This window comes from Hyaena hyaena, unplaced genomic scaffold (assembly GCF_003009895.1).
Source record: "Hyaena hyaena isolate Hyena2069 unplaced genomic scaffold, ASM300989v1 scaffold_10, whole genome shotgun sequence".
Taxonomy (NCBI): Eukaryota; Metazoa; Chordata; class Mammalia; order Carnivora; family Hyaenidae; genus Hyaena; species Hyaena hyaena.
The window spans coordinates 4,315,038-4,386,726 of record NW_024080642.1 but is presented as its reverse complement, the minus strand read 5'-3'; the positions used below and the strand labels follow the sequence as shown (position 1 = coordinate 4,386,726).

The 71,689-nt window shown below is 40.5% G+C and overlaps 2 protein-coding genes and 2 pseudogenes across 2 annotated transcripts; 2 read left to right on the top strand and 2 right to left on the bottom strand.

The window, feature by feature from the left end:
- Positions 1–25,658: 25,658 nt before the first annotated feature.
- Positions 25,659–26,716, bottom strand: LOC120246476 (annotated as a pseudogene).
- A 5,822-nt stretch (positions 26,717–32,538) lies between these two features.
- NUFIP2 (nuclear FMR1 interacting protein 2) lies at positions 32,539–61,751 on the top strand. The gene is made up of 4 exons (XM_039254002.1): positions 32,539–32,925; positions 38,488–40,212; positions 52,739–52,771; positions 54,674–61,751. The coding sequence occupies exons 1-4, from the start codon at positions 32,631–32,633 to the stop codon at positions 54,724–54,726; spliced, it is 2,106 nt and encodes a 701-aa protein (XP_039109933.1). The 5' UTR covers positions 32,539–32,630; the 3' UTR covers positions 54,727–61,751.
- LOC120246719 lies at positions 47,545–47,639 on the top strand (annotated as a pseudogene).
- A 2,265-nt stretch (positions 61,752–64,016) lies between the features above and the next one.
- On the bottom strand, positions 64,017–70,048 carry CRYBA1 (crystallin beta A1). The gene is made up of 6 exons (XM_039254029.1): positions 70,018–70,048; positions 68,355–68,419; positions 67,054–67,172; positions 65,677–65,818; positions 64,600–64,742; positions 64,017–64,164 (listed from the first exon to the last, which is right to left on the bottom strand). The coding sequence occupies exons 1-6, from the start codon at positions 70,046–70,048 to the stop codon at positions 64,017–64,019; spliced, it is 648 nt and encodes a 215-aa protein (XP_039109960.1).
- Between the last annotated feature and the right edge of the window lie 1,641 nt (positions 70,049–71,689).

Genomic DNA, 71,689 nt, shown 5'->3' with positions numbered 1-71,689 from the left:
TTAAAAAAAAAGAAGAATAAAATACCTAGTAATAAATTTAACCAAGGAAGTGAAAGACCTGCACACTGAAAACTATAAAAGACTCATGAAAGAAATAAAGAAGGTACAAATAAATGGAAAGGTGTTCCCTGCCCATGGATAGGAAGAATTAATATACCTAAAATGTTCATATTACCCAGAGCAATGTGCAGATTCAATGCACTTACTATCAGAATTCCAAAGGCATTTTTCACAGAAACAGAACAAACAGTCCTAAAATTTGTGTGGAACTACAAAAGATCCTGAATAGCCAAAGCAATCTTGAGAGAGAAAGAAGAACAAAGTTGGAGGTGCTACAGTTCCTAATTTCAAAGTATATTACAAACCTACAGTCATCAAAACACTATGGTAGTGGCATAAAAAGACACATAGATCAATGGGTCAGAATAGAGAGCATAGAAATAAACCCACGCATATACAGTAAAGCAATTGGTGGCAGAGGAATCAAGAATATTAAATGGGAAAAGGATAGTTTCTTCAATAATTGGTGTTGGAAAAACTGACAACCACACAAAAGAATGAGACTGGAAGACTATCTCACCCCATACACAAAAATCAACTCAAAATGGGTCAAAGACTTGACATCAGCCTTTGTGATGATTTTCTGGATTTGACGTCAAAAGCAAAGGCAACGAAAGCAAAAATAAACAAGTGGAAGTACATCAAACCAAGAAGTTTTTGCACTACAAAGAAAACCATATACAAAAGAAAAAGGCCATCTAGGAAATGGAAGAAAATATTTGCAAGCCGTATATCTGATAAAGGGTTAATATCCAAAATACATCAAGAACTTGTAAAACTCAATAGCCACAAAACAAAATGAAAAACAATCCAATTAAAAAATGAGCAGAGGATCTGGATAGACATGTTTCCAAAGAAGACACAGGATGCCAGCAAGTACTTGAAAAGGTGTTCAACATCACTAATCATCCAGGAGACGCCAATCAAAACCACAATGAGATATCACCTCACATGTGTTAGAATGGCTACTACCGGGGCGCCTGGGTGGCTCAGTCAGTTAAGCGTCTGACTTCAGGTCAGGTCATGATCTCATGGTTTAAGCCCTGCATCGAGCTCTGTGCCGACAGCTCAGAGCCTGGAAACTGCTTTGGATTCTTTGTCTCCCTTTCTCTCTACCCTCCCCCACTCATGCTCTGTTTCTCTCTCTCTCTCAAAAATAAATAAACATTAAATAAATTTTTAAAAAGAATGGCTATTACCAAAAAGAAAAGAAATAACAAGTGTTGGAGAGGACGTGAAGAAAAGGGAACCCACGTGTGCATTGTTGGTGGGAATGTGAACTGGTATAGCCACTAAGGAAAGTTGTGTGGAAATATGGAAGCTCCTCAAAAAATTAAAAAATAGAACTACCATGTGCCAGCAATTCCACATCTGGGTACTCATCCAAAAGAAAGGAAAACACTAGCTTGAAAACATATCTGCACCCCCATGTTCATTGCAGCATTATATACAATAGCCAAGAGATAGAAGCAACCTAAGTATTCAATATGTATTAATAGATAAAGAAAATGTGACGCATGCATGCGCATATACACAATGGGATATTTATTCAGCCATAAAAAAGGAAAGCTTGCCATTTGAAACAATGTGTAAGGACTTTGACGGTATCATGCTAAGTGAAATAAATCAGAGAAAGGCAACAATTATAATATGCTCTCATTTATATGCGGAATCTAAAACAAACAAAACAAAACTCATAGTTATAAAATGAGTAAGTCCTTCTTAGGTTGTAACGTGCAGCACGGTGACTATGGTTAATAATGCTCTACTGTATACTAGAAAGTTTGCTAAGAGAGTAGATCACTTTTTTTTTTTAATGTTTTATTTATTTCTAGGAGAGAGAGAGACAGCGTGAGCAGGGGAGGGTCAGAGAGAGAGGGAGACACAGAATCTGAAGCAGGCTCCAGGCTCTGAGCTGGCAGTCAGCACAGAGCCCGACGAGGGGTTCGAACCCACGAACTGCGAGATCATGACCTAAGCGAAAGTCGAACGCTTAACCGACTAAGCCACCCAGGCGCCCAGAGAGTAGATCACTTAAACATTCTCACCAGAAGAAAAAACTCATGAGAATGTGTGATGGGGATGTTAAGTAGGCTTATTGTGATGATCACTTTGCATTCAATAGACATATATTGAATCATGTTGTCACCTAAAATTAATGTTATATGTCAATTATATCTCATTTTTTAAAAAGCAGACAAAATAATACTTCCAGAAATACAATTAAGATCTTCTTCCTGAATTAGGAGTCAGGATTTCTGTCCATTTGTCCTCCACTCCTTTTATTTAGTGGCTACTTCAAGTTATTTTAGTTTCTGGTCCCATGTTCTAGGTTGAACTTCGACTTCTACCCATTCTTCTGCTCAAACTTACTTCTCTTTTTTAAATTCCTTCCTTCCTTCCTTCCTTCCTTCCTTCCTTCCTTCCTTCCTTTTTCTCTTTTTTCTTTCTTTCCTTCCTTCCTTCCTTCTTTCATTCTTTCTTTCCTTCTTTCTCTCTGAGAGAGCATGTGTGAGCAGGGGAGGGGCAGAGAGAGAGAGAGGGAGAGAGAGAATCCTAAGCAAGCTCTGCCGTGTCAGTGCAAAGTCCAGTGCAGGGCTCCATCCCACAAGCTGTGAGATCATGACCTGAACTGAAATCAAGAGTCCCAGCCTTAACTGACTGAGCCACCCAGATACCCCAGAGGGGCAGGGGGAAAGAGAGAGAATCTTAAACAGGCTCCACGCTCAGTACAGAATCCAACGTGGGGCTTAATCCCACCACCCTGGGATCATGACCTGAGCCAAAATCAAGAGATGGAAGTTTAACCAACTGAGCCATCCAGGCGCTTCTCTAGAAACATTTGACTGTCACAACTGGAGGGGCTGTTCGTTACTGTTATCTAGTGGGTACAAGCCAAGGATGCTAAGAAACATTCTAGAATGTACTGGACAGCCCCCTGAAAGAAAGAATTACTCAGTCCAATGACAATAGTGCAGACGTTGAGAAACCCTACAAATAACCTTTGTTTAAAGTGGCTTTATTTCATTGCCATGTTTATTTCCTTCACAGCATTTATCGTAATATGAATTTATCTTATTTCTTTGTTAATTCTCTGCATGTTCCATTAAAACACGAGCTCTGTGAAGTCCAGATCCTCATTTGCCTTCATCACTGCTGAATGAATTCCATGAACATGTAACTACTCAGTTTCCTCAGTAATTTAAAATTTTATTTTACAAATTAATCAAATTCATTTCCAAAAAAAGCATCTACTTTTATTCACTAATTCAACCATTATTTTGTTCTGAGTATGAACTGTGTGCCAAGTAATAAGCTAGGTGCTGGGTATCTAATAGGGAATAAGACATGGCCCTTGGTCCTAAAGAACTTATAAGTCAAGCACTGGGTAGGGAGTTGGGTGGGGAGGGTTACATATAAGTAAAAAGGCCATTTATAGTTTGGGATTGTGGGGAATTAAGGAGAATATATGGTCTCTGCTCTCAACAGGCTTAATTTCTTCCAAGGGTGGGGCTGTGGAATGAAAGATGCACATAAACAACTACAGATACCAGAAAAGAACACAAACAAGAAAAGCAAGATCCATACCAGCTATGGAAATCAGAGAAGGCTTTGCGGAAGAGGTATTATTTGATTTGAGACATATAAGAAGACGGATGAGAATTTGAATAAAATAGAAGGAGGAAATGGAGAAAAGGGGAGAGGGCATTCCAGGCAGAGAGAGAGAATGGCAAGAGCCAAGGCACAGAAGTGTGTGTGCCAGGAACAAGTAGGCGTGTTTGGCTAAAGCACAGGAGACCAGTGAGAGCTGAGGCTGGAAAGGGAATCTGGGTCCAAACTGGGTCAATGAATATGAATACAAATGACCCAGATCTTGCCCACACTTCCGATATTTCAGAGCAGCATTTCCTTCATGCACACCGGAAAAGGGAAGCTTAGAGAAATCGGGTGACTCACAGTCATTAGTAGACCTTTATTGTTTTGACTGTCAGGATTTGGGGGAGGTTCTTGGCTTACCATTCCTCCCAGGACCTTGGTATGATGACACACGTGAGGGACAGAGCTCCTGATTTATAATAGGGACACTTCCTGTCTCAGTGTATGAACAATGTGTTGCCAGATTGAATTTGGGGGGGTGGTATGGAATAAAGCTCAAAAAGGAGTATTTTTCCTTTTATTCCAAGGTATGATAGGAATGGATGTATACTAATGAAGGAAGAATAAGGAAACAGGAGGGGGACCAAATAACAGAAAGAATAGGTCAGCTTGTTTGAGAAACAAGCTATGCTGAAGTATTTATTTGCAAAATTGCAGTTACCATAGCAATTGGATGCTATTCTTTCCACTGTTCCTCCTTTTATCCCTTGAACGGCCTTTAAAGCAGTTCCTAGGTGGATGTAGTCCTTGCCGTTTATCTTAAAGATTTGGGGTCATTTCTTGTCACCTGCTTTCCCTTTTCCCTTTTCCCTTTTAGCAGTCCAAATCCAGGCACCCACCTGGGAAGAACTGCATGATGGCGCTGGCCATTTCAGAGGCAGGATCTTCAGAACGGAGGAAATTTACTCAACCAGATCCTAGCGGAAATGCACAGCTGCTGCTTTGTGTGAGTGACATCCCAGTGTATAAATAAGTGATAAGCAGAGGGACTAAGTAAAATGTAGAATGGCTTGAGGAAAAACAAACAAAAACAAAACAACTTGTGGGTTACACACACTATAGTCAAAACTCTCTAAAACCCAGGGCTGCCTGGGGGCTCCGCCCGTCAAGCATCTGACTTCCACTCAGGTTGAGCCCTGCATCTGGCTCTGTGCTGACAGCTCAGAGCCTGGAGCCTGTTCCAGATTCTGTGTCTCCCTCTCTCTCTGCCCTTCCCTGTCCCGCGCTCTGTCTTTCTCTCTCAAAAGTAAATAAACATTTAAAATTTTAAGAAAAAACCCAAAAAACAAAAAACCCCACAACTCTCTAAAACCCAGAGCAAGCAGGCACCTGGCTGTCTCAGTCAGAAGAGCATGCATGAGGGGCGCCTGGGTGGCTTAGTCGGCTAAGCGTCCGACTTTCGCTTAGGTCATGATCTCGCGGTTCGTGGGTTCGAGCCCCACGTCCGGCTCTGTGCTGACTGCCATCTCAGAGCCTGGAGCCTATTTCAGAGTCTGTGTCTCCCTCTCTCCCTCACCCTCCCCTACTCACGCTGTCTCTCTCTCTCTCTCTCCTAGAAATAAATAAAAATATTTAAAAAAAAAAAAAAAAGGAGAGCATGGACGTGACTCTGATCTTGGGGTCTTGAATTTGAACCCCATGTTGGGTGTAGTCATTACTTTAATGGGTAAAACTTAAGAAAAAGTAAAAAGAAATAAAATGAAATAAAATAAAACAAAACCCAGAAAAAGAATGATCCCTTATGGGAGGCCACAATAACAGTTCTTAGCTTCACATTGTCGTATTCCACCGGATCTTCCCAACAACCCTGCAAGCCAATCATAGCTAATATTTACTGAGTGCTTACTTTGTGCCAGATGCTCTTCAGATTCTGTGTGATCTATGCTATCACAACAACCTTTGTTGCAGATGATTATCATTATTTGAAAACCGAGACAAGAACATAGACTTAATTATTGGATACAGATGATGTGCCAAGGTCCTGGGTAAGCACTTGGCATGCATTTTCCTGTGGCAAAGTGGCTCTATATTTTACTGAGGACCAAGGAGGTTAAACAGCTTGCCCAAGTCTATATAGGGAAGAATGGAAAGAAGCAAGATTTAAAGCTAGGCTTTTTTATTCCAAAGTCCATGAGCTTAAGCCCTCCAAAAATAGAAATGGAAGTTCAGAGAGTTTAAAAGCCTTGCCCAAGTTTACACAGCCAGGAAGTCAAAGACTGAATCCAGGTTGATTCCACACTTGAAATGCTGACATTTCACAATAAGGAAGATAATAGCAAAATAATTCAGTTCTTTCATTTGAAGCTAACTCGGAAAGCAGAGCCATCTAACTGGGTTTGATTCCACTACACTCTTTAAGTATAGTTCCCTTTGGGGCACCTGGGTGACTCAGTCGGTTAAGCGTCCAACTTAGGCTCAGAACATGATCTCACGGTCCGTGAGTTTGAGTCCCGAGTCAGGGTCTGTGCCGACAGCTCAGAGCCTGGAGCCTGTTTCAGATTCTGTGTCTCCCTCTCTCTTGCTCTGTCCCTCCCCCACTCACATTCTGTCTCTCTCTCTCAAAAATAAATAAACATTTAAAAATAAATAAATATAGTTCCCTTAGAAATTAGTTTGTGAATCAGTAGCCAGACTTTTTGGCATCTGACCACTAAACTGTAAACTTATGGGGCAAATGCTTCCTATTCTAAAAGTGTTTACCAACTATTTAGGGGAACTAGATGTTTAAAAAGGAGAGAAAGAAAGGAGGAAGGGAGAGAGGCAGACAGGAAGATAGGAAGAGAAGAAAGAAGTGAGGAAATACAAATAATAGTATAAGAAGGCAAGATTGAGTATTTTTATCTTTAACTTCTGGAGCTAGTGCAGATGGACTTTTACTACGTATACTTTGTAGGTGAGACCGGGATGGATTTTGCTACTAATGGGTGAATGTTCAAATTCAGTGCTTTTCAAATTTTAATGTACAAATGAATCACCTGGGGGGGGGGGGGTCCTGTTAAATGCAGATGCTGATGGAGTTCCCTAGGGTGGGGTTGGGATTCTGTGTTCCTGACAGAATGTCAGAAGACGCTGATGCAGCCAGAAGGCTCTAGCTTAAGTGGTGTGATTTATTTTAATGTAGGAATGATGAACATGAACTTGCGGAAGAGAAAAAACGAATCCATATTAAACTGTAAGTATTTATACTTACGTTATTATTTAATGACTGTCATGATGATCTGCTTCCTCCAAAATAAAATGTCCACTGGCCTGTCAGAGCATCCAACATTTTTCACTCACAGCTCTCCTTTGGGTTAAAATACGTCTCTAAAAGTTTTATTCAAAGACAAACATATGGGGGTGCCTGGCTGGCCCAATCAGTGGAGCACATGACTCTTGATCTTGGGGTTGTGGGTTTGAGCCCCACGTTGGGTGTAGAGATTACTTTAAAAATAAAATCTTAGGGGCACCTGGGTGGCTCAATCAGTTAAGTGTCCAACTCTTGATTTCGACTCAGCTCATGATTCTGGGTTTGTGGGACCCAGCCCCATGTTGGGCTCCATGCTTGCTGAGAATGAATTGGGATTCTCTCTCCCTTCCTCCCTCTGCCCCTTTCCCTGGCCTGTGGGTGCATGTGTGCTCTCTCTCGCTCTCTCTCAAAAATAATAAGTAAACTTAAAAAAATCTTTTAAAAAAGGCAAACGTGCCTCCCTAACTACCTTCTTGCTTGCCTTCCTCCCCTCCTGCCTTCCTCTCTTCCTAAATAATTCAGTCCAAAAGTCATTTGGTGGGGCTGAGCAAAGCAGGTGTCTACATAAAGGGCAGTGTCAACTGGGAGAACATTAGTGAAGTAGGAGTGGGGTGGGGAGAGTGTTTGCCTGGGGAGGAGGCATCATGGATACGTGTGATTAGCCACTTTGCAGAATGTAGGGAAATTAATTCAATAAGCAAATATTGAGGATATTTCACTGTGGGAGTCACAGATACGGAAAGGGAGAAAACTAGAATGGCCCTCTAATGTTGTTAGAATTGGACTTACAGTGTGAACTCATGGTTTAACGTGTGTAGAAACAGACATAAAAACCAAGTACAGATGTAAATGTCTGTGTATGTACACAATATATATGCATGTAAACAATATCATATATTGTACACAACATAAATTCTATACCTATATACATATAAACATCCCTTAGCTTCTAGGGGATCTGGGAACAGCAAAAACCCAAAAGCAATGAGTACACAGTGCCCATATCTTAGTTTCTAAATAGTACTCTCTGTTAAAAGATATCAGGGATGCTGAGAGAAATAGCTTATTCCAAGGCTGGGATATAGAAAGTACAAAATAAGCTTGGAATATCTTATTGTGGCCCCCCCCAAAAAAAAAGTAGTACTCAAAAGAATGATAGGGAACGTCAAAAGGACACAGAAATCAGCTCAAAGGGACTAAATAAATAAAAACAAATAAAACAAATAATGACTGTAATGGATTACTTAACTTGGGAATCCATGAGTCCATATTGATATAAATCAATAGGTGAATAAATAAACTCGAAGACTAGAAAGATTTTCTTTACACTCAAATGGTAACTGATAACCACAGAAAGAAGACTAGAATGAGGAAATCACCATTTGGCAACCATCGTAGTCATAGTTAATTCAGCCAGGAAACGTCATGAATACTAAATGGGTGAAAATTTGATGAGGAACAGAATTTTCACATAGTCTCAAAATATGTCCAGAAAATACTTAATTACAAAGTGAAAAAGAGAAACTTTATGGTGGAGAAACCTGGCAAATACAACATTAATCAAGTGATCAAAGTTACCATCACCAGTAATGGCACAAATTGAAATTGTGTACCATTTGATAGGATGCAGTGAAAAGTGAAAATTCTACTGAAAATGCATTGCCTGAATCTAAATTTTTTTAATGTTTACTTAGAGAGAGAGACAGAGAGCGTGAGCAGAGGAGGGACAGAAAGACACAGGATCCAAAGCAGGCTCCAGGCTCTGAGCTGTCAACACAGAGCCTGATGCGGGGCTCAAACCTATGAACTGTGAGATCATGACCTGAGCCAAAGTCGGATGCTTAACCGACTGAGCCACCCAGGTGTCCCTGCATTACCTGAATCTAATCATCAGGAAACATCAGACAAACCCAACTTAAGAGATGGTCTACAAAATCATTGGCCAGTAGTCTTCAAACATGTAAGATATTGAAAGTCAAGGAAGGATTAAAGAACTACTATTCCAGATTAAAGGTCACAACTAAATGCAACATAAAAACTTAGATCTAATCTGTAGCTACGAGGGACATTATTGGGACAATATGAATAGATTCTGAGTATTCGGTGGTAGTCATGTATCAGTTTGGATGGATTGTAGTTATGTAGGAGAATATCTATGCAGGAATTACATTCTAAAGTATTTGTGGATAATGGGACATCACGTTGGCAACTTTCACCCAAATGGATTGGGGTGAGGGAGGAGTTATTCATATTGTTCTTGCCAAAGGAAAAAAAAAGTATACTTAGGATGTTGAAGTGACTTATTAAAGAGCTCCATTATCAGTTAATAACATCTACTTGGTGTACAGGATATTACTATCCAAACAGTATATTTTCTGACTCTAGCCTATGGGCATGACGACATTAAATAATCACTGTTTAGTAGTGTGGTTGACCCTGTCTGTTGCCTTCCCAGCTGCTGCTCCCTTCTTCTATTTTTTTTATTGTTAACAGAACCCCAATTTTATTGAGATATGCACACCTCGGTCCTTCCTATCTCCAGGAGGTGAATTTTCATTTGGTCTAAGCCAATCATAGTGTAGCCATGGCCAGTAATGCAATATAATTCTAATTAATGATGCATGAGACAGGTGTGCTGGGGGTGAGAGGGAGACCCTTAGGGAAAGATGCAGACATACAGAATAAATTGGTTCCTCTTGATGTGGTCATATCTACGTGTGATACCCTGAAACTGCAGTAGCCACCCTATAACCGTGAAGAGATAACCCTGAAGACAAAAGCCAACATGCTAAAGATGATAGAGAAGGAAGGAGGAAAAACAAAAAAGCCCTCAAACCTCCTATGTCCATGATAATGTCATTTGCTGCTAAATTAACCTACTTAGTAACTACCCTATCTCTTGCCTATTATGCGAGATAACAACTTTTCCTTATTTAATTTTATTATTATTATTTTTTAAAAAAATTTTTTTAATGTTTTATTTATTTCTAGGAGAGAGAGAGACAGCGTGAGCAGGGGAGGGTCAGAGAGAGAGGGAGTCACAGACTGAAACAGGCTCCAGGCTCTGAGCTGGCAGCCAGCACAGAGCCCGACGCGGGGCTCGAACCCACAAACCGTGAGATCATGACCTAAGCGAAAGTCTGACGCTTAACCGACTAAGCCACCCAGGCGCCCCTAATTTTATTATTATTATTATTATTATTATTATTTTAAGTAGACTCCAACCCCTAACATAGGGCTTAAACTCACAACCCTGAGATCAAGAGTTGCATGCTTTACTGACTAAGCCAGCCAGGCGCCTGTAAATTTTCCTTATGTAAATAATTTGAGCTGGAGTTTTCTGTTGCTTGCAACCAAAAGCAGCTTAATTGAGAAAGACAGCCCAGAGGAATTTTTCATCCACAGATTTCCCAAGATAGAGCTCGTTGCCCTCTGCCTGGGTAAACTAACATGTACCCCATTCCCACAAATTTGAATGGAGTTTGAGTCATGGACAGTTACCTGAACACTTATGTAGCTCACGCATGAAGCTTGGCATACCGTTTCTGGAAACCTAATGGTGTTGCACTGGCTGGAATATAAGCCTTTGACTCGACACTTCGCACAATCTGGACTGTTTTGCTTGCTAGACAACAAAATTTTCCCTAAATATTTATATGGAACATTCCATTCTTTAGCATATTCCCAATGATATATGCTAGTGTTTGTTCTTTCTCATCCCTTTATCTGGTGGTAAAATTTTATATAAGGGTCAGAAATTAAAATGTAAAAATCTCTGTTAACTGCACACTAAATAGATTTTCACTGAATATACACATCTTTCTCTTACCCTTCCTTCTTACTCATATACTGTAAGTGTTTGAATAAGTTTTGTGGTTCTGTCTTATTTTTTAATAAACTTCACTGGGTTTTTTTTTTAATATTAAGCTTGGGGTGCCAGGGTGGCTCAGTGCCGACTTCATCTCTGGTTATGATCTCACAGCTTGGGTGTTCAAGCCCCACATCGGGCTCTGTGCTGACAGCTCAGAGCCTGGAGCCTGCTTCGGATTCTGTGTCTCCCTCTCTCTCTGCCCCTCTCATGCTCGTGCTCTGCCTCTCTCTGTCTCTCAAAAACAAATAAATGTTAGAAAATGTTTTTTACATTAAAAATAAAATACAATACATTTCTTAGTAGATTTATTTTGAGAGAGACAGAGAAAGCGTGAGGAGGGGAGGTACAGAGAGAGGGGGAGAGAAAGAGACTCCCAGGCAGGTTCTACACTGTCAGCGCAGAGATGGATGCGGGGCTCGAACTCACAAAACCGTGAGATCATAACCTGAGCCTAAATCAAGAGCTGGACGCTCAACCGACTGAGCCACCCAGGCGCTTTATCAGATTTTTCCCAATGTTCAACTTCTGTCTTTCTGTTGCTCTTTTGGTCACGTGCTCATTCTTGGATTTAGAACAATATGATGGTTAAAAGCTTGAGATAGACTTTTCTTATTTGCTTTATGATCTTAAACAAGTTACATAACTCCTCTGGGCCTTAATTTTCAAATCCACCAAATGGGGATTCAGACAGTACCTACCTCACAGGGGGATAATTAGAATCAAGTGAGAAAATGAAAAGATCTTTGTAGAGTACCTAAGTTCATTTGGTAACTCATTAAATAATAGGAATGTAGTACTAAAGTATCACCTATACATCGCCTTACATAACTTTCTATTGGATTTTACTATAATAATTTGTTTAACTAGTTCCCTTTTAATAGGCTTTAGGAAATAATAGTAGTTGGATGCATTTGGCTTTAGAGTTGAGCAGAACTGTTAAATCCCATCTTTACCACTTTTTATTTATTTGTTTGTTTATTTGTTTATTTAAGATTTTATTTTTACATAATCTCTATACCCAACATGGGGCTTGAACTCAAAACCCTGAGATCAAGAGTTGCATGCTCCACTGAGTGAGCCAGCCAGGGGCCTCTAACAGTTTTTATTAGAATGATCTTGGGAAAGTGACTTCACCTCTCTGATCTTCAATTTCTTTATCTGAATAATGAAAATCATAAACCTACAGTAGATCCACATTATTTATTTATAGATCCTGTATTTGTGAATTTGCCTCTTTGCTAGAAGTTCTTTGTAACTTCCAAATCAATACTTGTCCATTTGTGCCTCTTTGTGGACACGTGCAGAGCAGTGAAAGTTTATTTTAAAATTATTTTTAATTTTTTAAAAAAAATTGACTTATTAAAAAAAAATTGACTTATTTTTGAGAGAGAGAGAGAGAGAAAGGGAAGAGGAAGGGCAGAGCAAATCCCAAGCAGGCTCTGCACTGTCAGTGCAGAGCCCAATGCGGGGCCCGAAGAACTCACAAACTGAGATCCTGATCTAAGCCCAAATCAAGAGTCAGCTTAACTGGCTAAGCCACCCAGGTGCCCCCAAGGGCAGTGAAAATTTTGAGTTGTTCGCCTTGCAGGTTCCCAGCTGAGGTTTGCCTTCTCACTTCAGCTCTTACACGGTAAACAAGTGTCCTTTTTATGATCTATTTAGTGTTATATTTTTTGTATTTGTATGCTTTCTGCTGATTTCACCAATTAAAATGGCCACCCAGCATATTGGAGAAGTGTATCTACTCTTCCCAAGTGCAAAAAGGCAGCCAAGGAGACGATGGAGAAAATATATGTGTTAGATAAGCTTCATTCAGGCATGAATTGCAGTGCTGTTGGTTAATTCAATGTTACGGAGTCACTATATATGAAATAACGGTATCTTTAAACAGAAACACACATAAAACAAGGTTATGTATTGTTGATCAGCTGACGAAAATATTATGACCAGAGGCTCACAGGAACCTAATCTGGTATTTCCTTTAGGAGCAATGGTTTGTTACTCACTAATTGGGTGTTCAGGGCCACATTATAGAATAACTACTGTAAATAATGAGAATTATAATTATAATTATACAATTAAATACTGAGACTGGATCTCATAAGGCTGTCACAGCAAGGCTTAACTGAACTTTTGCACGCGAGTGTTTAGCATTATGCCTGGCACATGGAAGTTAGGGCAAGTGCAAGGTGGCGGGGAAGGCTTTTGATGTATTTTTGCCATTTTGACTGTGACATGTGTCTAAGTAACCACACGGTTAAAAGCAGGGGGATATTTGAGTGAGAGCCATGAAGATCCAGGAATTTCCCAATGAAAGGCTCAGGCTAAGCCACTGGATTCCCCTTAAGAAAGCTTCAAATTGACCATTTCCTTGTAAACAACAGTTTATTTTTACAAAAATAGATCATGATCGTAATTAGCCTTTTGGAATTGAATGGCACTTGTAAATGAGTGACTGTTATTCCTTCTTTTCACTTTCCTAAACTGGTGGGGAGCTCCCACTCCTTTTTCTCCGAATGGGCACTTTAAGAGTAAAAATGCCACATTTTGTTGATTATTCCATTACAAATATGCTTCAGTAATACGATAAACAGGGCAAGTATTTTACAGACAAAATATAATGCAGTCTCATAAGACGCTCCAGAAGGAAGCCATAATTCTCATTTCAAGGATGTTGAAACAAGGCCCAGCAATAAAGCTGAACAGCTAAGTGACAGATCTGAGTAAATAAGACCTGTGCATCATATCACCGCACTGTGTTCTGCAATTACTGAGATTAGGAACAGTGGCGCCTGGACGTCTTTCCGTAAGAGATTGCACTGCTCTTCTCTCAATTACCCCAAGGCTCCAAACTTTTTTTCTCCTACCTTATGGCGTTTGCATATGCCATTTTCTCTTCCTGGAATATACTCTTCATCCTTTCCCCTAACTCTTACTCATCTTCTGGGTTCTGGCTGAAATGTCACTTACTCAGAGAGGTCATGTTGAACCACTCCCTTCTCCTACCCTAAAATATCCCCTCCCCCAATCATCTTTCATAATATTCTGTACTCTTCTCCATAGAGCTCATCACAATTTGCAGTCATATGCCTATTTGTGTATTTGTCTTCTCCACTAGGCTCTCGGCCCTATGCGAGTGGGGACCCCGTTCTCCACTGCAAATCTACTACCCAGTACAGTGCCGCGTGTATAACAATAAGCTCATAAATAAGTATTAATTGAAAGAATAAATGAATGGATGAAATGTTGTGTTTCACACATTACCTGGTAAAGATAGCTTGGAGTGGAAATGGAAGTTACTAATAATACTTCAATGACTGGTGGTGGGCTTCAACGTGCTCTACTCCCCCCCTCCCCGTTCCCCAAACCTCTACTCTCATCGCCAAGTAGTATTTGTCGGGTATATCTTAATCTCCTAGTGCCGGACCTAGTCTCTGTAAATGTGAAGATTGGTTTTTGGAACAGATACACGTACCAGGACTGATTCAATTTGTAGGATTTTAGGCTTAAAAGTCCTTACTGAAATAAAGTTTGATTTCATATTTTTTTGGAGTAACTCCAGGCATTCACCATTCAATGTGAATAATTCAATATTATTCTGGAATAACTCCAAGGCATTCACCATTCAGAGAAAAAGACATTTGTTTTGTTTTGCTAAAACTGAACTCAGGCTATATGAGAGACACTGCTTCAATTACAGATAATTTTGTGCCTTTTAGGTATCTAAGAATAGATATTACTTTGGGATGGTTATAATATATTCTATTTGTATTGATACCCTGCAAACTTTTTATTATATATTCTAATTGTAAATAATAACTTTTTTCTAATTGCAAAAACAAGCACATTCTCTGTAGAAATTTTGGAAAATGCAGAAAAGCAGGAAGGGGAAACAAAAAGTATAAAGAAACACATAAAAATAGACCCAAATTCTACCACCTAGAGATAACCATTGTTAACATGACACAGACACACGTATTATATATTACATACTATACAAACTCAGATACATGTTAAATAAAATATATCTTGGTGTATATATGCAATATAGGTATATACGTACATGTATAATCCATATATAATCTCTGTCTCTCTATATAATACACACTCATACGTATATATTAGTTATCACTTGCTGAGTATGTCAGATACTTTGATTTCCTTTGTATACATTCGTCTCTCGTAATCATCTCAGTAGTTCTCCAAGAAGATATTATCATTCTGACCTTACAGGTGAGTAAATTGGGGATGAGAGTTAATTGTTGGCCTAAGGTCATCAGTTAGTAAATGGTAGATCTGAGGCACAAATCTCGATCCAATGTTGAAGTCTATAATCAACCATTATGCTGCAGAACTGCCTGTCCATTTCCATATCTTCAATTAAATTGGAATTAACGTAGAAATAATGTTGATCTTGCTTTTTATTATATTTTGTATAACATTTCATATCCTTTGCTAACCCTAATTTTTATTTATTAATTTTTTTAAATGTTTTATTTATTTCTAGGAGAGAGAGAGACAGCGTGAGCAGGGGAGGGTCAGAAAGAGAGAGTCACAGACTGAAACAGGCTCCAGGCTCTGAGCTGGCAGTCAGCACAGAGCCTGACGCGGGGCTCGAACCCACGAACCGCGAGATCATGACCTAAGCGAAAGTCGGACACTTAACCGACTAAGCCACCCAGACGCCCCTATTTATTAATTTTTTAATGTTTATTTATATTTGAGAGAGAATGAGGAAGAGCTCAAGGGTGAAGGGGTAGAGACAGAGTGGGGCATAAAAGCAGTCTCCAGGTTCTGAGCTGTCAGCTCAGTGCCCGACGTGGGGCTTAAACTGAGGAACTGTGAGATCATGACCTGAGCCAAAGTCAGATGCCTAACTGACTGAGCCACCCAAGTGCCCCTTTACTAACCTAATTTTAATGGTGTTATGATATTCCATAAGATTACTGAAATAATAAATGAATAAATGAAATACTGTTTATCATAAACAATAAAGGATAGATTGGGTAAGGGCGCCTGGGTGGCTTAGTCGGTTAAGCGTCCGACTTTCGCTTGGGTCATGATCTCGCAGTTCGTGGGTTCGAGCCCCGCGTCGGGCTCTGTGCTGGCTGCCAGCTCAGAGCCTGGGCTGCCAGCTCAGAGCCTGGAGCCTGTTTCAGAGTCTGTGTCTCCCTCTCTCTCTGACCCTCCCCTGCTCATGCTGTCTCTCTCTCTCTCTCCTAGAAATTAAAAAAAAAAAAAAAAATTAAAAAAAAAAAAGGATAGATTGGGTAAATGCTCTGATGTCTTAGAATCTTTCTGTCATCTTATTTTCTTAAACTTTTTTTTCATATTCTGCATAATCTCTTTTTCTTGTCTCTTACTATCTGAACTATGTATTCTTTTTTTTTTTTTTTTAATTCTAGGAGAGAGAGAGAGAGAGATATTGTGTGTTTTGGTGTGTTTTAGAGAGAGAGAGAGTCACAGACTGAAACTGGCTCCAGGCTCTGAGCTGGCAGTCAGCACAGAGCCTGACGCGGGGCTCGAACCCACGAACCGCGAGATCATGACCTAAGTGCAAGTTGGACGCTTAACCGACTAAGCCACCCAGGCGCCCCCTGAACTATGTATTCTTTGCTTTTTATTTTAGTTTTTAATTTTTAAGCGTATTTATTTTAAAGGGAGGGCAGAGAGAGAAGGAGAGAGCGAATAAGCCCAAGTCTTCACACCTCCACACCTTCAGCACAGAGCTCTGTGTCAGGGCTCCATCCCACAAAATGAGAGATCATGACCTGAGCCGAAATCAAGAGTTGGGCGCTTAACTGACTGAGCCACCCAGGCGTCCCTCTTTGCTTTTAAAAGCCTGTTTAATGATTTGGAAGTTATATATCCTGTTTTCATTCTAAAATTATCTACATTTATTTTCATTTTTTATTATCATTATTTTTTGCCTACCTTTAAATTACAGAAAACTACCTTCTTTTCAATATCACAATGAAATAATACCTCTTGATTTCTCCAGTGTAAGATGCAGTATTTAGCACACTTTATTTCCCCACATTCTTTTTTTTTTAATTTTTTAATCTTTATTTATTCTTGAGAGAGAGACAGAGCACGAGCAGGGGAGGAACAGAGAGAGGGAGACACACAATCCGAAGCAGGCTCCAGACTCTGAGCTGTCAGCACAGAGCCCAGCACAGGGCTCGAGCTCATGAACCACAAGACCATGACCTGAGCTGAAGTTGGACGCCCAACCGACTGAGCCATCCAGGTGCCTCCCACCACATTCTTTATTTTCTTTCTTTCTTTCTCTCTTTCTCTCTTTCTTTCTTCCTTCCTTCCTCTCTTTCTTTCTTTTTCTTTCTTTCTTTCTTTCTTTCTTTCTTTCTTTCTTTCTTTCTTTCAGGTAAGGTCTATGCCCAACATAGGGCTTGAACTCCTGATCCTGAGATCAGGCATCTTGTGCTATCCTGACTGATACAGCCAGGTGCCCCTTCCCTCATTCTTTACCTCCCACTCTCCACCCATCCCAACTTGGTTTTAGTTAATGCAATCTGGCCTTTTCCATCTTGATTATTCTTCTTGGAAAAACAAATTTCTTTTTTCTTATGTTCTTTATTTTCTCTTATTTTAGACCCTCGATCTTTTTTAAAAACTTTTTTTTTAATGTTTATTTCTGAGAGAGAGAGAGAGAGAGAGAGAGAGAGACAGAGCATGAGCAGGGGAGGGGCAGAGGGAAACAGAATCCAAAGCAGGCTCCAGGTTCCAAGCTGTCAGCACAGAGCCCAATGAGGAGCTAGAACTCATGAGCCATGAGATCATAACCTGAGCCAAAGTCAGACACCCAACCGACTGAGCCATGCAGACAGACGCCCCTGACACTCAAAGATTTTAAAGCATAAGCCTTTTCATGCCATGACTTTCTTCTTCTTTCTTCTTGAGTTCTATTTCAGTAGTATGTGTTTAAGCCGTTTCTTCTTTCAGAACAGATAATCTGGGTGGTTTGATTTTTGAGACTTTAAGCCCGAGCACTTATTTTTGAGACTCTCACAACTGCATGACAACTTGGCTAAATCTACACTTAATTCTTAAATTATAAACATTTACCCTGAGAATTCTGTAGGATATGCTTTGACTTGTGTCCTACAGGGTTGCAGAATTCTGAGGCCAGCTTGAGTTCAGTTCCTTTGGAGATAAACTGTTATGTTTTTGTTTTTCCCTGGCTGGATTCTTGAAGGCTTTTTTCTTTATCCTTGAAATATTTAATAATGTCACCTGGCTAGTCTAGATGTTGGTTTCTTTTCATTCATTTTGCCAGCAGGCTTAAGTCTCAGGGCAATTATTTAATTATTGTTTCTATTTCTACCCTGTTTCCCCCTTCTGAGATTCTTTTTTCTTAATCTTTTTTTTTTTTTTAATGTAATCTCTACCCTCCATGTGGGGCTTGAACTCATGACCCCAAGGTCAAGAATTGCATGCTCTACCAACTGAGACAGCCAGCAACCTCCCACCAACTCCTCCACCAGATTCCTAATATAATCAGTCAACTTATTCAAAGATTTATTGAGCAACAACTCTATGCTAGGCACTACTTTCTTTCATTTCTTTTTGTTTTCTTAACTGTTTTTCTATTTATTTTTGAGAGAGACAGAGAGTGGGCAGGGAAGGGGCAGAGAGAGATGGAAACACAGAATATGAAGCAGACTCCAGTCCCTGGGCTGTCAGCACAGAGCCTGATGCAGGGCTCAAACTCATGAACCACAAGATCATGACCTGAGCTGAAGTTGACCACTTAATTGACTGAGCCACCCAGGCACCCCTAGGCACTATTTTTGGAAATATCATTAGGGAATGCAAATGCTTACATTTTTGTTGATTGGATTTCCTGAGTCTCCTCTCTATATTACCCACTTTTGTTCCGATTTTTCAAGGGGACCTCATACTTTGAGCTGTGGCATCTTTGTATGTGTGTTTTTTATGTAAACTGTACCCCCAACGTGGGGCTTGAACTCATGACCCTGTGATCAAGAGTCACATGCTCTACCAACTGAGCCCACCAGGTGCCCCAAACTAAGATATCCTTGAATAGTTCTATGGTTTTTCTCCATTTGCTCATCTTAACAGAGTGAGGTCTGCGTGTGTCCAGATTTGGTTAATATTTAAGGAGGAATTGCAGTGGGTTCAGTTAGAGATTGAAACGGGTCTGGGTATATGCTGTGACTGTCTAGCCACCCCCCTCACCTGGCCTTCATTCCTGAGTAAGAGAATACTCTTGGAATTCTATTGAGGGGATAATATACTTTACAGAAGTGGAATACTGAACTGGCCCTTCCTTGTAATTGAGTCCTTTTACATTCTAACTAGCAGAAGTTCCTCAAAATTTTTGGCATCTGGAAGACCTTTCCTCTATGTGTATTCCTTTGATCTTTTCAATGTAAATTTAAAATGAGGAGATTTAGAAGTCTTGTCCCCATAAAGCCATTTTATTAAAGAAACCACAAAATAATATTTTTTTTTTATGTGGAGAGGGTGATAAAAATGCTCAAGGCTCATAATTGCACTTAGTTTTGAAATTTTTTGAAAAGGGTCTCAAACCCCATGTGGGAGTCAGGAGAATGGAATCTGATGATTGTGATAGGTAATTCCACTTGTGGCTTTGAACAAACTATTTGAACGTCAGGTTCTCTAATCTCAGAGATCTTCTTACGTCATAGTGTGACAGGGAAAGCACCAGAAAAAAACACATGTGGAATGAACTATTCAAAGACAGACACTGAGGAAATCTGATTTTTTGCTACTGTTTGAATGTTCTTATAGCTTTGAGCACTTTCAAGCTAGCCCAAAGAGAGTCTGCTGGAGGGAGAGCAAATGAGAGCTGGTGGCTGGGAAGCCCAGATATGCATAGCATTTCTGAAGCGTAGCTGGGAAGGAGCACTGCTTTGGACACTGTCGTGTGGTGTGAGACCCAAGAGAGTGGTAAATGCGGACCCGCTTTGCTGTTAGGTCAAATTACGATTCAAGATTTATCTGAAATTAGTTTGACTTTCCTTTTCACGCAAATGAAGACCTCCGGGTGGGTGAATCATGCCTTAAAAAACAAGTTCAGTACTTCTGGCCAGAGTAGCACATGTTGTCTATCTTTCTGAGATGATTTGGAAGTGTGCAAAAGGAAACATCAGTACAGTTACCTCAGACTCTTAAAGAAAATGCCTTGTTGCCCCAGGCAAAACTTTCCAGTTTCTACTTCTTTACACTATTAATTCTCTCTGTATTTTATGATTCGATTTCTTTTTAAAAATTTTTTAAATATTTATTTTTGAGAGAGGGAGAGAGAGAGAGAGAGGGCGAGTGAGGGAGGGGAAGAAAGAGAGGGAGACACAGAATCTGAAGCAGATTCCAGGCTTTGAGCTGTCAGCACAGAGCCCGATGCAGGGCTCGAACCCACAAATCATGAGATCATGACCTGAGCCGAAGTTGGACATTTAACTGACGGAGCCACCCAGGTGCCTCTATTTTTTTAATTTTAAAAATTGTGTTGGGGCGCCTGGGTGGCTTAGTCGGTTAAGCGTCCGACTTTCGCTTAGGTCATGATCTCACGGGTCGTGGGTTCGAGCCCCGCGTCGGGCTCTGTGCTGACTCCCAGCTCAGAGCCTGGAGCCTGTTTCAGTCTGTGACTCCCTCTCTCTCTGACCCTCCCCTGCTCACGCTGTCTCTCTCTCTCTCCTAGAAATAAATAAAACATTTAAAAAATAAAAAATTGTGTTTACATATTTGTTTTTTGAGAGAGAGCAAGCTGGGGACAGGTGGAGAGAGAGGGACAGAGAAATCCCAATCAGACTCCGTGCTGTCAGCACAGAACACAATGCGGGGCTAGAACTCACAAACTGAGAGCATGACCTCAGCCGAAACCAAGAGTCAGAAGCTTAACCCACTGAGCCACTCAGGTGGCCCCCACCCTTTTTTTTTCTAATCAAGTATTTTACTTGGGATAAGGTGCCATGAAGGAAATGTATGGGATAAAGTAAATACAAATAAGAGTAGAAGAAGGAAGATGTGCTTAAATAGGCCAGGAAGGGAATCTCTGAAGTGACACTGACATTAAGTTCTAGAATGAAAAGGAACCTGCTATGAGAAAAGCTGGAAGAGAAATAATTACACCAGAAGAAACAGAATGTGCTGAGGTTCTTGACTTGTGCAAAGGACTGGAAGGCATAATGGGTAGCTGTAACACAGTGGTTGAGCAGACAATGACATAACATGAGTTTGGAGAGAAATGCCATGACTGGATTTCTATGTTAAGATTACCCCACCTATTTTGCTAAGAATGGAAGTAGAGAGACCAGTAGCTTAGACTTGGAAGTAGTGGAGATGGAAAGAAATAAATGCAACTCAAATATACTTGTAGACAGAGCTTATAGGACTTGTGAATGATCTAACCGTGGGGGATTAGAGAAAGAGAGGAGTCAGAGGAGACGTCCGGGTTTCTGGACTGAGCCCCTGGTGAATGGCAGTGTCATTACAGAGAGAGAGAAGGTCAGAGAGAAAGGGGTTTGAAGGAAAAAACAAGAGTTTTCTTTCGGCCATGATAAATTCGAAATGCCTGTGGTATAACGAAGAAGGTAGAACAAGGAGGCAGTTGTGTGTCTGGAGCTCAGGGGAGAGGACTGAGGCCACACGTCAGGAATAACCCTGTAGGGATTGAGTCTTGGAGATGGGTGAGATCTCCTAGGAAGACAGTGTAAAGAGAGAAGAAAAGAGAGCTAAAGACTAAGCCTGGAGGACTAGCCAGGTGAGTAGTTGTGCTACTGAAAGAAATACTGAAGGAGATTAAGAGGAGCGCGTGGGTTGAAGAGGAAATGGTTCCTTTATCTGTGGAACTTGATAAGTTGGGGTTCTGACCGGATTCTTGTCATTTCTAGTGTGCCGCTGGGACAAAATGTATAGGTCCCCTTCGTAATATTAATGCTGTGTTTGTATCTTATTCCATGTCTCAGTCTTATTATAACTCTGCGAATTTTTGGAATAAAACATTTCTAATCACGCCTGAATTAGAGTTTGGAAGAGGAGAAAACTCAACTAAGATCCATGATGCTGCAGATGTTTCTGAATTATAGAGATAAACAGTTCTCTATGTCACCAGTCTTAGACAAGTGGCTATTTCTTTTTAGTAATGGGCACGAGATGAAGAAGGAATAATTTGTTCAATGTTTAGTGAGTGCACTTTACTGGGAGCCCATGAGCTGGGGAGAGTGCAGTGATACCACACATATATTGAGCACCTACCAATGTGGTAGGCTCTGGGGGTAACTCAAAGAATAAGATATACAGGACATGGGGCTTCCAGACTAATAAAAGAGATGGCGGGCACCTGGGTGGCTCAGTTGGTTGAGCGTTCGAATTCGGCTCAGGTCATGATCTCGCGGTTCGTGGGTTTGAGCCCCGCGTCGGGCTCTGTGCTGACAGCCAGCTCAGAGCCTGGAGCCTGTTTCAGATTCTGTGTCTCCCTCTCTCTCTGACCCTCTCCTGCTCATGCTCTCTCTCTCTCTCTCAGAAGTAAATAAAACATTAAAAAAATGGAGATGGAAAAACGTTAATCTACAAATAAAATAACTACAGAGTGTTGCAAGTGCTATGAAACACACAAACGCAGGAAATAAGTGGGAGGTGGCACTTCAAGTCCAGATCTTTAGGGGAGATGTTCCTCGAGTAGGTGACATTTACTTAAGTTGATTCCTAAGTCAGTCATACCAAGATGAGGGTGTGTGGCTGGCCACTGATAACCCACCAAAGTGTTTTGTGCAGTGCTTGGTCCTGAAAAGTTAAGGCAGGCTGAATAGCTCATACAAATAGTCACTGATGGCCCACACCAAGAGCAGGGGAGTATTGGGAGTGGGCTGCTCCCATGAGGAGTATTTAATCACTGACCTAAAATTTAAAATTGCCTGCACATGGTAATAATAAAAAGTAGACTGACATTTAGGCAGTTTTACTATTATTTGAAAATTCTTTACAGACAAGGCCCCTGCTGTGGGATGAATGGTTGCCTCCAAAATGATGTGTCCATGTCTTAATCTGGGAACCTATGAATAGTATCTTATATAGTAGAAGAGTAAATATTACCTTATGTGAAAAGATAGGATTGAGGATTTTGAAAGTGTATTTCAGATTATTTTTTAGTGAAGCTGAAGGCAGATATTAGACTGAGAAATTAAGTTCCCCAGTTTTTAAGGTAATTAGGCATATATATATATATATATATATATATGTTTATTTTTGAAAGAGAGAGAGAACACGCATACGTGAGAATGGTAAGGGCAGAGAGAAAGGAGGACAGAGGATCCGAACTGGGCTCTTGGCTGAAAGCAGACAGTGCACTGTGGGGATTGAACTCACAAACTGTGAGATCATGACCCGAGCAAATGACGAAATTCAAGTGGTTAAGAATATTTACTAATTTAGGGGCGCCTGGGTGGCTTAGTCGGTTAAGCGTCCGACTTTCGCTTAGTTCATGTACTCGCGGTTCGTGGGTTCGAGCCCCGCGTCGGGCTCTGTGCTGACTGCCAGCTCAGAGCCTGGAGCCTGTTTCAGAGTCTGTGTCTCCCTCTCTCTCTGACCCTCCCCTGCTCACGCTGTCTCTCTCTCTCCTAGAAATAAATAAAACATTTAAAAAAAAAAAAGAATATTTACTAATTTACTATGTATCGAAACAAAACCGGTGACCAGGCTCAGGACTATAGTCCTGTCTTGAGAGGGCCCACGTAAGCTGCCAGGAGACCTTCTTGTAAAACAGGAAGGCAAATATAAAATGCCTTCGTGGGCAAGTAACTTAACTTGAGTTGAGTTACTTGGGTGTCGGCAAACTTCGCTATAAGAAGCATTTCTCCCAACACAGCATCAAATTCTACAGTGAGAGCTCTATTAACATATATACTTAGGGGCTCCTAGGCGGCTTAGTTGGTTGGGCATCCAACTCTTGGTTTCCACTCAGGTCATGATCTCACGGTTCATGAGATGGAGCCCTGTGTGTTTGGTTCTACACTAACAGTGCAGAGCTTGCTTGGGATTCTCTCTCCTCCTGCCTCTCCTGCTCTCTCTCTCTCAAAATAAATAAACTTACTAATTTGACAATAAACTATTTGTAAAAAAACATAATAATAAATAAAAAATAAACAAAAAAAGGAATATTTACTAATGTAATAAATAATGAGGACTTGTGTGGGCTATTAGCGTACTTTCTCACCTTAAAGGCAAGTCATATATGATACGAGATTATATTCAGAATATAGATAGGTGATGACATCAAAGCAAGCAGAATAAGTATGATGAATGTTTTCATCTCTGCAGTAGGCAGCCTCTGAGATGACCTTCAATGAGAGTGTGGTATTCATACCCTCCTGTGTTCCTCTCCCCTTGTGTGTAAGTTGAACCCATGTCGAATGAATAAAATGAAGAAGTCACGGGATGTCCCTTCTGAGAATAGGGTACAAAAAGACTAGTTTCATCCTGAGGGCTCCTTCTTGTTCTATTGTTGATTCTTTTTATTTTTTAATTTTTTTAAATGTTTTATTTTATTTTTGAGACAGAGAGACAGAGCATGAGTGGGGGAAGGACTGAGAGAAAGGTGACACAGAATCCGAAGCAGGCTCCAGGCTCTGAGCTGTCAGCACAGGGCCCAACGTGGGGCTAGAACTCACGGACCGGACCGCACCGGACCGTGAGATCATGACCTGAGCTGAAGTCAGATACTTTAACTGACGGAGCCACCCAGGCGCCGCCTATTGTTGATTCTAAAGGAAGACAATTGCCATGTTGTGGACTGCCTATGAGAGGCTTCCAGTCAACAGCCAGGGAGGAATTGAGCTCCTCAGTCCAACATATCCTAAGGAACTGAATCCTACCAAGAACCACGTAAGTGAGCTTGGAAGCAAAACTTCCCAGCAATTTCATGAGAGACTTGAGCCAGCTCCCAGCTAAGCAGCACCTGGATTCCTGACCTTCAGAAATGAGGAGATAATAAATACTTGTTTTAAGACGACTACGTTCTGGGTAAATTGCTACACAGCAATATGTAACTAACACAATACCAATCGTATAACTTCTGAAATACTAGTTTTAAAACACCAAAAGAGAATGGGGCGGGGAGGGGGGAGTAAAATTGATATGTTGTAGTTTTTGTGTCTATTCTACTTATTTTCTCATAGCTTCTTAGACATTTTAATCACGCTGACTAGATTCCCTATTAGTGGTTAATTTCATCCAGTTTATGCAGAGTCTTACCAGTTTTTTTTTTTCAGGTAGTGACCTTTTATACAACTTCTGGATGCATCTAATTATGGACTCCAACAAACTGAGTATACATACTGACAACTAAAGATATATTGATTTATTCAAACTTAAACTCATTTCATCTACTGGGGACTCAAAAAGGAATCCAAAATGGCATATCAATTCTCTTGCTCTTTTTGGGTGAATTAATGATTACAGAATAGTTGGATGTTGAATTCATTAATTTTTAAAAGACACTTTCTTCTTTTTACAAAAGGAATAAATTCTCAGTGTACAACATTTAGAGAAAATAGCAAAGCAAAAGAGAAGAAAATGAAAGCCAACTCTGAGCCTGCTGTTCAGAGAGGATGCTATTGAGACTGAATATACTATTTTTTTAGTTGATATCATTTGCCTATCCATTTTTTAACATTACTATATTAAGACTTTTGTCACCACTAAAAGTCTGAATTTTAGGTTTTCTTAACAATTTTTTAAAAGTAGGCTCCACATCCAATGTGGGGCTTGAACTCACGACCCTGAGATCAAGAGTCAAAGGCTCTATGGACTGAGCCAGGTGACCCAAAAGTCTGAATTTTAAACAGTTTCTTGGACTGGTGGCTTATTGCTATCAGCTTATTCAACTTCAGCATCTGTCTCATCTGAAGTAGCTTTTTCAGAACTACTACCTTCATCATGAAGCCCCATGAGTTTTCCTAGCACAAATTTAGGGTTTTCAACTTCTTCACTTTTCTAACAAACATATCATGGAGTGGAGAAAACAATTGGGAAGCCTTTTCTACATCTTTTCCAGTGATCTCTGGAATCAATATTTTTTCAACTTTTTAGAAGTTTATTTATTTATTTTGAGAGAGAGAAACAGACCACACAAGCAGGGGAGAGGCAGAGAGAGAGAGGGAGAGAGAGAGAATCCCAAGCAAGCTCCATGTTGTCAGCACAGAGCCCAATGTGGGGCTCAAACTCACCAACTGCAAGATCATGACCTGAGCCGAGGTCAAGAGCTAGACACTTAACTAAGCCACACAGGTGCCCCTGGAATCAATTTATTAACCGCTTCTTTCAAGTCATTTGTCTGCACCTCTCGGGTCATGATTTCCATCACCTTCTTCTAGATTTGGCAAACCTATTGGTGCTTAGCGGGAGAAGTCTTCCAAATCTGATAACTGAGTTTTTAAGTAAAGCCAACAACTGAATAGACAGAGAAAATAACCGTCAGTAGTCTTGACATCAACCTGGGCTTCAACTGCCATTTTTTGACTCTGGAGCATATTTGGCGCTGGTAAAATCCATGCCATAGAAGTTAGGCAGTTTCTGCCATAATTACAGCCTCAGTAATTAGCTTGGATTTTCTAAATGCAACTTCATCATTCTGCAGATCAGCAAGGCTTACTTCAAAAACTCGACCCTTGTGGCCATCGAATGCAATTTTCATTCCTTGAGTTCTCAAGACCAGTGTTTTTTATTTCTTATATTGAACACAGCTGGTGCTTTCACATCATACCAATATTTCTAGAAAATGGATTAGCCACTTTCTTCTTGGCAACCTTTTTGCTGCCTTTCTTAAAGTGCTTATTCTTGCCTACCACCATGGTACTGCTCAGAGAGCCAAAAAGGCTATTTGCCTATCATTTCAAAAGTTGGGGAAACACTCTATTCTTGGTTAACTTGCTAATTGATTTCTCTGAAACTCAGTTTCTTTAATGAAATATATCTGAGAGTTTACCTTTATATATTGAATATTTGATAATTTAGTATCACTAACATTTAATATTTAGTATCACTTACTAATATTATAAACACTGTACTCAACAACTTTGTTTATATTATCTTATTTACACCTCACTACACTTTGTGAGTTAGACACTAATATTACTTCCATTTTTCAGCTGAGAAAACTGAGGCTTAGGGAGGTTAAATAATTTGCCCAAACAAGTTCATTAATCTAAGCAGTTTCAGAATAGGGATCCTATCTCATTTCTGTCTGACTACAAAACTTATACCACTCTGCTAGGTTTCTCCCTCAAACTTTTCTCATAATACTCTTCATAAAAGCAAAATGTCATTTTTAAAAACTTTCATATCTGGAAAAGTTGTCACATTCCAGTTGTTAAAAGACTAACCTAATTTGCCCATACCTCTGTTCAATTCCTTTGAAAGTTTTTTGAAGTTAGTGTCTCTAGGCAAAAATATTAAGATCTAAAGGAAATATACATGAATAAAATTCTTTCTCTGCTGAAATAAAACAGTGGATGTTACCAGTGATTTGCCTCATTTTGAAACTGGAACTACCATCAGAGATCCAATTTCCATTTATATAAAACTACATAATACTGTTTTTGATTATAATTTCTGTAAAGTTATAATCAATTGTTACAATTGAAAAACTCAACTTTTGTCAGCTAAATTTCCTGCTGTTGTATAGTTTTATTATAATGAAATAAAGGGGTAATCTGGGAAGAAAGAGATATGATCATGACATGTTAGAGTGGGAAGAAATTTGGAGGCCTCTTTGCCCATTCTCCATAATTTAGAGAGGAAAAAAACTGAGGTCCAGAGAGGTAAATATTTCTGTATCTCTTAAGTTGTCATAGTACACAAAATGTAAGATTAAAGGTGTGTAAAAAGAGATTTCCATTTGATAATAAAGACAGGCTTGCAAATATATTTAACCAAGATGCAAAACTGTGTCAATAAGAGAATTGGATTTAAAATACAAAACAAGGGGCACCTGGCTGGCTCAGTCGGAGGAGCGTGCGGCTTTTGATCTTGGGGATCATGAGTTCGAGCCCCACATTGGGTGCAAATATTAGTTAAATATATGAATAAATAAACTTTAAAAAACACATGAAGGGCACGTGGGTGGCTCACTTGATTAAGCATCCAACTCTTGATTTTGGCTCGGGTCATGATCTCATCATACCTGACGTGGAGCCCCACATGGGGGCTTGGGATTCTCTCTCTCTCTCCTTCTGTCTCTGCCCCGCCCCCACGCCCACCCCACCTCTGGCTCACTCTCTTTCTATCTCAAAATAAATAAATGAACATTTAAAGAAAGCAAAATGAAACAAAACAAAGCAAACAACACCCAAGTAACAAAAAGCATAATACCTGATACCTAAAAAGTGCCTAATTGGGGCGCCCGAGTGACTCAGTCAGTTAAGCATCTGACTGTTGATTTTGTTTTAGGTCATGATATTACAGTTCCTGAGACTGAGCCCTACATCAGGCTCCATGCATCAGCATGGAGCTTGCTTTGGATTTTCTCTTTCCCTCTCTCTTTGTCCTTCCACCACACATGCCCTATCTCTCTCTCTCTCTCTCCCTCAAAAATGAATAAACATTAAAAAAATAAATAAAAATAATGTTACTATGAAAAGTAATAACTACATAACAGAACATTTGGAAAATAGAGAAAAGGAAAAAAAAGCATCCATAATTTTACCAGACTTGTTATATTTTGTTATTGTTTTTTTCCTTAATGTAGATGCTACATTATTTTAAAGATGCTTGAATTAAGGATACCTGATTATTCTTTTTTAAAAATTTTATTTTAAAGAGAGAGAGAGAGTTAGCTGGGAAGAGGGGTAGAGGGAGAGAAAGAGAGAATCTTAAGCAGGCTCCATGCTTCGTGCAGATTCTGACATGGGGCTTGATCCCACCACCCTGGGATCATGACCTGATCCAAAATCAAGAGTCAGATGCTCAACTGACTGAGCCATCCAGGCACCCCCCCAATTATTCTCTTTTCACAGAGATTTGATATTATGGCACTATTGTTTTCAAATACATAGCAAATCTCAACTATATTTCACATAAAACTTTGAGAAAGATCAGGTGGAAGAGAAAGTACATACTTTACTGTTGTATTTCCATACTTTATTTTTGTTAATGTTTATTTATTTTTGAGAGAGAAAGTGTAAGCAGGGGAGGGGCAGTGAGAGAGGGGGATAGAGGATCCCAAGCAGACTCTGCACTGACAGCAGTGGGCCAGATGTGGGGCTTGAACTCACGAACCAAACCTTGAGATATGACCTGGGCTGAAGTCAGACGCTCAACCGACTGAGCCACTTGGGTGCCCCTTCCATACTTATTTTAAAATATTAATGTTTTTATAAGGTTATGATGCTAGCACACATAGAATTTAATATTATGCATTTTTCCTTACATTATATCACAAGCCTTTCTTCATACTACTACATGCTACAAAGGTAACATTCATAGTAACTAAAGCACCTGAAAGCAGGACTTAATTTTCAAAAATTCATACGACTGTATGTGAAGAAAGTAAGTCAGGCTAAGGTATGATAAGTCAGAATAAGTGCTTTTGGTTTGCCTGCAACTATGATGTAGAAAATGTAGAAAGAGAAGTTAGAACTCAGGAATTCTGGCCTTCCAACTAAATATCTAGGTCAGCAAAAGAATATAAAGCCCTATCAACATAATTCTACCTTCTGTATACACTTTTATTTCTTCTTTAATAGATGAGAAAGTGATGGAATATTACTCAATGGCAAAGATTTACTTGTTACGATGTTAGTATTGGGGTTTTATGTTTCAAAATTGGGTAAATGTACTCCCCACCACACCCCAAAGGGGTGTTTCTTCAAAATTTAGCAAGGCAAAGCCAATCCGCACTGTAAAGAACAAGTCAAGAGCTGGCCATGGTTGTCTGGATTCAATGACATATGCTGCTGTAAAAAGGCTTTTTTTTTTTTTTTTTACCTTTTAATTATGCTTTTTGTGTTGACATTCATTAATTTCAGAGTACAAGTTTTTCCTTTAAAGCTTCTCTATTCCTTTATGAAAAATTTTTAATGTCTTTTATTTATTTCTCAGAGAGAGAGAGAGAGAGAGAGAGAGAGCAGGGAGGGTCAGAGAAAGAGGGAGACAAAGAATCTGAAAGAGGCTCCAGGCTCTGAGCTAGCTGTCAGCACAGAGCCTGAAGCGGGGCTCGAACCCACCAACCGTGAGATCATGGCCTGAGCCAAAGTCGGACGCTCAACCGACTGAGCCACCCAGGCACCCCCGTTTTGTTTTGTTTTTTAATTAAAAAAATTTTTTTTGGTTTATTTCTGAGACAGAGAGCGCGCATGAGCACACGCAAGCGGGGGAGGGGCAATGAGAGGGGAACACAGAATCCGAAGCAGGCTCCAGTCTCTGAGCTGTCAGCACAGAGCCCAGTGCAGGGCTAGAACCTAGGAATGTGAAATCAAGACCTGAGCTGAAGTCGGCCACTTAACCGACTGGGTCACGCAAGTGCCCCTCTTTACTCCTTTAATACTGTCCTGCTATGGGAAATTAAGTCACTATTTACCTATATTTTAATGTTTATTTATTTTTGAGAGAAAGAGAGAGGCAGAGCACGAAGGGTGGAGAGGCAGAGAGAGATGGAGACACAGAATCCAAAGCAGGCTCCAGGCTGTTAGCACAGAGCCCGACTCAGTGCTGTTGAGCTCAGTTGTGAGTCCAGGACCTAAGCCCAAGTCAGATGCTTAGCCATCTGGGCCACCCAGGTGCCCCATTATTTATATATTTTAAGTAATTTCCACACCCAACATGGGGTTCGAACTCACAACATCAAGATCAAGAGTTGCATGCTCCACTGACTAAGCCAGCCAGGTGCCCCTCAGGCCACATTTTTAAACTGTAAACAATAGGGGCGCCTGGGTGGCTTAGTCGGTTAAGCGTCCGACTTTCGCTTAGGTCATGATCTCGCGGTTCGTGGGTTCGAGCCCCGCGTCGGGCTCTGTGCTGACTGCCAGCTCAGAGCCTGGAGCCTGTTTCAGTCTGTGACTCCCTCTCTCTCTGACCCTCCCCTGCTCACGCTGTCTCTCTCTCTCTCTCTCTCTCCTAGAAATAAATAAAACATTAAAAAAAAAATTACATTTAAACTGTAAACAATATATGGAGGAAACTATCCATTGCCAAATGAATGGATAAACAAAATGTGGCACATACATACAATGGGGTATCATTCAGCATTAAAAAGGAAGGAAAATTTGATTCATATCACATCAGGGGTGAACCTCAAAAGACATGTTAACTGAAATAAGCCAGACACAAGAGGATAAATATTGTATGGTTCCACCTGTGTGAGGTATCACAGACATAGAAAATAAAATATTGGTTAAAAGGGGGTGGGGGAGAGGAGAAGGGAGATTTGTTTAATGGGTGCAGAGTTTCAGTTTGGGATGTTGGAAAAGTTCTGGTGACAGACCGTGGTGACGGTGGCACCACAATGTGAATATACCTATTGTCACTGAACTTAAAAAGTATCAGTGTAAGTGATATACATTTTATGCTAAATTTAAAAAATTCTGTCAAAGAACATACCCTGAGAATCGTGTATTATACGTATACACATGTTCACTTTAAGAAATAATTATAAAGCAAATATATGTATCATCACCATCCAGGTCAACAAATAAAATATTACTTGGGGTACCCGTGTGCCCCTCCCCGACAAAACCTTTGTCTTCCTTTCTGAGTAATCACTGTGACAATGTTCCAGACTCACATTTGCTTTTTAAAAATCAGGCTGTGATGTGATAATGCAGGATAAATTAAATCCACATCCCCAAAGCCAGAGTATTTTTTTTATGCCAATATTTTCCATAAGTGCAAGTTTTCTTAACTTAGTAACTTTCAAAGTGCCCTTTCCCCTGTCTTTCCCTCTTGAAACTACATATTCTAAAACTTATCTTGGTTCTACAGTTGACCTCACCTATAGAGTTAAAAACAACAAAACTACTTCACTGTAGATTTTAGATTTTCATTCCTCCCGCTCTCCCTTGCCTCCAACTACAAAGAAACAATGATTTAAACCCTTTGTGCCCTTTTAGAAAATTACACAGATACCCCATTGTGGAACCCTATAATCCCTTCGTGGAAAGGAAGAGATTAGCATATGAATACAAAGCAAAATGAATCCAGAATACAAAATAATCTACGGAATTGTGAAGCTCTTGTATTCTATTTTTTAAAAAATGTATTTATTTCCTCTTTTTGTATTGCCCCTGTAGTGGTCTCGGGGTTAAGGGAACTGAGCTTCCCCTCTGGTTACCCGGAAAAGGGTAAAAAAAAAAAAAAAAGGCCAACAGATTCTAGGAGGTGCAGAACCAACAGAGGACTCCCAGAGCCAGTGGACTCGCCAGTGGAATCTGCTACACTCGACGTAAGTTTGCTTGCGGGCGAGGAGTGTAGAAAGTGCTGTTCGCAGACTGCGCGGTGAAGGAGAGAAAGCGACCGAAGCGAGAGCCATAGTGCTGACGTTGAAAGCCCGGCCCTGTGAGGTTGCACAGGGTAAGTGGCGTTGGCCGGGAGGCAGCGGCCAAGGGGAAGGAAAGAGGATTTGGGCTAGGGGCGGGGCCTGCGGCGCAGCGCGGCCCCTGATTGCTGGAGCGTCGCTGCCAATCTCGCGGAATCGCTCGGTTAACCAGTGCGCTGGCCAGACGCGCTCAGATATACTGAGTGTGCCCTGAGAAGCAGTCTCAGATCCTGACGGTGCAGCAGCCCGCAGCCTCAGCCAGGGAGTCCCAGCCGCTTTCAATGGAGGAGAAGCCCGGCCAGCCACAGCCTCAGCACCATCACAGCCACCACCATCCGCACCATCACCCCCAGCAGCAGCAGCAGCAGCAGCAGCAGCAGCAGCTGCCGCACCACCACCACCATTATTATTTCTATAACCACAGCCACAACCACCATCACCACCACCATCACCAGCAGCCTCACCAGTACCTGCAGCATGGAGCCGAGGGCAGCCCCAAGGCCCAGCCTAAGGCGCTGAAACATGAGCAGAAACACGCCCTCCAGCAGCACCAGGAAACGCCGAAGAAGAAAACAGGTCTGGGAGGGAGGACGAGTGGGGGAAGGGGAATGGAGGTGGGGGGTAGGGGAGATGGGGGTGGGGCTGGATCTGGAAAGCGCGGACGCGGTCCGAGTGCGTGTGTGTGTGTTTGTGTGTGTGCGCGCCCTGCGGGTCTGGGGAAGCCCCCTTCCATTCTCCCAAGGCCGGGGTGGGCCGCGGGCTGTGCAGCGCCCTCTCCTTCCCCTCAGCATGGGAGAGGCCCAACCAGGCCGGTGTGACCTTCCCGGCCCCCGCCCGGGCCGGAGGGAGACCCGGAGGGTCGGCCTTGGAAGTCTGGCTTCATTATCCCCTTCCCGTTTACCTTCGTGAGGCCCTGGAGGAACCTAAACGTGGTGGCCCTGAGTTGGGGTGAACATAGCTTCCCCCCCCCCTAAAAAAAGGCCTTCGGGGTGTTTCTCAGGAAGGCCTAGCTACTCCCGACTCGGATGGTGTCGCGAGACCCTTTTGCAGGCGGCGAGGCGAGGGTAGGTGGGCAGAGTTGAGGAAGTGTCCTCCCTCACCCGCCACCCCAAGCCCACCTGTGGCCTTGGGGTTCCCCGTCTGGGGGGGTGGCCGGGACCCCCCGTCTCTCGGGTCATTTCCACCTCTAGACGCCCCTTTTGGGCACCGGACCCCGCAGTCCGCCCTCCCGGCTCGTCCCGAGGCCGGCGCCCCGGGCCCGCTCCCCCCTGAGCCGGCGCGGCTGGAATGTTCTCTCCTCCTCGCGGGGCCGCTTCCTGTCCGCCATGTTGGAAGCCGATTCCTGTCACCGACTCCGGCCCACTGAGGAGCGGAGGGGGAAGGGTGTCGCGGGGCGCTCGGCGCGGCGGACCTGGGGGGCTCGGGATCCCAGCCGGCGGTCGCCTGCCCCCCCCCACCCCCGCACTGCGGGGGCGCAGTCGCCCCCCGGCCCGCGGCCGCCCCTCCCCCCGTCGCCGGCCGGGTTGTGTAACCCGGTGGCGGCCGCGCGGCCCCGGGCGGGTCCCTGGGGTGAGGGGCGGGGGCGGTTGGGGTGGGGGAGGGAAGCGCCACGAGGGGAGCGGCTTGCACCGGGTCCCGCGCTCCGGCGGCCGCGTTTCCCGCTCCCGGTGCGGCGGGCGGCGCGGGCGGTCCGGGCGGGGAGCCGGCCTCGAAGTGGATCCGCGGGAGGAGGAGGCCGCGGGCGGTGGCCGCGGCGCTCCGTGGGGCAGGAGGGCCCGGGTTGGGGACGGGGGGGATACATTTTGGGTAGAGGCGGTGCCTGAGGGCCGGGTGGGGTACCCAGCGGGAACCAGGCTCCCCGGTCACGAGTTTCTCTGCCACAGGAACCTCGTCTCCTGCCAGGTTCGCTCACGACTCCGCCTCTCAGGCTTTCACTCGGGCCCTTTCCTTCTAGCAGCTCGTTTTTACGAAGAAAAAAAGCTCGTTCTGCCCCCCTCCAGCCCCCCAGCATCTACCCTCTGGGCCTGAATGGTGATTTCTAGGAGAGCGATTAGGAAAATGAGGGGATGCGGGGAGAGGGCGAGTTTTTTTGACCCCTATTTCTCGTCCTTAAGGAAGAACCGCGGTGGCTCATCCATGAGGTTGGTTCACTACCATCTTGCCTCGGACGAGGCCTTTTTCCATGTTAAGAGGAAAGGTGTTTTCCTATTTTTGCACCGACACCGAACCCTAAATGCTCGGTTTTCACAAACGTGAAATGGAGGGTGAAAGTCATTTTGAGAAACATCTGAGAAGAAATGAACTTAAAAGTTTGTAACCAGGCAGATTTTTTTTTTTTAACAAATTGAAGGTTCTTTATAAATTGAAGAGAAATGAAGGGAATGGTAAGAAAATGGATGTTAAACCCAGCATATCGAATTTAATACAGTGACTGAGAGCTGAAGGAAAATTGCTTTAACTTAAAGACTGAAATTGGAATGTCAGATTTTCCACTTTTGGGGGGGCCGGTAGGGACTGATGGTGTGGTGTACAGTGGCAGTGAACGTGTAAATATATTGGGTATTTAATTTTAGCGGATTTGGAACAGTTTAAAAAACTATTCGAAAGTGTACAACACGAAATCTTTTATCCCTAGGTCTTTTTTCAACTTAGAGACCAGAAAATCTTACTTTGTTATGGTTACTTGGAATATAAAACAGTATTACTGTTCAGATTGGAAATTTTTATTTTGTTTGCCAGGAGTCGTCTTTACGTACAGAAGCAGTCCTTGAACCGTTCAAGGTGGCGTCCTTCAAATCAGTAGGTCTTATCCTGGAAGAGAATAAAGAGGTGACACTGGGCTTAGCCATTTTGAGAGAATGTAAACAATTTGGGATGAACAGTTTTTTATGTGTGGCCTGGTCACAGTACTGTTGCTTCAACATAGATGATGCTGATTTACTAAGAAAACGTAGGAGGATTTTTGAAATGTATCTGTTGTTATGTTGAAGTGGGCTTTTATGACCCATTACCTACAAACCTATAAAGAGGAACCTGTTTTCTTTATCCAGAAGAGGGCGCAAGAGAGGGCCAAATGTGTTCGGTAATTTCCGTTTCTAATCCAAAAGCTAGGTTTATCAGGGCTCAAGTTTTGCATAGTCCATTTGAAGTTGTGTTAGATGCTTTAGCATGGCAAACCTAAATAGTAAAAGTGCAAAGAGCCATTTGATTTCTCAGTAATTTCTGTGGTGTTTGCATTTTTCTTAAATACCTAAGTTTTGAAAAGAAAGTGTCTCTGGTACACTTTTTGCATACCAACAAGGTTGCCATGGAAAAAATTTTAAGTAGTTGAATGAAAAAAATGTTGTTTTGTTATTAAAACTTGGGAGTATAGTGGCTTTGAACTGTTATTAAATTGGTGATTTCTCACCGTGGAGCCACTAAATACTAGTAATTTTAGGAAAAAAATATTCTGGTTCACTTAAGTCTTGGCTTTGGTCCAAGTTAGTTTGGACATTGAATTTTTTTGTGTTTAAGACTGTTCGCTTACCTTTGAGAAAGTTCTGACTAGTGGGCTCAAGAGTACAAAACTTTGTTTAGCCTGTTAGCATGTTAAATGATATGTTTTCTTTTTGGTCTAGAGTTGTATGCAGGTAAACTTGTATATGTTAATGTTGAGAGCCCGTTTAGGAACTTGCTGCTTGTCTAAAGAAAAAAGAGTCTTTCAGAAAACATCCTACTGAAGCAGAGATTTCTTCTTTAGTAGTTTCTTTCTTCAGTAGTTTCATAGTTAGAATTTTTCCACTAAAAGTTTGACCTGATTGGCTATCAAAGCTCTTTCAGCAGCCAAATAAAATAAAATTAGAATTCTACAGAAGTTAAGAACTTCAACAAAATATATTTTGTAGGGAGGCGCCTGGGTGGCTCTGTTGGTGGAGTGTCTGACTTCAGCTCAGATTATCATCTCGGTGGTTCCTGAGTTTGAGACCTGCCTCAGGGGCTCCACATAGTGTGGAGCCTGCTTGGGATTCTCTGTCTGCCCAAACCCTGCCATGTGCACGCTTTTGCTCTCTCGCGCTCGCTCTCCAACTAAATAAGCTTTAAAAATATTTTGTGAGGGGGGAGGGGCGCCTGGGTGACTCAGTCAGTTGAGTGTCCGACTCGATTTCAGCTCAGGTCCTGATCTCAGGAGTTGTGGGATCAAGCCCCACATGGGGCTCCACACTGGGTGGAGGAGCCTGCTTAAGATGGTCTCTTTCCCCTGCCCCTCTCCACCATGTGATTGCTTGCTCTCTTGAGCGGGCTCTCTCTTCTCTAAAAAAAATTTTGAAACAAAATTATTTTATGGTCCAGGTTTTTTATGGTTCAGACTTAGGAATGATTATGCCTTAAGTATATTTTCCTAAATTGTTTTCTGAAAGTTAATACAGTAGAAGAAAATGCCTTTATTTTTTCATTTTTAGTGTCCTTTCTTTGATACAAAATGAGTGCCTTAAAATTATAGTAAATCTTGTTGTGAATCTTCCCAGATTATGTCCTGTTCCATATCACATTCTGTTAAAGCAGTGATTCTGAAACTTAAAAAAAATCTTAGATTCCTTATGCTTCCCCCCCCTTTTTTAAATGTAAGTTTATTTATTTTGAGAGTGAGAGAAAGAGTGCGCATGGGAGCAAGCATGAGTGGGGGAGGAACAGAGAGAGGAAGAGAGAATTCCAAGTAGGATCAGCAGTGTAGGCTCAGCGCTGTCGGTGCAGATCCCAGCTTGGGGCTTCAACTCACAAATCGTGAGATAATGACCTGAGCTGAAACCAAGAGTCAGACACTAAACCAACTGAGCCACCCAGGTGCCCGTAGATCTCTCAGGCTTTTAAAATGCACAAAGAGCCTTTATGAGTTCTATCTGTACCATATTGGGAATTAAAACAAAATTTCGAAACAAGAATATACAAGCTCACATGCCTTTTAGCCTTCATAGGCTAAAGGCCCACAAGAATGAATGAAAGTGAATGCAAATTACTTGGTATTATTGGACACCTTTCTGAAAGCCGCCTTAAATGAATGTGTGTGTCGCCTTCTATTTATCTGCTTCTAATGACCTCAAAATGCTTTTGGGAACATTTCATGAAAAGGTAGATAACTAATAATCTCTTTTGCTGTTAGGGAAATGAGAATGGTTGTTACCAATTGAATAATATAGAGTGATAAACTGTTTATGGCAGTTGAAGGTCTTAAGTTAAGCTTGAACACTGTTAACCGTTTTTAAATTAGATACCTTTTCGGGGCGCCCGGGTGGCGTAGTTGGTTAAGCGTCTGACTTTTGCTCGGGTCATGATCTCGCGGTTCGTGGGTTCGAGCCCCGCGTCGGGCTCTGTGCTGACTGCCAGCTCAGAGCCTGGAGCCTGTTTCAGTCTGTGACTCCCTCTCTCTCTGACCCTCCCCTGCTCACGCTGTCTCTCTCTCTCTCTCCTAGAAATAAATAAAACATTTAAAAAAAATAAATAAATAAATAAATAAGATACCTTTTCTTGTAGTTTTGTTAGTAATTATTACCCACATCACTTGTGTTGGAAGTATTACTTAGTGATAGAAAACCGTGTTCCAGGCCGACTGGTGTTCACATTTCCAGTTATCTGACTTAGGCAAGTTAATTAAAGTTCATAAGTGTTAGATTTTTGTTCAACAGAATGCAGTATTAACTGTTTGTGGTGACCAGCAGCCATTTGTGGTTTCATAGAAAGGGATTCTTTAATTTCCCTGAAGTACATACAGTTACTGTATCAGTATAACTTGATTTTTGCCCAAAGGGTAGCTCTGCTGTTAATTGTAAAGGAAATTTTATAACAGCCTTGTGAGAACAGTAGGAAAGTTGATTCTGTTAGATGAGAGATACTACGGCATACTGCTTAAGAGGTCTTGTTCTTTCTGACCTCAGACGTTGGTTTGCATCCCAGCTGGTTCATTCAGTCTCTTGCTTGGCAGACTTCTAATCTGTAATATGGGGCTGACAAGTGTTCTCTTAGTTGTGAAATAATAGAGATAGTAAAGTTAATGCTTATGGCATAGTGTCTAGCACATAGTAAATAGTCTTTAAATGTCAGGTGGTACTGTAATTTATATTTTGTAATTTTAAAACAGAACCTTTTTTCCCCCCTCTCTAGGCTATGGTGAACTAAATGGTAATGCTGGAGAAAGAGAAATATCTTTAAAGAGCCTGGGTTCTGATGAAGCTACCAACCCTATTTCCAGGGTCCTCAATGGCAACCAACAAATTGTAGACACTAATCTGAAGCAGACTGTAAAGGCCAGCACCTTTGGGAAAACAGGAATTAAAACCAGGAATTTCATTCAGAAGAACAGTATGGACAAAAAGAATGGGAAGTCTTATGAAAATAAATCTGGAGAGAACCAGTCTGCAGAGAAGACCGATACTGTAGCAATTCCAAATGGTGTTGTAACAAATAATTCTGGCTATATTACTAATGGTTATATGGGCAAAGGAGCAGATAATGATGGTAGTGGATCTGAGAGCGGATATACCACTCCAAAAAAAAGGAAAGCTAGGCGCAATAGTGCCAAGGGATGTGAAAACCTTAATTTAGTGCAGGACAAAATAATGCAACAAGAGACCAGTGTCCCAACCTTAAAACAGGGACTTGAAACTTTCAAGCCTGACTACAGTGAACAAAAGGGAAACCGAGTAGATAGTTCGAAGCCCATTTGGAAGTATGAAACTGGGCCTGGAGGAACAAATCGAGGAAAACCTGCTGTGGGTGACATGCTGCGGAAAAGCTCTGATATCAAACCTGGTGTGAGCGGCAAAAAGTTTGATGACCGGCCCAAAGGAAAGCATGCTTCTGCTGTTACCTCCAAAGAGGACTCTTGGACCCTGTTTAAACCACCCCCAGTTTTTCCAGTGGACAATAGCAGCGCTAAAATAGTTCCTAAGATAAGTTATGCAAGCAAAGTTAAGGAAAACCTCAACAAAACTGTACAGAACTCTTCTGTGTCGCCATCTTCATCTTCATCCTCTTCGTCATCTGCTGGGGAGACTCAGACCCAGTCTTCAAGTCGGTTATCCCAGGTCCCTATGTCAGCGCTGAAATCTGTTACTTCGGCCAGCTTTTCTAATGGGCCTGTTTTAGCAGGGACTGATGCAAGTGTGTATTCTCCAGGGGGTCAGCCACTGTTAACTACTGCTGCTAATACTCTAACACCCATCTCTTCTGGGACTGATTCAGTTCTCCAGGACATGAGTCTGACTTCAGCAGCTGTTGAACAAATTAAATCTAGCCTTTTCATCTATCCTTCAAATATGCAAACTGTGCTGTTGAGCACAGCACAAGTGGATCTACCCTCTCAGACAGATCAGCAAAACCTGGGGGATATCTTCCAGAATCAGTGGGGTTTATCATTTATAAATGAGCCCAGTGCTGGCCCTGAGACTGTTATTGGGAAGTCATCAGATCATAAAGTGATGGAGGTGACATTTCAAGGGGAATATCCTGCCACTTTGGTTTCACAGGGTGCTGAAATAATTCCCTCAGGAACTGAGCATCCTGTGTTTCCTAAGGCATATGAGCTGGAAAAACGGACTAGTCCTCAAGTTTTGGGTAGCATTCTAAAATCTGGGACTACTAATGAGAGTGGAGCCTTATCCTTGGAACCCAGTCATATAGGTGACCTGCAGAAAGCAGACACCAATAGTCAAGGTGCTTTAGTGTTTCTCTCAAAGGACTACGAGATAGAAAATCAAAATCCTCTGGCGTCTCCTACGAACACTTTGTTAGGCTCCGCCAAAGAACAGAGATACCAGAGAGGCCTAGAAAGAAACGATAGCTGGGGTTCTTTTGACCTGAGGGCTGCTATTGTATATCACACTAAAGGTAACTCATTTGTTCCTATATGAAGATTATTACTGCTCACTTTAATATATATTTATTAGCTATTGTATTAAGGGTAAATTTTGGAAAGTACTATGAGATTCTTAAAAACTTTTGGAACTAAATTAAGAATAACCATGGATAGCAGCTGATAAACTATTCGGGGTCTTTGGAAATAGTACTATTTAGAAGCAATGTTCACTTTTTCAACTTAAAAGGATTTCTTGTCACATATACAAGTATAGTTGACTTCCTACCTGGTTCAAAGAATGAAGAGGGATGGGTGGTGCCTAAAGGGAGGACATAATATTTTTCTCTTGAGTTCTTTTTAAAACGTTTCTTTGAGCAGATGTTCTTGCTTTGCTTTTTATATCATGTACTTTATTAGTAAGCTTGCTTGATATTTCTAATTTGTGTAAAATGAGTAGGAGCAAGGTTTTTGAGGAGGAGTCCAAAAAGGTAAGTGTCAAACTATTTTTTTTCTGGGTGCTGAATGAGAACTAGAAAATAATTTAGACGACTGCAACGGGAAGCCCAATTAGCATTGTAGGAACCAGGCTCTTGGAGGCTGTACTTTTCATAGCCCTGAAGCCTGTGTTAAAAAAGGAATCCTATATCTTTCAAGTTCAATGCAAAAACGGTTTTTAGAATATGGTTTATTTGTGTCTTAAAGATTTACTGTACGGTGTAGCTTATTTAAATCCCTACAGCAAATAATGAGGCTTAATGAATGATGTTTACAACCTCAGTGTTTTTGAGAACACTCATCTCTCCCTCTTCCCTGAATAGAAGTCTATACCCCCTGCATGCAGACATACCTAATACATGCTGCACATTCCCATTTTGAACAGTGGCTCATTTAGGCAGTGACTTGGAACTGTAGGGAAGGGGCAACATATCAGTTAGTGGGGATGAGGTAATTCCCATATTTTCTCTGGAAGAAATGAGTAACAAAGCTATTTATGTGACTTTTAAGCAAATTACCTCCTCTGCATACCTTTGCTTATCTGCAAAGTGGAAGACATTTAGTAAAGTGAACAGATGTACTTCTATTTTTTTCCTTTAAAAAGGAGTAAGTAGTAGTATTGCCTTATGGCAGTTTAGGAGCAAAAATCCTGGCAGATGAAATTACCTGTCCTCGCTTTTTCCTCCAGCACTGCTGTTAGTAATTGAACTGACCAGGAAATGGATGTTTTTAGGAAAGTTAAGGCAAAACAATTAATTGCTTAGTTTCTTGACTTGTGGTTAATGATAAGTTAAATCCTGCTGGGGGAGTTGGTGGTTTTGGTGTTATTTTCTGTGCCGACTGCCCTCCAGAGACCATTACTTGGGAAATCCTTACCTGTGTTACGTTGTACTGGTGGTCATTGTGTGAACCTGAGAAGATACCTGGTTATGTTCTTCCGCAACATGTGAAAAAGTCTGGGACAGGTTCCCTTAAGTTGGCTGGTGGTTTTATATAGATTCTTAGTATGGAGAATTGTGGGCCTTTTTAAGTGAGAAACTAATTTCTATTTATTTCTAGGTATTCTGTATGCATTTTCCCTATAGATGGGCAGACTAGATGTGAAATTAGCGGTATTTACATAAGCTAAATGCCCCTCCATGGATACAATTACATTTAGTTTTGCTGGCATTACTGAAATAACTTGCTTTAGTTGAGTGCATCAATTTGAGTTTTATATTTGTTTATTGAGATTAAGTTGGCACTGATTGCCCGTCCCCCCACCCCCACCCCAACAAATAATGTTCAGTTCAGTTAGGTCCCAAAGTTGCGGTTTCTTTGAATTCCTGCCAAATGTGGATGGGTTCATGAGGTCACTGATTTTTTTCTTTGAATCTGTTTTGAATCACAACCTTTTGAAGATCTGAAGATCTTTTTCATAAGTGAAGGATGGCTTATTATTTTTAAGTTGTCTTAAACTCTAAAGGAGGTAATAATCAGTTGGGTTTATTCGAATATCCTTTAAAAGGGCTACCTGTATTTTCTTGGTCCTTTAGTCTTTTCTTTAAATGTTCAAAGTAATCTCTTGGTTAAAGTTAGGCTTAGAAATGGAAGTTCTCCGCATACCTCAAGTCCTTCAACAACTTTATTTGGAAATAGTAGGTAAGAGAGTGCTTGGTGTCACTTCTGTAGGAATGATGCAGTTTTTAGATTAAACATTATTTGCAGCCTTAGAAGTACTGCAGACTTTTTAAAAATCTGTTCAGTATAATTGACGTTTTGAAAAAAAAGAGACAATGGGGCATAAAAAGGGGATTGATGAGAATCCCTTTTGACATAGATTATGGTGTAAAGTTTTAAGAAACAAGAGGGTTAGTCTTTGTATTACCTGCGGGAATAGTGTACCATTCCATAGCAGTATTAATAGTTACTGTGAGACGTAGGGCCTATTTTCTTTTGATCTCCGGTGGCACTTGAGAGGCAAACTTTATTTATTTATTTATTTATTTTTAATGTTTTATTTATTTCTAGGAGAGAGAGAGAGAGACAGCGTGAGAAGGGGAGGGTCAGAGAGAGAGGGAGTGACAGACTGAAACAGGCTCCAGGCTCTGAGCTGGCAGTCAGCACAGAGCCTGACGCGGGGCTCAAACCCGCGAACCGCGAGATCATGACCTAAGCGAAAGTCGGACGCTTAACCGACTAAGCCACCCAGGCGCCCCAAGAGGCAAACTTTAAAGTGGCACCTTTTTAAATTGATTATGAAAAGATTTATACTCTGAATTTTAAATTGATTATAAAAAATTTATACTATAAAGTGGAACCTGTAATGAACTCCAGGGTACTCCTCATTCAGCCTGAACATTTAAGTAGCGTTGTCATTCTTGTTTCACCTATCTACCTTCACACTTTTTTTGGTAGGAGTTTCAAAAACAAATTCCAGTATCCTAACATTTTGCTAGTTCACACTTTAGTTATGTTAGAGTGATGGCTTTTAATGTACATAACCAGGACATAAAACCGTTGGCTCCTTTAAAGCATTTGCTGTCAAAGGCTTCTAACACTATACCTTAACTTTCTGAGGTTGATCTTTGATTTTGAAATAGTCATTTGAAGTCAATTGATTTGAAAAAGTCATTTGAAGCCAAGTCTGTTGAAATAAGGTAGGTTGACGTGAGTTGTGTATTTGGTCAAAGTGTCCATTTAAACTGAGTTGATTTATCATGCCTAACTAATACTGCACTGCAGGTTATCAAGCATTCAGAAAGCATGCTATAGGTGGGGGGGGGGGGTGTTAACATCTTGCTATTCTGGAACATTCCTTAAAAAATAATTTGAGGGTCATCTGGGTGGCTCAGTCGGTTAAGTGTCTGACTCTTCGTTTTGGCTCAGGTTGTGATCTCGCTTTTCCTGAGTTCGAGCCCTGTATTGGGCTCTGCTCTGTTAGTGCAGAGCCTGGTTGGGATTCTTTCTCTCTCCCTCTCTCTGCCCCTCCCCTACTCGTGCTTGCTTTCTTTCTCTTAAAATAAATAAACTTTTTTAAAAAATGGTTATTTGAGAGGTAAATTTTATCCAGCATGTAGAGATGCAAGGGAGATTAATACAATAAGATATAATTGATAGTTGAATGAGTCAACATGAAAGTTATCTTAAGTTATATCCCTGAGGGAACACTAAGCTACTGCATGAAGCTTTAAAAATTTGTTTCTCTGTTACTTCTGTAGGTTATTGGCATAAATGATTTGATTCACGAGTTTGGCCACACCCTGGAATAAAAATGTGTTTTAACTCTCTTAAGTGGTTCTAATTGCCCTCTAGGATTGGGAACTCCTAAGTCTAGAGAGCTTTCCTCAGCTTAATCCTTTTTTTTCTTTTATCTTGCGTAGTTGTGCAGTAATTGTGTGTGTGTTTTCCTTTCCCTTATGATGTACTTATCATAGGCAAAGTACTTTGCTTAGTTAAGGAAGACTGATGGGGTGAGTCTTTTTCTTTGAAGAGCTTAATCAAGTAGAGGAGAAAACAATACACAAGTTTATAAGGTAAGATTTTAAGTGTCATAGCTGTAAATAAGTAGGAGCTTTCAAAGGATGGAGAATTACTAATGGAGTAAAGGTGGCAAGAGTAGGTGCAGGCAGGGTATATTTTCAGGGACACACCATCATTTAAACCGGGTTTTAATGGACGGGGAAACATTTCGACTTACGGAAATGCAAAGAAAAGGAAGGTAAAGAATAGATAAGTTGGAGAACCCCAATAAATATTGGAAGGGATCCACTTTGGAAGTGGTGAGGAAGGTAAGTTGCTGCCAGATCATCAGATCAGTCTGGAGGCAACAGAGGGTGGGCACTGAATATCAAAGTCTTCAGCTGGTGAGATGGAATTACTGAAATTGACAGAAGACCGGGATTTTAACACTGCTATTTCCAGTTTCAGTGTACCTGAAAAATTCAGTTGTCATTTTTTAAAATGTTTTATTTATTTTTGAGAGAGACAGTGTGAGCAGGGAAGGGTCAGAGAGAGAGGGAGATACAGGATCTGAAGCAGGCTCCAGGCTTTGAGCTGTCAGCACAGAGCCCGATGCAGGGCTCCAACCCATGAACCATGAGATCATGACCTCAGCCAAAGTTGGCCACCCAGGCGCCCCTCAATTGTCATTTTTAAGCCTGGGTTTCCTAATTTTATAAAAATAAGTATATCAGTCTTTGTTTTCATTGTATCAGATTGTACTCCAGTGTTTTAAAAATTGAGTTGAGGGGCGCCTGGGTGGCTCAGTCGGTTCAGTATCCGACTTGATCTCAGCTCAGGTCATGATCTCATCATGGTTCATGGGTTTGAGCCCTGCATAGGAGTCCTCACTGATGGCACAGAGCCTACTTGGGATTTGGTCTCTCTCTGCCCTTCCCCTGCTCATTCACTCTCTTCAAAGTAAATAAGTAAACTTTAAAAAAAAAAATTAGTATTAAGTACTTAGTTGACTTACAGATCTGCTTTCTGCTAGGTTAATGTGGCACTAATTTATTGGGTAGATTGGAAGCCATTTTTCTGATGAACTCTTCTTGGAATAGTTCAGGCAGAGAAATAAAAGGTTTTCCCTTTTGTATTTGCAGTCGTATGTGAATGTATTATTTATCTGAAAGTAAACATATACTTTTAAAAAAGGTTTTTAGGTTTATGAATGAAGGAACTGATAAATATTTCTTATATCTACAGGGTGTGATTAGATGGGAGACAAGTTATGGTTAATCCATAAAAGGGAGAGAGGGATTATGTATACAGTTCAGACTTTTGTTCATACAATCTGAATTTTAAATTTTCTCCTTTTAACACAATGCTGAAGAAATATTTTCTCCTTTACTGCATTTTATTGTTATTGCTCCATGATTGCTTATGGCATCACAGCTGTCTTACAATCTTACTAACAGTTGCCTGCAGATTTGACTTTGGTTTCAGCCCTAGTTGAATTTCCTAGATTGGGGAAAGATCCTTTTTTCGCCCTCTCTCTAATATGGGACATATAGGAATGTTTGTAACAAGTAATTTAATATTGTTGAGAGATCCTTTTTTCCCCCAATGACTTGCCATTTTAGCATCCATATATGATGCTTGATTTGAATCATTTAGTCTGCTTTATTTATGAGTGCAATAATAATGAATTTACTTTGGTATTAGTCTGAAAGGTAACTTGTAAGGAATTTATAGAAGGAATTTTATATATAAAATTTAACCCTGAGATTTCAGTACCTTTCCTCCTAAAGGTGAAGGAAGTAACCACCTATGCTTTAAAAGCAGAAATTGTTAGTTATTATCTTAGTAGCAGTTTCATTCGAAGCAACTTGAATTTGATATTTTACCTTAAAAGTAAACTGGGTTAGAGTAAGTATAGCAGTAGAAATTAACAAAAACCCCAAAATCCCTCAAGCTGCAGATTTCTAATGTATGTATTTAGAGGTGGTCAAGATAGTTCTGTTTAGTCTCATTTGGTATAGCTCCAAATTGGGAATATATGATTGAAATTGATGCGGTGCAGAGATCATTAAGCATCTCCTGAAAAGGTGATGACTTCTATCTACTTTAGTCAAATTTACTTGAAAATAAACTGTTTTTTGGGGTGCCTGGCTGGCTTAGTTGGTAGAGCATGCAGCTCTCAGTCCTTGGGGTCATGAGTTAGAGCCCCACATTGGGGGTAGAAGTTACTTAAAGTTTACTTTATTAAAAAATTTTTGATATTTATTTTTGAGAGACAAAGTGCCAGGCAGGGGAGGGACCGGGGTGGGGGTGGGGGGGCACAGAATCTGAAGCAGGCTCCAGGCTCTGTGCCAGATGATGGGGGGCTCAAACTTAGAAACCACAAGACCATGACCTGAGCTAAAGTTGACACTTAACTGAGTCACCTAGGCACCCCTTATTTATTTTATTATTTTTTATTTATTTTGAGACAGCCAGTGTGAGTTGGGGAGGGGCAAAGAAAGAAGGAGAGAGATCCCAAACAGTGTCTCTGCTGTCAGCGTGGAGCCTGATGCGGGGCTCGATCTCACAAACTGAGATCATGACCTGAGCTGGAACTAGAGCTGGCGGCTCAACTGGCTGAGCCACCCAGGAACCCCTAAAATTTATTTTAAAAAAGAAAATAAGCTGTTAATTCTCAATGGGTATAGTCAAAATGGGAAGGTGGGAGAGAAGTTTCTGACAGCCTTTGCAAATGAATAGGGAGGTACTACGTGGACTAGTTGGGAAAGGAAATCAGAATAGCAAAACATGCTGGTGAGAGAGCCAGTAATCATCACAAATTGGGTAAATCTGGATTAGAAGGGGAAAAAAGTAGACTTTAATAATGTCACTACCCTTGCTGAATTTTACAGAATTTGATCTAAATGGCTTGAAATAAGGATTGGAAGGCAAGAGCCATGGTAAATTGATCTGGGGATTCTCAATTATAGGAATCTTCCTGTTTGACCATATATTTGATTCTTTTTTTTTTTTTTTTGGGGGGGGTGCCAGGGGAGTGGGGAAAATCTTTGCTTTTTAAAAGTTAAAAAAAAAAAAAAGCCTCAAGTTGGCTTTAATCCTCTTAGCTTGTCTTTTTCTTTGAAGAATTAAATGCTGAATTTTTGGTTGGACCATATGAAATTACTGTTTTTGTAGGTCAAAAAAGGTTGAGTATTAGTTTCAAATGGACCTAATACTACTTTCTTCTATTATTACTTCCTGATGACTGATTTATAAGTAGTATTTCACTCAAATCAATATTTACATAAGGCACCAAGCTCTGTGCAAAGCAATTGTGATAATTAGATGACATAAGGATTCATGTCATTAAGGAATTCAGTCTAATAGGGAAACCTACGTGGAAAGGAATATATTACTAGTGTGATTGCTCTGTTGAAAAAAATAGAGTGCTCGCTTTGGCAGCACATATACTAAAATTGGAACGATACAGAGAAGATTAGCATGGCCCCTGCGCAAGGGAAAAAATAGATAAAATATATTTGGAGCATAGAAACTCCTAAGGCAGGTGGTGGGGTCAGCGAAGGCTAGTCAAGACTCAGAAGTGGAAATTGACTTATTTATTGTATAAGGAAAGTCATACTGTAATTTAGGTGGAGGAAATGGAATAATAGTTGAAGATTGCCAGTCATTCAAATTGACTCAAGGAAAGCGAGTGGTGCAAGTTAAAAAAAACCTTTAGTCACCTAATTTATTGATGTACAGCTGTGTCCAGGGCTAGACATGTTACATAAGACAAACAGATCCATTCTCCCTGTAGGCCATGAAAATCCATTGAAGTGTTTTGGTCACTTTCAGGTTTATATTTTTAGAGGAAGAGAATGTTAGCCATCGTGTAGAACTTGAGAAGTGAGACCCAGTTAAGGGCAAGAGAGACCTGTTAAAAGATTACACTCCAGAAATGTTCTGTAAGATACCACTGCTTGAACCAGGCAGTGACATCTGGCTAGAGAAAAAGAAGGGGGACTAGAAAGTTAAAAGTGTCTTAACTTTGACTAAGAATTACAGTAGTTGAATATGCCCTCCCTAAAGTCTCTAATTTGCATTTCCTTAACAACCCACTTTCCTACTTTGCACATCTTCAGCATAGCCTTCCTTATATCATTCTCTTTTCCTCAAGGGTTTATGTTTTTCTGGTCTCCTTTTCATGCTACTCATGGGTAATCTCATCCAATTCTGTTGTTGTGTGTTAAGCTTGAAAATTCGACTACTTTTACTCTGAGTATATTCAACATCACCTCTCCCAATTCTTTGTATATAAAATGGAATTCCAAACCATGATTGTTAGGTTATATGGATCCTGTCTCTAACATATCCATTTTTTCCTTTCCATCTCTTAATACAGCTGTCCTAATTTTCTTCACTTTTGCAGTAACATTTACTGGGCTCTTTTTCTGTACAGTAGTCCCCACCTTATCCGTGGTTTTGCTTTCCGCGGTTTCAGTTGCCCACGGTCAACTGTGGTCTGGAAGCAGATGATCCTTCTGAATCGTCAGAAGGTCAGTAGTAGCCTAATGCTACATCACAGTGCCTATTGTCACTCATCTCACTTCATCTCATCATGTAGGCGGTTTTTCATCTCCCATCATCACAAGAAGAATGTAAGTCCAGTGCAGTTAAAATGTTTGAGAGAGCCCACACTCAATAACTTTTTTTTTTGCAGTGTATTATAAGGGTTCTGTTTTATTGTTAATCTCTTAGTGTGCCTAATTTACAAATTAAACTTTATCATAGGCATGTGGCATGTATGTGTAGGAGAAGACTTAGTATCTATAGGGTTTGGTACTATTTGCAGGTTTAGGAATCCACTGGAGGGAATGTATCTCCTGCAAATAAGGGGGAGGACTACTGTTTTGCCATTTCACCCATACTATTTAGTTACCTCAATCATGACTAATATTTAATACAGTAATCTCAGATCTCTTCAGTGACTTCTCTTCACCTATATGATTAAACAGTAAGTTTTCCTTCATTTGTGCTTTTATGCTGTTCCCTGAATAGCAGAATAGCATTTATCTGTGTGTAAATCTTTCATCCTTAGTGACTTTCAGTTCTGTTCCTGAGTAGTGTTCTTTTTCTAAATCATTTTGTCTTAGTGGTGTCCAGCCTTACTAAATTGTGACCACTAAAGCATAGATCAGTGAACTTTTTATGTGAATGATCAGATAGTAAATATTTTAGGCTTTGTGAGCCACGGGGTCTCTCCTTGGAATTCTGGTTACTTGACTCTGCCTTATACACAAAAGCTGTCATGGGTAATCTATAAAAATGGAGTGGCTCTCTTCCATAAAACTTGGTTTGCAAAAACAGAACTCAGTTTTGCTGACCCCCTGTTTAAGCACAGCTTATACTTTAATATCACCAAGCTTTGTCCATGCTCATGCTTCTACCTAGAAACGTATATTCTGCGAAGCTCACAGAAGCAGAGCCTTTCTGTTTTTGCATCTATATTCCTAGCCCCTAAATTGTACTTTTTAATCCACTTAGAATTTAGGATTTTTAGGTTATTGGACATTTATGGTAGGGAGCTCTGTAGAAAGTAACCTGCTTTAGAAAGTTGAATGTTAAATTTTCTTCAATAACTATTTGCATAATTGGGTACTGGCATCCAACTTAACAAAAACTGGGAAATTAAAGGCCAGGGGTGGGGGGCAGTATTAAAAGTAGAAAGATTAATTACTGTGTTATGATTTTGTATAGTTGGATGTGCCTTATTCTTCAACTTCTGTTGGGGTAATTAAAACAATTACACAGAGTAACTTGTTTTATATTTAGAATCTGCATTAAGACTTGTAATTTAAAAGAGCAAAATGTAATTTACTTCTTTTCTATATATTCTCTCTTACTAGCTTCTTGTTAGCCTTAGTAGGGTTGTTTAAGCATAGCAAGTAAACATGCAAATAGTATTTGATTTATTTCTCCTTTCTGGTCTTCAGTTGATTTTTGTGGGAACTTATAATTCTGATCAAGGAAATCAAGTTGCTTTCTACTTGTTACATTTAATATGTTTAATATTAAATAACTAGAAGAGGAATTGCATTCATTTTTCAGTTCAGCACTTCAGATAATGCTGATTTATTTCTTGGCTAGAAGCTAGGTTGGCCCATTGCTAATTTTTTAGCTAGGTCATCTGTCCCTTTTCTCTCCTCAAAAGGCATAATCAAATTCACTATTCCAGAGCCCTTTCTTGAAGATAATAAAACTTTCTTACCAGAAATCATTTAAAATCTATATTAAAACCTAAAGCTGAATGTTCTAGTTTAATAAGGAAATGTCTTTAATAAAGAAATTGGGTGATTGCAAGTAGTTATTTTTTGTTTTTACTCTAACGTTTATGTGTTTGCCTTTAAACTAGTATAGTTTTTACGGTGACTCTTGAGTGTTGGTTCCTTCCCCCCAACACCCCTCCCAAAAAAAAAAAACAAATAGGTGGGGAAGGGGCAGGTTGAGGTTTGTGGCAGGGAAGAGAAAAGGATATGTTGTTATAGCATAATGGGCCAAGATGAAAAGTTCGTGTTTTTCTAAACATATGACTAAGTATACGTTTATTTTTATATTAAGTAAACTGAGTAATGAGCATCAAGTAACTGATGCATACAGAACTCGGGGATTTATTGTTGCAAAATGAGATTTCTGTACTTGGGCTAAAAAAATGTCTATGTTGAATTAGTTTTTTTGAAGTCAGGTTAACCAAGAAAAGGCTTATCTCTGCACTTCAAGCCATTCTGAGGTACAGAAAATTGTAGGATAACGGCTCTAATGACCATTTCAACTATTCCTGATTGTCTGAAACTAGTAGCATTAGAGTGATAGATATGAGCGCCATGACTAGAATAACCTTTCCTGATTTATGTTCTTTTTTTCCTGATTAGATTGATCAGAGTTCTGTCTCCTTAGACCTAGGAGACTTTCCTGCCAATCTTTGGATGGGCCTCTGCCCAGCAATTTAAAGCCCATAGCATCCATCTAAGCTCTTGGACCAAATGACAACTAGTGAATTACTTCCCAGTTTTTGTTTTATCAGGCACTTGTTGCGATACTTTGAATGAAGTTTTATCTGGATAATTACTTTATTTTGAATAATTAACCTGTTGTTCCAAACATCCAATTCTGATAAATTTTTAAAACTTAGAAATGTTTTAAGAGTGAATTTGATGGGAGGTAAAGGGGAGTAGGGAGAGTGTGATCCTACCATTCTTTGCCTCCTGCCATAAACATAAAACAAAAAAGTAATTTTAGATTCATATACTTTTAGCCTTGGGGAGGGATTATGTTGTACCTTAACTGTAACCTGTGTCCAGATACATTCTATCTTAATGAGCTTCGGGGTTTTTTTAAATTTTTTCCTTAAACTATAATTGGTCACTGATAAATTATATAGAATACAATTACATAGAATCCACATTAATAGAGAATAAAATCACCTTTCTGTCTTTTTAAAATGGTAGTTGTATGGCTATGGGAAGAGCACTTATTCTCAGTCATAGTTATAGTCCATTCTTACTACTAAGTTGTCTTTGTTTACACTGTAAATCTCCTAAAAGAGTATTTCGTTTCAAGTCCAATTCTTAGGTGCTTGTGGTATAAAAGTCATCTACTGTCTTATGCATCAAACCTTCAAATAAGCCATCTGAAGCTTTCTGATATGCTTCCAGATACAGTTTTTCTTGCTTTTTCTCTGCATGTCACTATAGTTTGGTCATATACATATTTTCTTTGTTGTAAGGTATCAAAGTAAGCACCTTATAGATAACCACATCTGAATGGAATTGGAGCAAATGAGGATTGTGTGTTACTAATAAAGGAGTATGGATTGGCATTTTGACCTTATGGGTTAAAAATAAGAGTAGGTGTAAGGGCACCTGGGTGGTGCAGTCCGTTGAGCCTCTGACAATTGGTTTCACCTTGGGTCATGATCTCATGGTTGGGGAGTTTGAGCCCTGTGTTGGGCTCTGTGCTGACAGCGCAGCGCATGCTTGTGATTCTTTCTCTTCCTCTCTCTCTGCCCCCTGCTTGTGCTCACTTGCTTTTCAAAATAAATGTAAAAAAATTTTTTTAAAGAAAAGAGTAGGTGTGGTTTGAAGAACAGGACCACTTGCCTACAGCAAAGAGCTAAGTAAAATTTTAATAAGGCATTTTAAGCATCATACTTAATTAAATTTGAGTGCTTCATTCAGAAGACTTGGGTACCTCATTGGGTTATGATGGGTTGCCAAAAAATACTTCATGTTTTTAATAATAATGAGCTATTATAAGAAATAACATTTCATCTATAGAATGCTTCTGCATGTTTGTGCTATTTGTGTAGACAGAATTGCTCTCTTGGTAGTTTGGTTTCAGATAATTATCAACAGTCTATAATCAACACTTAAGGCAATCTGAAGGACACTTCTTGAGAATTCAAGAAAATAAGAATGTTGTGTCTAAGATTTAGCAGAACTGTGCTATTTCAACCCTATCTCTATCCTGGCAATAACCAGTCTAGATTTTTTAGGTTTAAACTGAAAAGCATAACTTTAAACTTTGCTCTATAAAACTTACTGTATAAAATAATCTGTTGTTTTTGTTTGGTTTTCTTTGCAGAAATGGAATCTGTTTGGAATTTGCAGAAGCAAGGTAAGTATAGTTAGGTTACCTAAAATGTTAGTATTAATGACTAATTGGGTTATGTTTGGGTGGGAATAACATGAATAGCGACTTACCAAGTGAATAGTCTTTGTATTTTGAATTATTTATATCCAGGGAAACACTATATGTGAGAAGAATATATGAAAATACTGTTTACCTGTTAGGTGAAGAAATTACATTTCTCACCCCTCTGTGAAAGTAAGACAGAACATAAATATTTTTAATCTAAGAAACCAACGTGAGTAAGTGTTTCCATTTATAGCCAGTCTGTATCTTTTTTGTGTGGTAGACAAGTGGAAGCCCAAGAACTGAAATTCATGGTTCAGGAATATACTAGCTGTTTTAGAAACCTTATTTGGGCTCTATATTCTCTGAAATAGCTAGAAATCTTAAGAATAGCAAATTAGCTTCCTTTAACCACAAGTATAAGATGTGAATAGAAAGAAGGCAAAGGGACTGAATAATCCACATCTGGGTTATTTGGAATTCTCAAAAATTTTTAATCGGTTATCCTAATTATGTGCTTTTCCAAATATATTAAGATGTGGTAGCTTTGGAATACCTGAAATAAAGTAAATTTTATAATCTGGAGAACTAGTTGCTAATAGATTGGGGCTTTCAGAACCCTGTAGCTGAATTACATCCCATTTCCCATCTGCTTTGCTAGTTAATACAAGTGAGAGATGTTACTGTGTAAGCTAGAAAGTAGCAAGATTAAATGTAGGTTTCCCTGATATCCCCCAGCATTGCTCCTCCTTCCACCTCTCTCTTGTACTTAGGCCAGGTCTTTTGTCTAACACAGCTGTGGCCTGAACATAACTAGCAAACTCTTAAATTATTTTGAGTTGCTTTCTGTGTGCTTTCTTGTTCAAATACAAATGAAAAAAGGTAGACTTAGAAAATATAGTTGGCAAAAGTAGACCCTACCTATTAACTATTAAGAATGGGCACTGTATTCATGGCAGGATGCTAGAGGATGGTTGTTGAAGTCCTAGAAAGGGTGTTATATTATCTCTGCTCTAAATTAGATGGACTCTTAAGCTGAGGTGAGCTTGAGATCTTCAATATTATTTTTAGGTCTTTATACTTTTCCGTTAGGTGACAGGTTTTATTGGTTTCCTAATTTTTGTTAAAAGTACGTATACCTTTAAAAGTTCATATGATAGGTGGAAGTGGTGTGCAATAGAATCATTGACTCTCCAGAAGAGAGTGTAGCATACAGCTGAATAATTGGAATTCAGAAGAACACTGGAATTTTTGCCGAGACCTATTCTGACTATTTTATACTTTGAACCCAGGTGATCACAGGCTTTTGCTACTGCTGAGAGTTAAGACTGGAGGTTCTATGTCAAATTTGGAGGAAGGAAGAAATAAGTCCTGTTTAGGACTGAACTGATAGTTTTGCCAAACTTAGCCTGATGTTTTTGGTGCTAGATACCAACTGGAACAGTTCCTTACTAGGTAGTCCACACTGGTTAAAATGAATTTTGATTTTATTTTGCTCAGAAGAACAAAAATAAGTAAATTCAAGTGTCTTATTTTAATATTAGATTATTGACGATTGAAGCTTTTTTTTTTTTTCCTTCATATGTACTGCTTTTATAATTGGGAGAAACACATTAAAACAACCCTTGTTAACTGAACTCAAACCCCTCTCTAATCTGTAGGAGTTGAAGCCCTCTCTGGTTAGAGGACCCTGTGCTGGATATGCCAGACTATTGGGTTGTGATCATACATGTGTTACTACAAAGAAGTGGTCTTTAAATTGTCTTTTCATAAAAAAAGAGGGAACTAAAATGATGGTAGTTATTTGGAATTTGTTGTGGAACATGGGCATTTTGGGATTCCAGACCTTATATTTATGTATTTATTTTTTAACCTTCTTTCCAGATCCCAAAAGGATAATCACTTACAATGAAGCCATGGATAGTCCAGATCAATGAAGGACCAGACTGCCTATTTGTAACCTTTCTGCAGCATTAGAGCCACCGTTCATGGGGGACACAAGGCTTTTATGCTCCTAGATCTTCAACGCAGCAGAGGAACCATAAGTAGAATCACAGGATAATATATACAAATATATATATATACATATATATATATAGTTATTTAAAAAAAGGCAACTGAAAGTAATTAGACTTCTTAAGGAATCAAAATTTATTTCAAGAGACTACACATGGTTATTTAATCTCCGGTACTGAATAGTTTTGTTTTTTTTTTCTTTTTTCTTTTGTTAGTTTTTGTTTTTAAGTGTGAATGCAAGTGATTAATGAATACAGACTTAATACCAAGCGTGGTTCTAAAGTTCCTGCTGTCATCAACTTGGGCAACAAATGACCCACTGGAAAGGCAAATCTACTTAAAAGATCTCTGTATCTTGTTCTGTGACTAAAGTGATACACTAATCACGGGGAACCCAGAATGATTCAACATTTCCCCCACTCCTCCCTTGATCTTTTGGTTATACTTTGAGCCCTGCGAGAATGCTGGATAAATGCCTTGAAGTTTGCAGGGTGTATTTTTTTTAGCGAATATGATTTGCATGTCTTGCCAGGAGTTAAGCAGCCTGTGTGGGGTGTTGGGGAAATTTTTCTTTCTTTCTTTTTTTTTTTTTTTTGGCGGGATGGGGATTAGGGGAGGGCATTGAAGTTCTATTAATTCTGGAATAGTTGGTACATAGTTCACTTGGCTTTGGTTACATATTGGACTTTAACAAGTGAAGAATCAATCAATGAGTCATTTAAAGAAAAGTTACAGAACAAACAATTGGCTTTAGATATTTAATATGGAAAAATATTCCTTTGCCCATATTTTAATGTAATTGTATAAGTGGGAGCAAAAATATACTCTGCTTTTCAACTGTAGGTGCTCCAGACTTGCTCTCTGTCACTAACACTAAATGTGCTGTTTTCCTTGTTTTTCATTGAACATCTAAAGAGAAACTTCTGTACCTTTCTGTAAATTCTCTTTTAATTTCTCAGAAATATCTAAAAGGGGAAGAAAAAATTCCATGAAAACTAGAAAACTTTTCATGTTTTTAGCCAGTGAGGAGATGATAAACCCTGCCTATAGAAGGTGTGTTTCCATGCAAACTTCTGAGCTTATTAGCTTCTAATTATATCTTAATAAATATATTTTATTACTAGAGCAAAATGGGTTTTTTAAGGAAAATAATGTGAAATTCTGGAAATTTTCTTTTGGGCAGAGAAGAGCATTAGCCCTGTCTTATCATCACATTGCCATCCTGTTGCACTGCAGCTTGTATATAGCATGCTAAAATAAATTTTTTTGTGTGTGTGCAGAAACTAAGGGTCCAATTTAAGATTGGGTGATGTTAGTGGCATAAAAACAAGTTCTCTGGCCTGATGTAGCATCACATCACACACACACAGAAATTAGTATATCCATGTATGTCAAATACAGGTTAAAATAGCAGGGCATTTATATAGAGAGAGGTGTAGTCTTCTAATAAAAGTAGTCTGGATCCCCTGGGGTGTTTGGGGGAGAAGGTAACTACTTTTGCTCCAAACCTTTTAAGAAATGTCCAGTTTTGAGCGACTGTAGTATGGATGAGTTTTCTTGTTTTGTTGATTATTTGAGACTTTTAACAAGTAGTTTGTGAAAGAAGCTTGTTGGACTCAACTTAGAGAAAATATCTTTAGTCTGGATTTCTGCCCTGCTTAGATTTTAAAAGTATAAGCATGGATTGCCAATTCCACTTGATGTAAACAAAACTTTTTATACATAATATATATATATAATAACTTATTGTATCAGTCCAGGTTCAGAAACTTGTGGTAGGCCAGTTCCAGATAGTTTCATTTCACCTGTAAACTGTATCACTTTTACTGATATTGTAATTTTCAAATGTATAATATGTTTACAGATGTGCCCTGCATTTAGTCTGCCTTGTTCCTATTTTGATTTTTGTTGAGTCTCCTGCCTGCTTGCCAAAAGCTAGGATGCTTCAGGCCCATGTACAATTGAAAGCAGAGGCATCCTTGAGCTTTAAAGCATTGAACAAACTGGAAAATGCAACATACCACATAATGAAGTGAAAGAAGTCTGTGTTTTTGTGTTTTTTTTTTTTAAATAAAAATTTTCAAAAAGTTTAAAAAAAAGATATAAGGTTGATTAAAAGACAAAAAAAGACTCCAGTTTGTTTTATAGGTTTTAAAGTTCTGCTGTGTGTTCAATTGCCTTGTGTAACCACTTGTCGCCTTAGGGCCAGATTCCCTCCCAACCCCCCCCCCCCCCACACCCTTCTTTTTTTAAACGTCCATTTTGCTTGCCTGGAATTTAAAAGCTCTTCTGTCTCACAACTCACAAGAAACTTTCTGGGTTTGTGACATAGAGGTTGAATGAATATATATTTAAAAACAAAACAAAACAGCCCCCGTCTGAATTGGGCTTCTTAATTTAGAGGCAACACTTACTTAAAAAATACCTTTAGAAATCTCTTGTTGCTTTTCTACTTCCCTTCCTGTAGCCCTCAGGCCTCCCATGTTTAGAGAAGCCAAAAAGAGAATGTATCCCTTATCTGTTTGTCCAAAGGTTTTTGAGTCTCACTTCTGAATGAAACAATGCAACATTTCACCCTGATTTTCTCCACTGAAATTTCCTTGATTATATGGTTAGAGGTATATAGTTAGGAATGTCTCTTTCTGGGAACCCTAGTGCCCCATCATATTGTCAGTATTTTTGGGCATTGGGTTAATGGACTTAATTGCCTAGGTACAAGCAGGACTTTGGGACAAATCTCCTTTGTGCTGTTTGGTAACACTTAACTCTACTTGTTGCAATCTTTCTCCTTAGGTCCTCACACAATTCCTTACAGAGCACTTATTAAAAAAAAAAAATCTTAAGAGTTGATCTGTTTTCTGATTATTTTTGTGTAAGCTTCTAAACAAACTTCAGCTGTGATTAATTTAGCACATTTAAATAACATTAATGTAGGGACGCCTGGGTGGCTCATAAATAACATTAATGTGTTATGTTTGGTATAAAGAATTTTCCTTCAACTCAGAGTATTAGTACTGTAGCATAAACCAAATACAGTCTAGAGGGGATTTTTCACATCCCTCCATTATAAAGACTGAAAAAGGAGTGTGTGTGTGTGTGTATGTATGTGTATGCATGTGCGTATGCATGTGCGTGTGTGTGAGGGACAGTTGGAGATAGTAAAAATTAGTAAATGAATGTGTGTAAGACATTATATTAGTATTCAGAGAATGAACTTGTATTTATTTTGTGCCATTTGTTTTCATTACACAGAATTTAAAAGTCAGGTGGTTTTAATCCTAAAAAGGGTAGTAGTTGAAAAATGGCACTAAGAATGAAATCATGACCTATTTTTTTAATAGCTATGAAGATACTAATTATGGGTGAAGATTTCTTTTTAAATCTGTCTTGATTGTAGGCTTTTGTGTCACATACCACTCTCTTGTAGATGTCTTGAATAATTCCCCTTCCCCACAAAAGACAGGGTTGTATTTATCTTTCTCTTTATTCACCCCCACTTTGCTGAACTGAAGTTAATTGCATAGCCTTGCCTCTGACTTTCTTAGTAATGAACTTTCACATAAAGTATATTTACAGCATCTGTAGTTAGCCCTTCCTCCTCCTTTCTGGGAGGGGATAGACAATAATTAGGAAATTTAATGCCAGTTTGTTTTTTCTTGGAATAAATGGCTGGAGAAGTCCTCTCCATTGTAGAATTTGGCTGTTGCCCATAGTCCTCTGCTTACATAGTCATTCAGAATCTGCAAAAACTTTATAAAGGAAAAGTGCTGCATTGGTTTTTCAAATAACAGTTTCTAGGGAAAATCTGGCAAACCTCAGTTAGGAGTATTGTCCACAGTACAAGAATGCGTTTTTTCACAAAGCATTACATAGTGGTAGTTTCATACTTGGTTGTTAATCTTGTGACTAACCCAGTTGGAAGCGACTAATGGTTTATCTTTTAATGAAAACTTTAAAACACAAGCCATTTAGTGTGAGATTTTATGTCCTACCCAGTGGCCCCAGGGCAAGGAAAACTGGAAGAGGACTTTGATTTTAAATTCTAAGTAAGGAGAGAGTCATTCTGTCAAGAGACAAAAAGGTAAATAAGAGTCCCCGTTGCCAAGGATTGTGAGTATAGTTTATGCCACTCACTGGGCCACATCCTCAGCACATGATCCTCGTATACCTATGCTAACTGCACAACAGACAGACTGTAGCAGGACAGGTACATATTATGAATAATTATTATGATCCAGTCTGTCGATGTACTAGTTGAATTCGGTTCTGATTGGGCCGTGTCCTTTCACAGTCCTGCCCATAACTGCTGGGTTTTGAAAGGGTAGGATTTGCTCCTGTTTTCCCCCCCAAATGGAGAGGGGCAGAGGATAAGGCTAAGAGCATGTACGATAGCTGCTCGAGGTCTGCAGATACATAGGTTATCATTAGTTCTTAATGCTGATGTTATTTTAATCAGTGTGACTAATCAGAGCACCAGGATTATTTTATGGCGAGAAAGATGGGCTTATAAAAAGGTGTTTCTTTTTAACTACACTTCAGTGTGTTCAGTTGTGTGAGAGCCAGGACCACCCTGGGTTGGCTTAAAGAATGATAAATCATTGGCTCCCCTCAGATGCACTGCTTTACAGAGTTTTAAATTTCGCACTGTTTTTGCTATTCCATACGAATAAATAGAATTTTAAGTTGTCTGCCTAATTAATAGAAACCCCCAGGGCAACATGAGCGGTCTGTTGCTTCTGCATTACTGGGAGTGTCCAGTAGCGGTTATGGGCAGGACACCTATCGGACAGCCATCCTCGTGTGTGATGGGATTGCTGGTTCAGACTTCTCTGTTTATCCAGTTTTGCTTATGTCCAGAGTTCTAAAGCCATTGTATAATACTGCAGTATCCCTTTTCAACAGCCTTACTAAAATAGTTACAAACATATTCCAATGCAGTATCCCTTTTCTACAGCCTTATTAAAATAGATACAAACATTTTCCAGTTCAGTTTCACTTTTATTATATATCAAAGTTCCACTCTACAGACCAAGAAACTAACTTGAGGTAAATTATATAGCTTTCCATATATCCTTGTTTCCTCAGGTGCTAAACAAAGGCTCCAAAAAATGGATACTGCTTTAGTAATGTCTTTTATTTGTAAACATTTCTTCCGCTACATGTGAAGATTTGGTGTTAACAAAAATTGTTTTAATATGTAAATATGAATGAATGCCTTTAGTTTGCCCTTGTTTGTCATATTAGTCTGTTTCATTTATTGCCTGTAGAGGAGGATCCTTTCATAATCTTGAATACATTTCATTAGGAATCGTTGCATTTTTAGAGTGAAAATACAACTGTTTTCTGTCTTGGATTAATCCTGCTGCTGCTATGAGAAACTGAAAATCAAGAATGTGATGCACTTTTTACATTACTATATACCATACCTTTCTAAGTTGCTTTGAATACCTTTCCTGTAGCACAGCCACTAACACAAGTGAATGAATTTAAACATTTTCTTCAGGAGGGAATCAGTACAAATAACTATTTATGGTATTGGCCTATGAAGGGCAATAACTTAGGAAAATAAAAATTCTGTTAGTATTAACGCTTTTTGGCCTTAAAATGTCTTCTACTACTGAAAACCTTTTAAATCTTAGTTTTGTTTCTATTCCCCCCTCTCTCTGCCTCAAAAACAGGATTTGGGAAGAATGGCCTAAAAGAAGCTTCATTGGTTTGTTGCAGATTTATCTTTTAGAAAGAAAACAATTGTTTACTACATAAGCTGGGGACTTATTTTTTTTTTTGTATACAGAGGAGAAATAATGCCAGCCCGAGCCAATCAGATTTCGTGTAATCAAATCCATCAAAACTCAACTATTCTGTTTCTCTAGTATATTTTTACTTAGCAAAGATAAACTTATGTATAGTAGGAATGCTACTTGACAAGAGGAAAAGTCCTTTCTCAAGCACATACCCAAACGTGGAGGAGACTGAACCCAAAATAATGGAGGACGAAACACCAAATGGGGTGGAGGCATATGAGAAAGATATTGTGGTCCAAAGCTACCGGGTTATATTTTGATGTTGCCAATATTGCCAAGCCAAAATTTTAATTTGCTTATTTAATATATTTGTTGGCCAGAGATCTATTTTTATATCAATGTGCCTTGCATGTATATTAAAAAAGTTTGGAAGGGCCATGTAGTAAATAATGCCTGAGATAGTTGATGGTTCTTACCACCTCACTAATTTTTATGCAGTATGAAATGCTCATTCTATCGCCCAACTGGTGCTCTCTGTTTAAAGTTGTAGATCTTGTCACAAACTGGAACTATTTTATAAACTGGGGAAGTGATTTAATTTACTTTTTTTTTTGTTGTTTCTTTTTTTGTTCTTTATCTGTTAGTGGCTGTTCTTAGTGGGAAGTAGTGAAAGGATTCTTCACTCCCTTTCCCTATCCCCTCCCCAGCACCTTCTTCAAGTAATGTGATGACACCATTTCTTGTGTGCTTTGAAAAAAGTTTCAGCTTGCTGTCTCCTTTAGTGTTATAAAAAAGTGTTATAAAAAGCATTGTTTGCAAAATCTAGGGAGATAATGGAGTCCACTTTAATTTGGAATTCTGTGTGAGCTATGATCCAAGTTACTGGCTCTTTCCAACTTACAAATTTTTATTGTTAAAGCACCTTGGGTTAGAAAATTTTAAATATTTATGTCTGCAACAATTGTCTCAAAAAAATGAACTGTGCAATTCTTGTCATTAAAAAAAAAAAAAAAAAAAAGATCTGAACTCTCCCTAATGTGACTTGTTAGTTTCTCTGTATTTCCTGCCAGTGTAAATGTGAAAAGCTTTGCTTGCATTACGTTTTAGAAATGCATTTTGCACACTCGAATTCTGCTGAAGCTCCATGAAAAGGTTAGATCTAAGTAGATGAATAAAGCTATGCACATGTTTTGAAAGTTTAATTTGTGTGTCATTACCAGAAGTGACCGGTCACTACTTTGCTGTTCTTAGCTTTACCATCTTTAGAAACATGGCTCAAAGTAATAGTTCTGGGCTAGCTCATCAGCGGAACTAGAAGAGAGGAAAACTGGCACCTATTTTAATAAACTCCAGTTTAAATGAGAGCTGGACTTGTATCTATTAAAGGGCTTTTCTTGAAACAGGGCAGTTTTATCAGCTTTACAAACTTTTGGATGCTCTTCCTCGTGGAAATTTTGGTTTATTTGGTCAAATAGAAATGGAAGGTAATTCAAACTGAAATATGAGGGAAGGACTTTGCCACATGGAGTTCTGTGACAATTCTGTCTTAAGCCTGGTTTAAAGGTAGGATAGCCTTTTTTTACCTTTATTGCTTTAGCATATGTTTGGTTTTACTGAGTGAATGACTTGAGATTAGAATCATTGAGCTGTTCAAAGATCAAAGCACAGGTTGTTTTAAAGATAATGTGTCTCTTTTAAAAATTGCCCAAGCTGATTAGGAGAAGTTTAGGAATTGGGCGAATTTGGTTAAATTGCTGCAGTCTGCATGTACTAAATAGCTTTATTTCACATGTATGTGTACTTAACAGGTTGTGTAGATGTACTGGCCAGGTTTGTCAAATCATCTTTTCAAACACTGTTTTGTACTCTCCTGCTTAGGACTTTTATAGAAGAGGCTAATAAGCTTAAGTAGAAGATAATACTAGTGGTATTTTCCCCATGCTCCTCAATATAAAAGAACTATTTCTGATTTGTAAGGGTTTTCCTACATATAGAGGAGGGTTACTTCTCTGTCATCAAGTGTGCTCTTGATGTATGTTGTTGACTCTGAAAACAGCAAAAACCCATCCTTCTGAAAGTGACAGTTAAAAACTAAATCTAGTAGTCAAGATTGGGAAGGTATCCCATGATGCCCGCTTAAAAGACATTAAGTGGGCAAAGTGTAGCATCATCTTAGATGCTATGGCTACTCCTCAGCCCGTCACTAGTTCACTTACGTTCAGTCTCAGAACATACTGAAGGAGCAAAATGATTTCTGTGTCTTGTGGGCATCAGCACTTGGGAGCTGAGTTACCTCTTCTTGATATGGGGGAAAGGATAATTCGTGGACTACAATTAACATTGGAGGGTGTTTTTCCTTCCCTCTCCCAATTAAAATTTTTTCAGTGTTTGTTTTGCCCAGTCAAAAAAGATAGGCCTTTTCTAGATAAAAGAACAGTGGCCAGAAATTTACCCTTTTGCTAATTGCTTAGGTATTTGCCATAGCTGTTTCTGATGTCATGGAATCTGAGGAAGTGTCAGTTACACTCTGATCTTCCTTTATTGATGTCTTACTCCATGTTCAGTGTTTTAAAAATATAAATTACAAACACTCTACATCCATACCCAGATTTACTTATTTTATCAGAAAAAAAAAAAACTTGAGAAATTTGTAGATCAAATTAAGAGACGATAAGTGTACATTGTTGAATAAAAAATTTTAAAGTTTCAGAGGTGTTTGCGTTATCTTTTGTGTGCTTTAAGAATATTGCCTTGATAATGACATTTTTTCAAAGGGTCAGATGTACAAATTAAGTCTTAAGGGTACCATGGTCGTATATCATGGCTTTAAAACAAGTCCTACAGGTTATCAGAGTGCTTAGAATTGGCATATTTATTGAAAAAAATCAGCTGTGAGAACAGCTATCCTGTCTTTTTACATGCCATTGAGCCATATGTTCTTCTAATTGAAATAAGCCAAAATTGAGCTAAGCAATTAAGCAACTAGAATAAGTTGCCAAGATTCTGGATTTATTTGTAACTTTATGTAGAAATATATGGCAATGCATACTTGAGAAACTTCCTAAGTTTGTTTAGCATTGATTTGTCACAAGTTGAAAAAAAATCATTGCTAACACCAAAATATTAGAGTACGTAATGAGAAGAGATGTAAAAACATTTACCAGAAGTGTGTCTGTCACTATACAGACTGATAGATTTCATACACTTTTACGTTCTTTGAGTTAGGGAGTAATTGTATTGGCCTAGTGAGTGACTTGCAAGGATACAAAAGGGGATTTGGGTTTTATTGAAGCTTGTCTTTATAAATTCTCAGCCCCGTGAGTGTGATTTATATAGAAGTATGGTAGTTAATTCAGTCTACACAGTTGTTGTTTTTTTAATGACATTTATTATGGATTTCAGCAGCTAACATAGAACTCATTCTAGATTGCTTAGCAAGGTTTCTCTTACTTGGGGCTTTTAATCCACTACTGTTGGATACGGCGAATCGATTGGATCTGGGAAGTCTGGGCGTGAGAACCCCATTCTCTCCAGTGTTTATAGTCTCCTCCGTGATGGTCACATTCCAAAATATATTGATACCCACGGTATCCAGGATACTGGTAGCAGACCCAGCTAGAAAATCCAAAGCACATTAGGTTATTAAAATTAATTAGGAACTTGGTCAGGAGCCTCTTAACCCAATTGTTACGGAATGCTTTTATGTTACAAAAACAATAACCATCCTAAATGTGCCAGGCACTGTTAATGAGCATAATATGGCTACAGTTAGTTGAAAATGAACCTGATCATGAAAAAGCCTAAGCGTAGTCAGCATAAACGCTTACACAGAGGAATATTTGAGAGGGGAAAAACCTTACGATAAGTGGTAGTTTGGTACCAACAACATGGTATTTGAAAGTTAGTAACAATTACAATGTGCCAGCCGTACCAATTGTGATCTAATGTGTGAAATCTGGTAAGATGTAACCATTGGTGTATTAATATTCACAAGGCTTACACTTGCACGAGTTCCTTTGAAATGTGCCCCAACCCTGTTTTTGCACTTACGCCCCACATTGTATCTTCATGGAACCAACTTCGTTGTTGAGCCAACCCATGGCTTGCAAGGAGGGGTAGTCATCACAGATCTCCCATTGGCGTCCAATGAAGTTTTCCTTCTCAAAGATGGTAATCTTAGACTCCTTATGATTCTGTAACCCAGAAATTTTTAAAAACAATTTGGTATCAGTGCTAAGGCTGTAATCTTAATTCTTTAATCACCGTATTTTTCAAATTCAAAATACTTCTGGTTTACAGAAGGAAGTACATACATGATATTGATTGTAAAACTATTGCAGGCAATATGGTGGTAAGAATCCTGTCCAATTTACTACCATAACATTTAAAACGCACAAGTAATGGGCGCCTGGGTGGCTTAGTCAGTTGAGCTTCCAGCTTCGGCTTGGGTCATGATCTCAAGGTACCTGAGTTTGAGCCCGGTGTCAGGCTCTCTGCTGACAGCGTGGGGCCTGCTTCAGATTCTCTTGTCTCCCCCTCCCTCTGTCCCTCCCCTGCTCGCACTCTCTCAAAAGTAAACATTAAGAAAAAAGTGTACAAATAACTGATGCAATACTTTGGGACAATGAAAGAGGATGAAAATATAAAAGCAGGAAAAATACTTGCAAAACACAGCCAACCAAGGGATTAATAATCACTAATGTGAGGAAAGATCACAGAAATTAATAGAACAAGTAAGCCCATGTGTGTATGGTGTTGGAAATAACCTAAAGTCCAGTAGGGGATATGAATACTACAGAAACATTAAGGCCAAGACTAACCTGTATGAAGTACAAAAACAAGCAAAACTAACTCTCACTAGTTATCCTACTGCACTTTTGAAGATCTGGGCTTTTGAGTATCCACTTCCTGCCACTCTTAGCTTAATGAAAACACCTCTTAGTGGGAAAAAACCAAAGGGCAAATTTAGAGGGACCAGTGTTTTTCTTTTCTCTTTTTTACTTTGCATTTCAGCATAACTGCATTCCAGCATAACTGATGGGAAGTAATGCTAAATGTCAGTCCATCTGCACCCTCTCTTACCACATCCCGCCAGTATGCACAGAAGTGAACATTTCAGAGACTCACAGCTGAACAGATGGGGCGAAAGGACATGAGGCGCTCAATGTGGTAGGCATTACTCCCGCTCCAGGCATCCCAGCGAGGGTATTCTCCTCTCTCCAGGATAAACTGTTGCCCGCAGAAGCTGGTGTGCTCATAACCAACCCAGCTGCCAAAGACAAGTAGTGACATTTGTGGCGTTCAGAGCCTGCGTGGCCTCAGGGAGAAGGCATCTTTTTTTTTTTTTTTTAAGATGTCAATGGTGGGGTAAACTATGAAGCCAATTTCAATACAGCCATACAAAGCGATGACATTTTATCACAAGAGGTGGGGAAAGAGCTGGCAACTGCATTAAGCAGGTTTGTAGATGGAATATTTGTTTTGGGATTCTCCACTGAAAGGGTCTACTTCCCTGACCTGAGAAATGTGTATTAACAAAGTCAGTCTAAAGTTTTATTTCCTTTCTCTCCAAGTTACCTTATTCTCTACTTGGAGCTCCAGGTTCAGGATCTAGTGACTGACTATTGCTTTGGCTCCAGCCAAACCTATTGGCTTCTTCCTAAGGAAGCAAAGGGATGAACAGGTAGCTGATGGGTTACTAAGTCTCTTGTTTCCTTCTAACTTTGTGGGTTCTTTCTCCTAGCGCACACCTATACCTTATTTATTAAAACACCACAGATCAATTTTTCACAACCAAGTCTCAGTTACCGATGATGCCTTAAAGTGTTTTAACTCTCTTTAAAGGGTTAACTCAGTTTGGTGGTGAGCAACTTGTGGAAGCCTATCCACTGCAAAGCCAGTTTTGCTTTAGGCCAAAGGAGAGTCCTTTCCTTGTGTTTTCAGGCTTATGGTAAAGGCTTCAGCCTCCCTGCCAAGAGTCAGGAAATAAGAGTCTTACTTGCCAAAGAAATTAATCATCAATAAGAAACTCCTGAAAGGCTCACTGGGAACCAATATGGCTCTCAAGCCCTGGGGTTGAGTTCCTTTTTACATAGAGAAATTAGCTAGCAGTGTCTGCCCTGGGACATGCAGGAAGGGAGTTAGCTGTAAAGAGCTTGATAGTTTCCTCTCTATTTTCTGTAGACAAGAAAAACTAAAGGTGTTGTGGCTATTCTCAGAGAATCCTAGCTAGCAGCCTATGGGCTCTAGAAGCACAGATCTAATGACTGTCACTGCCCCACCACATGGTCTACATTTCTTTACCCCCCTCTCCAATCTAGTAGCAAGCCACCAGGAACCTCATGTTCCTTCTAGCTTTGAGTTACTAAATTACCTGTAGTGATTTCTTTTGAGACTACGTCCATATGGAGGCCTATCTCCCAGAAATGACTAGAGTCTGGGGGAACATCTTTCTACATCCCACCTACAGAGACCACAAATAAGGGCTCTGGGGTCCGTACTCACGCGCCACATTCCACCTTGAGAGACCGGACATTATCAAAACTGCGCTCAGAGACATTTGGGCAGGAGCTGGTGAACTCCATCCTCTTGCCCTGGAAATTCTCCTGGTCGTAGATGGTTATCTGAATGGAATTGAATGGAAAAACAGAGGTAGAACATGGTACCTCAGGAAGAACAGAGGCCCACATCAAGAGCTTAACTTCCCATCACTAGTTGTAGCCCAGGATGCCTGATAAGGTCTCTTCTGGTATAGACAGGATAGGAAGGGGGTCGAGTTGTTATCACTGGTTGGTGGTGTTTACATGCCCAGGGATGTACTGTGGGGCTTGGTTTATGATAGGAATGGTTTTCCAGGAACAATAGCCAGTCCAGTGGACAGACCGAGGACACGCTTCCTGCAAAAGTGTGGCCCAGAGGCAAGGATTCTGGGTCCCAGGCCTTCATGTGGATTATTCATCTTCCCTGGACACAATCTCTACAGAAACGGAAAGTATAAAGGGAGAGTTGTGATGAACCCCTTTTGTACCTTGAACTAGAACTCTGCTCTTGAACCTTGACTAGAGGACAACTCCCAAAGCTGTGAGCTGTCCTCAGAGTTGACCCCGTTTAAGGGATGTTAAAGAAAACACTGAAAAGCTGAGATTCAGCCACTTCAGGAAATGGTTACAATGAACCTCAGGTTGGGAGCCAGGAGAACTGGTTTGGGATCTGGTGGGATCTCTTCATTTCTGGATCCCTGGTTTCTCCATGGCAGCATAATCCACTCTGGGCTGCTCTGTTTTAAGATGACTTTAGTAGCGTGGTGGAGAGGTGATCTAGAAAACTAGGAATCATTTGGACTTCCAGGATCTTCCTTCTGTCCGAATGGGGCATTCCGAAAGATCCTTCCTGAGAAGCATTTTGATGTTGGGTAGACCCTTCCTCTAAAACTGGCATTTTATTGGTTGGTCATTGGGGCGCCTGGGTGGCTTAGTCAGTTAAGCGTCCGACCTCGGCTCAGGTCATGATCTCACAGTTCGTGGGTTTGAGCCCCGTGTCAGGCTCTGTGCTGACAGCTAGCTCAGAGCCTGGAGCCTGCTTCAGATTCTGTATCTCCCTCTCTCTGTGACCCTCCCCTGCTCACACTCTGTCTCTCTCTCTCTCTCTCTTTCTGTCTCTCACAAATAAATAAAAAACATTTTAAAAATTTATTGGTCAGTCATAGTCGCATGGAAAAACACAGCCCTGGGGCCTGCTCAGTGGCAGGATCTCATGCCCTGTCCTGTGTAACTGCTCAATATTCCATGTGATGGAGGTGAGCTTACCTTCCATGGCCCCACGGACCCCGGCATGGGGTTGGTTTGAGCCATCTTGGTGGTTGGAAGGGTTTCTGGAAGGCAAAACACACATCACATGGCCTCTTGGGGAGTGGATGAGATGGTAGCGCACAGGAGAAAGTAAAGAAGAGGTCAAGTCCAACAGATAGACTTTGGGTGGGATCTCGGCTCTGCTTCTCACTAGTTGTTTTCCATCAGTAAAGCTTCTGCACGCAGTTAGAGGATTAGAAGAATAATACAGGGGGAAGCACCGCACAGGCGACATGACCTCTTGATTAGTGTAGCTGTCGGCCTCTTGCCCGCCTCCAGGTACCCCCTAGGGGTGGCAGCATTGCCTCAGTCTCAAGTACCCCAGTATCAAGTCCTTGGCAAGCGTCTAGACCAGACCCTCATATTACCCACGTGTGGTCCCCTCCCACCTGCCTCCTCACAGCCTCAAGCCAACCAGCTATGCGTGACCACGCCACCATTCGCTCCCCTGCCTCTGTCCCTTCCTCCCTGGCCTTGGCCTGGCCTCCTCAGAGAGATGTGGCTACTTTTCCAGACTGTGGTGACTTGCTTTCTTTCCTGATTTCTGGCACTCATAAGAGTACCGAGCTTTCTATCCAATGTGTCCTGGGTGAACATCTCAGTGGCAGGGTCTGGGCCTCCTGACTGATGGATGTGGCACCGTGCTGAGCTCCAGTCTGGGCAGTACGGGGTTGAGGGGGAGGATGGGTGGCATTGGATAAGACGTAATGAGGGGCGCCTGGGTGGCTCGGTCATTTGAGCATCTGACTTCAGTTCAGGTCATGATCTCAGGGTTTGTGAGTTCGAGCCCCACGTCGGGCTGTCTGCTCTCAGTGCAGAGCCTGCTACGGATCCTCTGTCTCCCTCCTCACTGCCCCTCCCCCGCTCATGCTCTCTTTCTCTCTCTCTCTCACACACTCAAAAATACATAAATACTTAAAAAAAAGAAAAAAGAAAAAGACTTATTGAAGGCAAGTGAGCAAGAAATGGGGGTAATAATAGCTAACAGGGGGCTCACTCTCTTCCAGGCTCTGTTCTAAATGCTTGGTATGCACGAATACATTTAAGCTTTTTACCAGGCCTATGAGGTAAGTACTATCATTATCCCCATTTTACAGATGAGGATACTGAGGCTCATAGAGGTTCGGTAGACAGAAAAGATGGTAGGAAGTGTAAAAGGAAGGAAAGATAGGAGCGGCGGGGGGGGGGGGTGCGGGGACAAGACAGGCAGTTTTCATGGCTCGGAACAGCCATTCGTGGCCCTTCTTTCGGGCCAGTATCAGGCCCAGGGACTGATGCCTGTAAACTGTGTGGTCTGTCTTTCCGTTCCGAACCTCCGAATAAGCATTTCCCAGCTCCTGCCCCGCACAGCTTCTCCCGGTGCCTCGGGAGCCTGCTCATTTCTTGCAGCCCCGTGCCCCCTACTAGCCATAATTGCCAGGCCAGTGGTTATTGCCGTGGAAATGATGCCTCTTGGGGTGAGGGAAGAGGGCTGCCTCCCTGCTCCCCGAGTTCCCTACTTTTCTCTAGCCCTCCTCGGAGGCTCTGAGCACAGGGCAGAAAGGCAGGCCCCCTCCTGGGCACGTCTCTGCAGGGGAAGGACCGGAAGGAAGGGCCAGGGCACCTGCAGGGCCTTACTCACCCAGCTCCTGCTGCACAGTCTGGGTCTCCATCTGGTGCCACTTCCTCTGCGGCCCTGACTTTTATAGCCCCGTGGCCGATGGCCTCTGGCCCTGTCAGCACTCTGCTTTCCCTCTGCTTTTGTTCGCCCTGATCCCCAGAGCTTTGGCGGTTCAGCCTGCTGGCCAGGCATCCCTCGGGCTTTTGTTTAAACCGGGGAAACAGAAATCCAGAGAGGCCCTGCTGCTGAGGGCAAGCCTGGGGGCTGCGGTGGTCTCGATCTCGGAACAGCTGCGAGGTGAGGACAGGCCCCTGTGCGAGTGCTTGTCCCCTCCCCTTCTCCAGGCTCCTCGCACTACCCTGGGACCTTCCTAAGACCCCATGTCGACCCGACACATCAAAACGCACCTCCCTTCCCATACCGGCTACATACATTTTTGTTGTTAAAAACGAGGAAAGGACTATAACAACTCTGAACTTTATTAAGACGAGGAAAAGAAGGTTCACTGCGTTCTCAGGAATCTTTCTTACACTATATATGTAACTATGTAAGAGTCGAATTCAGTTACGGTTGACCAGTAGACATGAATCTCTCCGTAACTATGTTATTAAATATTCATTTTAATTTTGCAGCTTTGTTTTAGAATTTGGTGATGCAGTACATCTTTCTGGGCTGTGATTATATTGTTTCGGGACCTTGGAAATCTCACAGGCCCAAGGTACTTTGCCTATAATACCCTAAAGATTAAAATGATTTCTCCCTGGAAGTTCAGGGCATTTGGTGAGATTGATGGAGGGGAATCATTGGCTTCCCCAGGAGCCCTGAGGGGAGGATGTGTTGCTCAGATATCGCAGCTGCTGTGAGGAGCAGAGGCTTGAGAAGGGCTTTGAGGCAGGCGGACACAGGTTCAAATCCCAGCATTGCTGACTAGGTGATCCTGGGCAAGTCACTCAGTCATTCTCAGTCCCCAAAAGGAGATAGCACCTACCTGACTCATTATGGGCTTATTATTGCTTATTACCCTACCCTCTTTCTGGTGACAGACACTGTAGAAAATTCCATAGCAGCTTGGAGAGAGGAAGAACCTCTTCCCAGTAAAGTTCGCCCAATCCCTCTGCCAATCTCTCTAGTCTGGGACTCAAGGTTCGTTGGAGCCCTCTTTCCTTAGGACCAAAAGCCAAGGGGGCAAGTTCTGATATGTACACAAGCATGTGCAGATTTAGCAGAACATTCCAAATATACAGGTCTGATATGCTAAGCACCATGTGCTGCCCTGAACGTTTCCGCTGCTTGATTAATCGGTGATGTCTGGCAAGGGACAGCGTTGACTTGGGGATCATGGTGGGCTCTGGCCAGCCAGTGGCTACGCAAGGGCTTATGGGACCCACTGTCCATGGCTAGTGGTCTTTGTAACCTCTCCTTCCCTTCCTCCACAGACTTGGGGTCTTATGGAAACACCTATCTGGTCGTTTGTCCATTCATTCATTCCCTATCCCCTGGACTGGCTTAGGGACCCTGCAATGGTCCCTCACGGCACTCTGTACTTCTCCCAGGATTGCACTGATAATACTATAGAAATTACTTCAGAAACTGGACACCTTGGGCTCCCAGGAGGGGACCTGAAGCACTTGGGGCTCAAGTAGAGGACAAACCTTGTCACAGTATATTTTTCCGTACTTCCTGGGTTTTGAGC

What these genes read in the sequence shown, in the direction of transcription:
- NUFIP2 (XM_039254002.1), top strand. Translation starts at nt 32,631, where the DNA reads ATGGAGGAGAAGCCCGGCCAGCCACAGCCTCAGCACCATCACAGCCAC. An exon ending in AACGCCGAAGAAGAAAACAG is followed by an intron (nt 32,926 to 38,487) that starts GTCTGGGAGGGA and finishes CCCCCTCTCTAG; the next exon opens with GCTATGGTGAACTAAATGGT. An exon ending in TATTGTATATCACACTAAAG is followed by an intron (nt 40,213 to 52,738) that starts GTAACTCATTTG and finishes TTTTCTTTGCAG; the next exon opens with AAATGGAATCTGTTTGGAAT.
- CRYBA1 (XM_039254029.1), bottom strand. Translation starts at nt 70,048, where the DNA reads ATGGAGACCCAGACTGTGCAGCAGGAGCTGG. An exon ending in CTCAAGGTGGAATGTGGCGC is followed by an intron (nt 65,819 to 67,053) that starts GTGAGTACGGAC and finishes TGTCTTTGGCAG; the next exon opens with CTGGGTTGGTTATGAGCACA. An exon ending in TTCGCCCCATCTGTTCAGCT is followed by an intron (nt 64,743 to 65,676) that starts GTGAGTCTCTGA and finishes TCTGGGTTACAG; the next exon opens with AATCATAAGGAGTCTAAGAT.